At 40.8% G+C, this 71478-nt stretch overlaps 4 protein-coding genes and 1 long non-coding RNA gene across 7 annotated transcripts in view; all 5 read right to left on the minus strand.

The window, feature by feature from the left end:
• Positions 1-494, minus strand: part of itga5 (integrin, alpha 5 (fibronectin receptor, alpha polypeptide)) — a 40040-nt gene extending 39546 nt beyond the window's left edge. Inside the window, exon 1 of the mRNA XM_017419188.3 lies at positions 55-494. Coding sequence (XP_017274677.1) covers positions 55-263 — 209 coding nt within the window. The 5' untranslated portion in view covers positions 264-494. The remainder of the gene's footprint in view (positions 1-54) is intronic.
• Positions 495-31118: 30624 nt separating this feature from the next.
• On the minus strand, positions 31119-40972 carry LOC119617289. The gene is made up of 3 exons (XR_005233518.1): positions 40269-40972; positions 31505-31629; positions 31119-31422 (listed from the first exon to the last, which is right to left on the minus strand). It is a non-coding gene; the product is annotated as an uncharacterized LOC119617289 (long non-coding RNA).
• A 1345-nt stretch (positions 40973-42317) lies between these two features.
• On the minus strand, positions 42318-51731 carry csrnp2 (cysteine-serine-rich nuclear protein 2). 2 transcript variants are annotated; one of them, XM_017419270.2, is made up of 5 exons: positions 50950-51731; positions 49659-49831; positions 49266-49528; positions 46461-46757; positions 42318-45300 (listed from the first exon to the last, which is right to left on the minus strand). In XM_017419270.2, the coding sequence occupies exons 2-5, from the start codon at positions 49816-49818 to the stop codon at positions 44347-44349; spliced, it is 1674 nt and encodes a 557-aa protein (XP_017274759.1). In that variant the 5' UTR covers positions 49819-49831; positions 50950-51731; the 3' UTR covers positions 42318-44346. The 2 variants fall into 2 exon arrangements, with proteins under 2 accessions (XP_017274759.1, XP_037833019.1); XM_037977091.1 differs by having other exon boundaries at positions 46461-46808.
• A 2317-nt stretch (positions 51732-54048) lies between these two features.
• On the minus strand, positions 54049-63018 carry tfcp2 (transcription factor CP2). The gene is made up of 16 exons (XM_017419109.3): positions 62707-63018; positions 62284-62484; positions 61065-61216; positions 60711-60787; positions 60517-60622; positions 60176-60282; positions 59393-59545; positions 59163-59273; positions 57797-57885; positions 57609-57657; positions 57029-57122; positions 56778-56868; positions 56553-56659; positions 55065-55207; positions 54896-54947; positions 54049-54775 (listed from the first exon to the last, which is right to left on the minus strand). Exons 2-16 carry the CDS (start codon positions 62403-62405, stop codon positions 54738-54740), a joined length of 1491 nt encoding a protein of 496 aa, XP_017274598.1. The 5' UTR covers positions 62406-62484; positions 62707-63018; the 3' UTR covers positions 54049-54737.
• A 1138-nt stretch (positions 63019-64156) lies between these two features.
• Positions 64157-71478, minus strand: part of pou6f1 (POU class 6 homeobox 1) — a 15614-nt gene continuing 8292 nt past the window's right edge. Inside the window, exons 8-11 of one of the 2 annotated variants that reach the window (XM_017419254.3) lie at positions 70343-70576; positions 70108-70243; positions 69837-70005; positions 64157-66278 (exon numbers count right to left, since the gene is read on the minus strand). In XM_017419254.3, coding sequence (XP_017274743.1) covers positions 65936-66278; positions 69837-70005; positions 70108-70243; positions 70343-70576 — 882 coding nt within the window. In that variant the 3' untranslated portion in view covers positions 64157-65935. The remainder of the gene's footprint in view (positions 66279-69836; positions 70006-70107; positions 70244-70342; positions 70577-71478) is intronic. The other variant, XM_037977165.1, reaches the window with a different exon arrangement.

Genomic DNA, 71478 nt, shown 5'->3' on the forward strand with positions numbered 1-71478 from the left:
TAAATAACTGTTGGAGAAACTTCTGTCTTTTTTATATTATTGTGAGAGACTCACCTGGCAGATTCAGACAAATAAAAGTCAACAGCATATCCGAAGTAGCTCCCCTCGGGTCCGTTGTAAATTGCGGGGCTCTCCGCGTCCAGGTTGAACGCGTCGCAGGACGGATGCGAGAAAGTGACCAAGAGGCCGAAGAGACAGAGGGACGAGCGGGCGAGACAGGCGCCCGTCCCCGGAGTCTTTGTGCGTAATCGTCCTAAAGCCATTCTTTTTTTTTTCTTTTTGTTTTAAATAAAAGAGAGCAATAATCCACTGAAGTTTGGTTTGTGGCACCAACAAGTCCGAGTCCTTTCAGTCCGCAGATCGATCCGAAACAAACAGATAAAGACCTAACTAAAACTGCATCTCTGTAACTCTAATCATTAGTGCTCCGTCAGCTCCTCCACAGCGTCCTCTCTCTGCTGCTGCTGCGCTCCACGCCTCCTCTGATCAACCTAATGGGGGATACATAACGCAGGGAGTTCCCAGAGCCGCAGCAAAGTTCGGAGGAGGAGTTTGTGATTCCCTAGAAAGAAAAAATAAAATAGGAGGGATCTTCTCATCCACTAACCCACCTACTTTGGAAAAAAAAAAAACAAAAAAAACAATCACTCTTCTTGGCTCTAACAGAGGGGTCTGCAACCTTTACAATCAGAAGAGTCATTTTTTCCATCTTTTCTACTAAATTCAATTTATAAGGATAGATTTGACCCTTAAAATGAAGCTAAAACAATTTATAAAGTTTCATTATTTCACATGTATAAAAGAAAATTTCTAGTTTGTAATGTTGCATTAAGGCATTTAGAGTTTCATATTTATGGTGTTTGGCAAAAAGAAAAGAACAAACTATTTTGTTTGGTACAGAACTACCTGTTTCATTATTTACCCATTTTATTCTTTTAATCTGCATAGAATTACTTATTCAACTCATTTGTGGAAAATGAATGAAATAGGTAACATGCTGGTGTAGATTCTTAGTCATCCAGGACTTGGCAGATCCTCAAAGTTTAAAAACAGGGCAAAACAAAGACCCTCAGGAGGAAGGGGAGGGAGATTAATCTGCATATAAATTCAGCTTCATGAACAGAGCAGCTCATGCAGTTTAAAGCTTGGAACTCCACACTCTCTAGTTTTGAATTGAAAACTCTCCCTGGATGGAAAGTATAATACCTTTAACTCAAAGAAAGTCCGTTTTTTTTTTTTTTTTTTTTTTTTTTGGGGGGGGGGGGGGTTATTTAGGATTTAGAACAACTAGCCCACTTAAAAAATAAAATATTAAGTTGCATCCTAATGTTGCAGAAATCGTTACCATAAAACTGAACTGTTTCAGCTTTTATTAGAGAAAGGCCTTTATTCTTCTTTCTATATATAAGAATAACTCTGTTTTTTTTTATTAATGCATCTTTTTTAATTTTGCAGTTTTTAACTGATGTACAAAACTACTTCCACTGTTATTTTTGTATTAGGTGGACTAATTTCTGTTAAACAAATAAATAAATAAAACTTGGTTCACCTGAATCACCTCCTGTCGTTGTGCTGCAAAAATTCCACTCAGAAATTGCAAAAATCTAAGAAAAATGCTAAGAGTACTCAATCTTGTTATCAGTTTAAATTCCAACATGACTCAGGTTGATGTCCTTTTTGGTCAAAGTTACAAGGAGCCACACGTGGCTCCAGAACAGGGGTGTCCAACCCTGGTCCTCGAGTGCCACTATCCTGCATGGTTTACTTGTTTCCCTGCTCCAACACACTTGATTCAATGGTTATGTTACCTCTTCATGTTCTGTAGAAGGCTAGTAATCACCCACTGATTCAAATCAGGTGTGCTGGAGAAAAACATGCAGGATAGTGGCCTTTGAGGACCAGGGTTGGCCACCCTTGTTCCAGAGCCACCAGTTGCAGACCCCTCTGACAGATTAAACAATGGTTTCGCAATCTTCGTTTTGTTTTTTTATCTTATTCCGACCTCTTGGTGTTACCAGAGAGGGCAGCCTGATAAAGTGATGGAAAGGTCAATCAAATTGCACATCACCCTTTTCATTACAGCTTATTTTAACCAAAACCAAAAGCTGCTGCTTCATGTTGCAAATTAAAACCTAAACTTCTGTCCATAACAGTGTACTAATTAGACTTTTATCAGCCACTTTGTGTGTAAGCCATGTGTATTTCTGTCTAATTACAGTGTTGATGGGGTGTATATGATGTGCACTAGTTGTCATAGGAGAGTGTGGGAACTTGCTTCTGAGTCACACGAGACTGAGAAAAAGTGGTCAGGCTGCAGAAAGCAGAAGCTCTCTCCAACGAGACCTTTAATAAACCGACCCAGGCCTGCTGGAATTAGTGCCTGTTGGTTTAACTTCAAGCCCGGAGAGACTGAACACAGGGGCCAAATTTGGCTGTTTGGCAGTAGCAACATGAACTCCCCCGTCAGGGTCCAGCTCATATTTATAACTAAACCGTGAGCCGAAAGAGTAAATCTGTGAGGGTAAGGCTGATGGGAGAAATCCCGAGTGTCTGGAGGGGCCGGTCCACAGCTGTCAGGGGGCACTCGTTGGTTCAAAGACCTAATCTGAGAAGGGTTCTCGTTTAATCATTCTGTTTTTACAGACTTAAGATGAGAGCTCAAGTTGTGGCTTACAGAAGGATTAATCATAAATAGCCATCAAAATGATTTGTAGAAACTTTCCAGCTAATGTCATGACTTGTTTTCGTACATTGAGACAAATCATGACAACCAAAGCCTGAAACAAAAAGTTGATTTTACACACTGATAAACCAAAGTAATCCACGTTTGCTGCATGTTTTTAGACATTTTAAAGTGTGAAATCATTGCAGATCATTTAACCTACACAGTTTCATGACCTTAAGCATGCAAGGGCAACTAAATATTTTGAAAACAGCCAGAATGGTATCAGCTTTCAGTCATTGTCTCCTTTACTTTCTTGCCAGATTGAACTGCTCTCATCTTATCTGTCAGCCCGCAAGAAGCTGTTTGAACTGTTAAAGGATCAGAATTCAAGATAAAAGAATTAAAAGCCTTGCATTTCTGGAAGAAAGGCATATTGTCTGCCACATTTCATGCCAGAGTTTTTAAATTAAAACCATCATGTGTTGAGAAATGACAGAGCTGTTTGGGTCAAATGACTCTCGGCGAAGTTTTAGCTCAATATCTGAAAAACGGACTGAGTTACAGCCATTTTTTGTGTTTGATCATTGTGATTAGCGGTGCCAGCCATCTTAAAAAAGGTTGATTCCAAAAATTCATCAGTTGTAGACATGCATCCAGTGAATGAGTTTCATTAAAATCCATCTCGTAGTTCATGAGATATTCTGCAAACAGACAGAGAACTAAAGATACACGCGCACACAGGAATAAAACAAGGAGGAAAAATAGTAGGAGAAATATTTATTGCCAGCCAACAAAAGACAAAAGGCTGGTGATTGTTTTTGCCTGTGTGTGTGTGTGTGTTATTCAGTAGCTACTTCCCCCCGCAGGCCCGAGAACACCAGTGAGTTCATTTATTAGACATATTTTCTACCCGAGGCCAGAGCCTGTTCTGCTTTTGGTGAACTGCTCTGGCTAACTGAACAGTATTTTCCATCCTGTCTTTTCCGTTAAAAAAAAAGAAGGGGGTTGGAGTGTGATTTTATTTCAGTGGCTCGGCTTTGACATCATCACCCAGACGCTATGGCAACAGATCTGAAGTGCAACAAAACACTTGTAGAACATTTAGCAGGGCCCTGCACAGCTGGCTAACTATTTCAGATAGAAACCTGACACAGTCACTTGTGCAGCCTTGGCACATAGATAAAAACACATGTACAGTATTTACACACACACACACACAGAGAAAGGATTCCCATTGACTGGGTTATTGCCACTTTTGCTCCGGTATCCTTTTTGAATTTAGTTAACTCTGAAAGGTAATTGTAGATGTCAACCCAATGATTACTGTATGAAAGTTTCATTAAAATCTGTTCAGCAATTAATGAGATATTTTGCTAATGGTTCAAGTAAATAAACACACACATACGAGCAAAAACATTTTTGCTTGGTCTTCACCTTTGTCAGCCTTTGATAATCAGTCAATATATGGGACCCATTACCAACACTCTGTCTTCCGATCCTACCAAGATTTAAGGCAACATCAATAATATTCACTGAAATTATTTAAATTTACTTTAATTTACTTATATACAAAGAGAGACAAAAGGATTTAACTCGTCCTAGACTGCAGGCCTGACATACCAATACACTTAAACAACCACCTACTCACCTAATGCAAAGAGAAAAATAATGTAATCACACCATGTCATCTGTTTGTTTATAGATTAGGATTTTCTGCTGGAATTTGTCCTTAGGCACCAAAATCCTGGCTTTTCAAAGACAGAGGGAGTACACAGGGGATTGAATGGGTAACTTTTAGGTCATCATGTATGTTTTCTTGCTGTAAAAGTTTCATAACGGAGTTATTTCTCTTAACATCAAGCTGGCACTGATGGGCTCTATTGGGTTGAGACAACTTGATAGTTACCATTAAAAGGTGATTTGTCTGTGTACAGACAAATCATATTTCACAACAATCAGAAAGTCTGAGTTCCTGGGGAATTTTCCTGGGCTGGATTGATGATTCATTCAGGCAGAAGACAAGGAGCCAGGAGCAGAGACAGTTCAGGTGGGCGGCCCGGGGCCTGCCCCAACAGGCGAGGTAGTTCAGGTAGGCAGCTCGGGGGCTATCCAGGTAGACAAGTCAATTCCTACTGTAATAAAAGTGGTTGTTGGTTGAGGACCTAAAGAATCAAGCAGTGGACGACAATCAGGCAGACAGGTAGAATCCAAAATATGTATTTATCAAATGAAAGTAAGACCATGAACTACAGCTGACAAAAACCAGGACTGACTAGGGGTGTTACATAAGAGGATCTGACAGAGAATAAAAGAAAACTAGGAGCTTTAATCTGCTGGGAAGGGTTATTTAGTGAGTGCTTGCAGCTGTGATGATTACAAATGAGAAGCAGGTGTGTGACAGGCAAGACAGAGTAACTGAGGTAAACTATGACCAGGAAAACAGAAACCTAAAACTGTCTAATCACTTTCTTTATCGACTATTTTCCTTTTCTGGTCACACGGCAGCTGGTGCCTGTCTCCAGCTGTCACTGGTGTGAGAGGCACGGTACATCCTATACAGGTCCATCACAGGGACACCTATAGACAAACAAGACAAACATAGACTCACCCTCTCACCCTCTCACTCACAACTAGGGACAATTTAGAGTTTTTTGATTGTGATCAGTGGGAGAAAACCCATGCGTACACAGGGAGAACATGCAGACTAGAAACACCAAAGACAGGAGGCAAACTGGAGACCTTTTTGCTGTGAGTTGACAGCTCTAACCACTCCTCCACCGTGCCACCTCAGCCTTAACAGGTATTAGAAATACAGAATGACTAAAAAACAAAAACACTGCCAGAAAAACAGACTCACTGAAAACATGAATACAAAAAAATAAAGAAAAGAAAAAGCAACCAAAAACAGCAATAAATTTGTGACAGAGATAGATGGTCGGACTGATGAGCTACCTGTTAGTCAGAGCAGATCCAAGACGAAAGTCTGCGATGTAAAACAGCTCAATCTCGAAAGTTTCATAGGTGTTTATGAAATCTTTCTTTTTAATAACCTTTACATTATTGGTAATTTCAAATTACATGGTTTTCCACAGACCAAAAAAATGTGCATGATATGTTAATTGGTAAGTCTAAACGGTCCCTAGGTGTGAGTGTGTGTGTGTGCATGAATGTTTGTTTGTCTCGTTTGTCTCTATGTGTCCCTGTGATGGACTTGCGACCTGTCCATGGTGTCCCCCGCCTCTCGCACAATGACTGCTGGAGTTAGGCACAAGCTCCCTGCGACCTGGAAAGAAGAAATGGCTAAAGAGAATGGATCGATGGTTATTTATTTTGATTTCTGTGGTTATTTTTAAGTACAAATATTGAAGCAGTAGTTTGCTGCATTTCTTGTAGAAATATCATATTATTTCTATCTAAAATAATCATGAAATGCTAATGTGACAATGGTGTAAGGGTTTAAATAATAGTGTTTGCATGAAGCATAATGAAATTTTGAAAACCGGAGGTGTCTTAAGAACGTAACTATCACTTTAGTCTTGATTTCGTTCAGATTAACCATTATCTTGTCTGTTCGGTCAGACATAAACTCTGTTTTCGAAGATGTGTCTACAGCAGGTAAGATTTTAAATGTTCATAACATTTCTACAGAACCAAAATATCCTTTTTATGATTCTTTTCAAACACAAGAAAAAAGCCCTCCTTTCTCCTCCTTCCTCTCCTTTAACAGCAGAAACACAGTGATACACATCTTACTGGCAGGAAATTCTTTTCAATGTAAAAGTCAGCCTGGGCTTCCTGTTTCACTACCATGTTCCATTGACACACATGCATACACACACACACCTTATACACACATGTTCAGCTCTTCTAACCAGTTTGCTTTCCCCCTCTGCGCTCTGAAACGCTCTCTGTCTACAAGGAGGAAGTGAGGTGCTGCTGAGTCTTCCAGCCAGACTGAGACATTTCATACTGGAGGATGGATTCGTCATGAAAGGGTAGAAGTCCTGAGCTGGCCAGTGTTGCTGAGTGGACTGTCTATTGTTTCCAACACAAGCTCTTAGCAACCCAAGTGATTCATTTGATTGTTTTAGAGGAAGAAATCATTGCACATGCTCCTTACAAGGCAAAGATCACCCGCTCTTGCGCATTATGGCTTCCTCCTGCGAGCTTTTACTGTCAATCCAAATATGTGCGAGTAAACGGTCCAAACAGTGTCCATTGTTAACTTGTTAAAACAGCCACAAATGAGCAGTTGTGTTTTTATGTACATCTGCTCATCAGTCTGTAGCAGCAGTAAACTATGCAAACTGTTGGGGGGAACGACCTCTCTGCTACAACTACACACACACACAGAAGTATCTCAAACTGCATCTCCCACCTGCCTGCATTTACAGCAAACACCGCCCTTCATCTGGTGTCCTGTCTCGGCTCTGCCTCTGTCAACTTGTTTGAATAAAGCTTTTTCGGACCTAGCTTTTTAAGAGGTGATGTAAAATTCTCGGTTTTCTTTAATAAGAGGTGACAGAGGCCGGGAGTCCACAATCATGAACCAAGACAGAATGAGAGAACAAGGTGGGTTTTTTTAGACTATTTCTCAAACTGGTAGGGAAAATAATGAGCTATAAAACCAATAACCCTCTGAGCTGGATCCAAACAATAAATACTTGTACTATAATGAAAGCACAAAACATTAACTGCGATGATATCCGGTGACTACCTTGAATTAGTTTGACTTAAAATGTTTATCACCTGTAGACATACATCTAATGGTTATCTTTGGCAAGTTTCATAAAAATCTGTCCAGTAGTTCATGAGATGTAAAAACACACACACACAAACACATGGGCAAAAACATAATTGTCAGCAGTGGGTAATAATTAGAGTCAGAAGATCAACGCAATGTATGCACAGACGGTCCCTCAGTTCTGCATTCAGGTCCCATGTTCAGGATGTCATGTTTTATTTGGACGGTCTATTTGTCTCCCAGAGTAATTGTGCGACCCCTGACCCCTTGCAGTGTTTTCCTATTGGGGCAGGCATGCTACAGGGCCGCCGCCGGGCCTTGAAGCGAAGGAATGCAGCTGTTAAGACGTGCGTATCTGGGGGTATACAGCTGGAGAGGGCAGTGAATCAGTGTGATCACCGCAGTGCCTCTGGGTATTATTTCACACACACACAAACACTACCATTCACACATTCCCTCCAGTTTGCTGCTGATGCATTCCCACACCCACTATCTAAACCAAACAATGTTTGACACAATAGAAATAGTGGCAGCTGACTTCTCAGGACAAAAACAACTTGTGCTAAAGATAAAATGGCTATACATAGACACTATTTTTTCTTTTACTTGCAGACAAAATATAAACATGCTCTCTTTTCATAGCAGCTTCTTATTACAGTTGCAAAAATAGAGAGACACTAAATCAACCAGCGCTGCTTTATGTATATTTATATTACAGTGATTGAAGAGGACACGCTGCTCTTAGAAAGGCCTTCTGATATATAATGTAGTAATTTGGGTAATCCCAGGGCGATAAGTAACTGATGGCACCAGCAGTCACAGCTCTGACTTTCAGCACTTCATTAGATGAATGGAGACATTTATTTAACATCACTGATGGGAACCTACTTATACATAGACTAATAAAGGTTTTCGGGGGGGCTTTACTCAGTGTTTGCAATAAGACAGGTGTACAATAAAGCATTTATCTTTTTGCGGGGGTGTGGGTGACAACATTATAGGTTTAAAGCATTACCACTGTTTCCTGAATCCTTCCTGTTAGTTTAAGTTTTTGCTTCCTTCCTGCAGTAGTGCTACACATTTATCACTCTTTCTACTCATTCTGCAGTGAAGAATTGTTAAATGTACATTGTTTAATGCTGACACATTTGTTTTATTTGATTTATATAATGTCTATTCTGCAGCGTTACACCAGCTATGTGAGGCTGCACAAAACCATGACAGTGCTTACTGAGTCTCCTTTCCCGCTAAATGACAACCTCACTGCAATGTAAAAACTCAGGTTTTGCATATGAGGTCTTCAGGTACTTAATAGGAATGGAGTGGGCTCCCCATTACATGTGATAAAGCAGGAAATGGCTCATGATGATTTTGAGCATGCACAAAACTTCCATAGTGAGGTCATAATGGTTTTTCATTGTGATGACAGCATATCAGGGTTGTCGGTGGAGCTTGGGGGATCGTGGGGATAGTGTATCCATGATGTGGGACTGTATCGGCTCAGCTTGGTCATCGGAAATTTGAAGCAAGACTAGCCACACTGACTTCATGCCTAGGCTTCAACCGTGACTATGACAAGGTCATATAAACGACCTAGTCCAGACATGATACAGATGGCATCTTGCTAGTATAGTGTGATCTTCTAGCACTTAGCTACATCCTGAAGCAGCCCAAGAAAGTCATGCCAAAAGTTGGCATATAGAGTGTGGTGAGGGTGCAGGAGAGCATCTCAGAGATGCAGAAAATAGCAGGAAAAACCTAAGAGTATAGCAGCACCATAGTTCCCTTCACTTTGAAGGTGGTTTTCTATGTTTGCTGTTTTTCAGCCATGTTCTGATAGGTTACGGAGAGGCTACTGTAGTAGTAGTTGTAGGGTCTTTCACTCCACAACTACCTCCCTGTCACAGTGTACCTTGTTGAAATCATTAGGTGCTTTCATATTGCAAGACCTTTTAATAGTTTTTGTAATGTCTGGAGGACGTAATTCACGTTTTGAGCCTGCAAATGATGCTGGTTCACACACTACCATTTCTTCAAGCTTTTTTAGTTGCTGAAAGTACCGTCTTAGGATGAGGAAACCCTTCAATGTTTTCATAGATGGAATCTTTTCCTAACTGTTTGAACACATGAACACAGACCCAGCACCTAAAATCACCCAATTAATCAACGTAACTTTATCTCAGTCTTCTTACAAAACCTGACACATCAAATATGACAAAGGAAAAAGCATTTTTCCAGTGAGTTTATGGCCTCAGTGGCTCGGTTCACATCAACTTCAATTGTGGTAAGATGTAAAAAGAAATCTTTAAAGAAAATATGTCAAAAGTATGGTGCTTTAAGTCAAGCTATATTGTAATTGACAAGAATGATGTAGATGGTAATAGATGAAGAGTAAAAAGCCAAGGCTTCACCCAGAATCTAATTGGTGACTAAATCCATTTGTAGTTGGGTTTGCCTCTGAAAATCTTCCTCAACAAAAGGAGCTAAATCACTTGTTGATCAATAACTTATAGTAAGAATACTGTGGGGCTGAGTAGAGTAAAGAAATGACAAAAAATTAAGATTTCATAAGACACTAAGGACACCATTTGATATGTCGGATTGGACCAAAGTAGGACTCTAAAAGTCAAATGAGTCACTAGAATGGTGAAGAACATTCCTGTGTTATCTCTCACTTCTGTCAGCTTCCTGGTGTATTGTGTGTTATTTCCTGCCCAGTCTAAGCTAGCTGCTGCTGAACAACATGGTGGATTGTAAATGATCCTGGGGTCTCCAAAGAATGTCCCATTCTTCAGAAGTCACCTTCTGTAAACTTAACAAAACAATATTTTAAGCAGAGAGTCACATTATGTCTATTGAAATGCTACACCTACCCCCCTTGACACCCTTTAATCTGCCCGGTTCCTCCTTATAAGTCCATGTTGATGTTAATGCTGTCCAGACCACCGAGGTGTCATGTATGCTCCCAGCCTTATATAGAAGCCCTCACAGGTTCATGATCAGCGCATCAGGAGTGTCAGCTGGTGTGAACCATTGTGCACAGGGTCCTCTGTCATCTAGCTAATGTTTGAGTTTCAGCAAGGTCACATCCCACACTGGTGGTCTGCTTGGTAAACGCTCATAGTTGATAAGCTCTAAATGAGTGAGGGTCTGTCTCAGTGTGGGCACAGGATGGTGGGTCCGGGGACAGGACTCCATGGTAACATTTTTTCATTGTGAGTCCAGGTTTATAAGGGATTGTGCACATGGCTAACAAACCATGAGCAGAGCAGCATAGTGGGGAAGTGAAGTAACACTACATAAGCCCTGCTATGATTCAGTTACAGATTCTTTCATTCACTTGAAACTTGATTTGTTACAGATTGCAACAGAAAAAGTGTGCCATATTGGAGATAAAGAGACACAAATAAATATTACTTTTTCTCATCCTTAAAGCATCAGTTTGTGTAGGTAAGATGGGAAACTACTGCTGAGTTGTCAGCTGCTCATATCGATTCCACCAAAAGCAATATTTGCATGTGTTCATGTTGTCCCACACAGTTGAACATTTAGTCCCAAAATATGTTGGTTGAGATCCAGTCAGCCTGAATCGTGAAGTTACCACTCACTCTGCTGCTGTCATATAATGAACAGACACCAGCAAGGAATCAAAAAGATCTTATTAAATTATTAGCAGCTCTGTCAAAAATTTCCTTCTCCATGGTTTTACCTGTGATAATCAGCTGCTGCACAAAGTTGCTCCCATTAACAAAAGCAGTAATAGAAAATGTAGAATGGTTATTAGCCTGAAATGAAATTTTATAGTAAAATGATTTGTTGTTGAGAGAAAACTGTAACTGGAGGCGGACTCACAGAGATTAAGTGGTATAAGTGTCAGTGTACTGGAGTTAATGTCTGGTTACTGTCGTGTAATTAAACCCTCATGAGTGGGACCCTGACTGATCGACATGCAGAAAAATGAGATGTTCAGCTGCTTCAGTACTTTACTGGTATGATTTTCACAACCATTGTGCACATGGCTCACTGATATGATGTGTGCAGATCTTTCAAAGCCATTTATGTTATCTTTATTTCAGAATAAATACACTTTTTGTGTGTGATATTACTCGTTCTGTTGTCTTTTTCTCTTTTCTTCACTGGCATTGTAACAATATTCATAGTTTGAAAAAAAAAAAAGCTGAACACTTCTTTGATTATCTTACCTTCAAAATGGTGGCACATCTGGGTCTTTGTAAATTTGAGAAACTCATTACAAACACTCTATAGAGGATCCATAATTTAACCAGCAATGTTCTGTGCAAACAAATAAATTCTTCATCTCATATCTTGCTTTGTTGTGGTAAAATTTATCCATACCTACATCTAAAGCACAAAGACAAGTTGTATTTAGGTCTACATCATCCCAACATATGGAAACTACATTAATTAGGAATGCTTGCAACATCTCCATGTCCTTATAATCCAGTGTTATGGTAAAACCATGCAACACTTCCTTCATCTGCATTGAGGAACATTGTGTTTTTTTGTGTCTGATGAATTTCCTGCTCTTCAGAGAAAAATAGTTTCATTTCCTAGCCTGTTTACTGTACCATCCCAACTTGGCAAAGCAACATGTTCATGTTAGTGTGTGCAACATTCATTATAATCTTAGATGCTGAGATTCTGCACCTAAGACTAATAAATGTTGCAGTCTTTATGTATCAAAAAATATAATAATGACTGTCTCTAATTTGGCTTAATATGGCTTTTCTGTAATCCTGTGTTAATCATAGTTACTAATCATTGTTACTTTAAAAGGTATAGCACTGATAACTTCATTTTCCAAGCCACACATAGAAGATATAAATGGTAATGTAATACGGCACAGCTTAGTAATAGACCACCTACACAGCAGCAGCAGTGTCTTCCCTTTAGGGAAAATGATAAAATATACATTTTTAACTGCAGAGTTTCTTGTTTCACTCACAACAAATTTTCTTTAATGGAACACCCAGAGAGAAACCAGGAGTTAAAACTAGCTTTCCTTGAAGGTATGCATATTGTCCACCGCCTTGCATGTCAAAGTTTTAAAACAAGATTTTGTGTGATCTGTTAGTGCCCAGAGTAAGTAATGGGGATGACTCTCAGCTACAAACACAGGAAATTTTAGCTCATTATTTGTAAAATAGACTGCACTATAGCCATTTTTGTGCTTGAGAAGATATCTTTGCTGTGGTGGCCATCTTGAATCAGGTTAACTTCAAAAGTGAATCAGTTGTAAATGTCAATCCGGTTATTACATTCTGAATATTTTATTAAAATTCATCCAGCGTGTTATCAGATTTTTCACTACCAGTACAAACAAATGAACACACACACGGAGATACACACAAAGAGGCAAAAACATCCTTGCTCTGCCTTTGCCTTTGCCAGCCTGCAGTAAATAGACCTTGAACAGAAAGCTAATGTGATGCTCTTGTTCCAAGCTTTAAATCTCAGTGTCAGTAAATTTATAACGTTGCAGGTCGGTCAAAATGAAAACCAACAAAAGAGTCCAACATTTCCAGAATCTTTCAGAAAGTGTCAGCCCAGTTCTAAGTGCTGATTCACGTCCACCAAGTCAGGGAATAAAAATCTCACAGGAAAGCAAAGTTGACCATTCATGGAAATATGTGTCTCGTACAAAACCCACTAAACATAAACACCAACACTTAACATCAGTCCTAAATGTCTGATTCATTGTTCCTAACGACTTCCCATGTAGGAGATTGAGCTGCTGGTGTCCTGTGACTCAATCCTTTTTCTAATTCTAAATAAGGTACTGCGCTCCTCTGCACTATTTATCATTGTGTTCAGCACTTACTGGTACACATTCTCTGCTTATGACCTGACACAGAGTGGAAGCAAGTCACACAGGACTAAAATGGAGCCTCTGTTTTTAGATGCTGAAGAGGAGAGGAGAGAAGCAGCTATAGAGGAGGGTGAACGGTTTAGTGGTTGTGAGAAAACACAAGATTCACAAAATAACAATGATGAATCATGTGATTTGATGTCCCAATGTCCCAAATTACACAAGTGTTCAAGTTTCCATTCTCTTTACTCCCATTTGAGAAAAAAAAAATCTAACTTTTCGCAATTCTTTTAGCCCACTTCAGTCTCACTGCTGTTTGTATTGAGTTCAAAGTTGAAGCAGGGTGGTTATCTGCATATGGTTGCACTTAGGAGCTTTAAGCCAAATCAATAGGGTGGTAGGTGGTAGAGAATTTTCTGAAATGTGGAAAATGCTCTGTTTTTCTCAGTTAAGTGTCACACTGACTTTCTTCTTATCTGTCAGCAGTTCTAAACTTGTGACTGGATGGTGAAATCTCAGACACGAACTGGGATTTAGTGCTCCTCCTATCACAGCATGCCTTTGAGGGCAAATGATGGTTAAAAGTTTGTTATCTTGCCAGTTCTTTATGTCTTTCTTTTTCTGCCAACTTCCCACCTCATCCACTCCCTCATCACTCCTCCAAAGGCTCCCTCTGGAGTGATGCAGTGAAAACCTCCCTGTTCTTGTGAAACGCGTCTGGTTTCTATTAGTGATTTGGCACAGGCATCAGTGCACATTCTGTCTAGGTACAGGAGCTCTTAATGCAGAAATTTCCCTTTTTACAAGAGAGCCCCCATCCCTCAGTCTGTCTATCTCATTTTGGCTCACGCACATATATAGTTACCCCCCACTGGCCCGCCCCTGCCGCCACCGGGGGACATGGACAACCCGGAACATTTGAGCACACCCGTGTGTGCGTTAACACGTATGTTTCCATGAGTAACAGGGAGGGTTAGACTCCCAGAGGAGCTGCCGTCATGGGCGCGACCAGCTCTTTGAGACAGATCCACCTCAGCTCATCAGGATCTGGCTCGACCACATCCACCGAGGACTTAGATTACCCCTGGAAGAAATACTTTGTGCTCTTCTAAACACCCCACGTGAACATTAATGACGTCTCCTTGCAAGAACAAGCAGAGAGCAAAAAAAAGAACTGGTACTATTGGGAGATTTGAAAAAAATATATTGGATGAGGACATTAAATAAAACTCATCTGGATTTGGAAATACCTACATTGACATTGGGAGGATAAAGCAGCAGGAGTGGACATAGAAGTAAATCATTTTAACAAGAATGAGTCGCCTTTAAAATAAAAAGACCCCAAACTGCAAATAATCCACAAAACTATAAATTCTTTTTAAAGCAGTCAAAATATTCCTTTTGAACGAGACTTGCATGTTTTGGCCAAGACCAACTAGGACCACCTGTTTGTGGAAACATTAAAAAGGGTCATGCCTACTGGTTAAAACTAAACTATCAATCATGATAACTAGGAAAGCCAAGCCTGAGTAACAGAACTAAATGTGAATTACGTGGCTGTGAAAATATGGCGTACGGAGCCAACCTAGTGCCAGATGCTGAAAAAAGGAGCTCCCTGGGGGTGTCCTTCCATTACCTGAACCCTGAGTTTTGACGTTTGTGTGTTTTTATAATCCGGTGTCTTTAGGTCTTTAGGTTTGTAAACTGTGCACATGGATCTGCAATCTATGCTCACAAACAAAAAAAGTGTCTTAATAAATCTGTATATGCAATTTACAAACCAATTTGCATAATCCTAAATTATATGAGTTTACAATTTTGTAGAAAAATGATACAAATCTGACAGTGTGAATTATCAAGCCTTTAAACAAAGAAAATTGATTATTACAAGTTTGCTTCATCCTATTTGGCATTAGATGGGCTCTGTAATCTTGCAGACCTTTTTTGAACAATTTTGCCAGATCTTTTCAAATTGGGTTCTGTGGAGAGGCTATGAACAATTAATATCCTACCTGGTGTAGATAGCTCTTTGAACGACCTCAGTCTGGAGAAACAGAGTTAATCTCAGATTGGCTTGACAAGCTAGTCCAAACAGGCAAAAATAAAGTAGATTGCTACCATCCTAAAACAAACTCAGTCTCAGAAATGTCATTTTACTTTAGCCAAAAGCAATTTGATAAACTCTTACACCACAGCCAGTATCACATTCCATGGTTATTCTGGCACAGATTTTATGATAACTTACTTGGAAGATCTTCAGGCTGCACTGGAAGTTCTACAGCACATGTGTCAAACTCAAGGCCCGCGGGCCAGATCCGGCCCTTTGTAACATTTCATCCGGCCCTCTAGTCTGGGACAGATCGAGTCTCTGATTCTTATTTTGCTTAAAAAAACTGAAGTTTTCCCTGACAGGGACTTAGAAGCCAACAATATATAGTTTTAATTTCTGTATGATCAGGTTTTTGTCTGTTTTAATGTTAAAAACTTAATTTAAAAGCTGAGTGAGGCATAAGAAATGACTGCTAATGATGAGCTTTTTGAAGTTTGATCTATTTCTCTGTGTTCATTAAAGTCTGTTTGCTCTAAATTCTGTATAATCTGTAACTGGGAAAAGGTCATTGATATTTCTATATGAATGATTTGACATAATACATCTAAAACCAATTAATTTATGTAATTTTTAATAAATATTGATCGTGATTGGCCCTTGGCTAAGACCAAATTTTTAGTTTTGGCCCCCTTGCGTCACTGGGTTTGACACCCCTGTTCTACAGCTAGCTGCTTCTGCCGCTATTTATGTTTGCAAAATAATCAAAGAATGCTACAAAAATTATGTGTCATTCAAAATTGATTGCTATGTCAATGCTTAAAACATAAACTGCATTTTTTAGGCGGAGAAAAGAGTTGATTTAAGACAGAAGAAATTCACTTCGGTCCTAGCTGTGTTTGTGTCTACAACAGGTGAGGCACTAAGTGTTCATGATCACAAAACAATAGTTCAAAAGATCTGAACTATGCCTTTAATTTAACAACTCTATTTCCAACTTTAAAGGAAGAGCTGACAATGAAGTTAATAAACGCTTCTGACAGTTTTTAATCTTGAAACTATGCTCATGTGGCAAAAGTGTTGTTACTACACACCCCATAATCCTTCTTTAGACTTCCATAACTCATAAATGCCTAATTCTTAAACTTTGTTTTCCAGTTCTTTAGCTGGCACGTCCCAGTGAAATCGTTGAGCTCTTACAGCCTCCTGAGTCAGAGCAGGTTAAAATAGACATGACTTCATCATGCCTACACTGTGTTCTCCCCTGCCGGCAGATATAATTGCTTCCATATCGCTCAGCTGGGGCACAGGCCATGATGATGTTAGCGTGAGATGGAGAGGGGAGGTTTGGGATGAGGACAGCGGAGAACAGCTGGGTGGGGTCATTTACTGACTCGTTCTCTCTCAGCTGACAGTCCCTCGGTTCCGATGTGGAGACCTCTCAGTGTGCACTGTATGAGTAAGGCTTTCCCTTACTCATAATTTGTTATTTCCACATTACTGCTGTCAGACACTGTTTCTTGTTGGAACCATAGCCTCGTACAGACAAGTAAAATCAAAACATGTTTAGTAAAACTAGAATAAAGAACATTCTGTGAAGGCAAGTTAGTATCAGTAGCTTCCTTCACTCTGAAAAGCCCAGAGGAGCTGAGCCTTAATGCTTCTGCCTAAAGTTAAAGAAATTTCTTTGCTCTGAGGCTCTGCTGAGAATCTGCAGAATTCATTGAAGGTGGGATTGTCTTTTCATTTATCAACATATGACAGTCAGATAAACCTTTAGACATACAGTCAAACCAAATGAACTCAGAGTCCAGACTGTATCCAGGTGTGTGGATTGATCTACAGCCTGACAGGCAGGTGGAGAGCTCAGTGTGTATAGCACAGGTGTATTCTGGTTCCTCAGACCTCAGAGTAGTGAGAGTTCAAGTCTCTCTGAAGATTCTTCAAGGCAGGACAATATATGATGTGATATCAAGTCAAATATGACATTTATGTACTGTAAGAGTGAAAGGAAAATGCATAGACATCTGGGATGATTATGCAGATAGTCTGACTATTTTTAAAGTGATGTTCTCTGTAATAGTTATTAATAGTTAGTACAGCCTTGAAATCAGTCATAGGGCACAATCTACAGAGAAAGAGACAAAAGTCTTTGTCCAAACTGGGCTAATGCCTGTAGTAGTACGATTGTTACATGGCTGCTGTTCTGTTAAGAAAGCAGCAACAAATGAAACAAATAATGTCATACATGAGGTTTAATATTAGCTAATGTAGTGTTCTTTCACACCTGGATGATGTTTTTGAAAAAGAGCTGTTTTATAAACCTGAAAAACAGTAAATAAAGGGCCTTTGTTTGGGTATCCATTAGCCTGTCCTGGATGAAGACTTTTTTCTCTTTTTCTGTACTTCATGTTCTTTGACTGATGTCAAAAATGATTAAACTGTCTCTTTAAGGCCTCATCTACACTACTTCAGATATTTCCGTTCTCCCTTTATACATATACAGTATCTCGGACTATGTTTCTAACAAAATAGAGGAAATACCCGTGCTCATCACTAGGTGGCGAGAAAGTAAAAATTGACAACAAATCAAAATACGAAAAAAGAGAAACACTCTTACCTAATTTAAGATTCTCCCAAAACTTGATATTTTTTTTCTGTTAGCATGTACAATCATATGCACACCTTGTTAATCTTTGCAGCACATGATCAAAGTTTGTGGAGAGAATAAAAACCTCTAAAAATAGCTTTTTTGTTATTGGGGTTTCTGGAGCACAAATAGGCTGCTTGGTCATAATTTTTAAAAAGATTCGTATTTCAAGTCCACACGGATACACCAAAAACTCTCACCTTTGAAAAGTGTTTTTTTTTTTGTTTTTGTTTTTTTCACATTTAACTTTTTATTAGGAGGAGTGAAATTAACAACACAACAAGGCATTTATACATATATGTTAACATTCTTCCTGTTAAACATTTTAATATTCCTTCCCACCCTTTTCCCCTTCCCCAGTCTCCATCGCCCCGCCGATCCAAGGAGTCTGATGCAGTGCCTGTTTTGTGTCTAATAATTGGTGTCAAGTATGTGACAAACTTTCATATGTACATAGCGTGATTAGGATTTTTAGAAGCCCTCTCAACATTACACCAAATTTTTCCACAATCCAGTTTAAAGCCCTGAATGGATAAATCCTACCCCTAAGCTTTCATTGCCATAGAGGGCATATTATTTTGGGCTGTCAATTTGTTATAAACATATGAAATAATCTTTCTGGACGCATTTTGTAACTGGGTGCTCATTCAGCTCTGATCTCCAGGGCAGTCCACCTGCCCTACAAGCAGATCTTATCCTGAAATAGAAAAGCAAAGAATGCTTATCAATATTATATTCTGACACCAATTCCTGGAAGCTAAGAATAGAGGTTTCCCCCTTTGTGTCTCGTAGAGTTTTAATACCTTTATTATCCCAGTTCCTGCTATAGGATCCGTCCGATAAAAGAAGTTTAATATTTCATAAGGGTGTGGATGTGTACCACTTGCACTTTATTTTTAGATACCTTTCTATTGCCCTAAATGTTACTAATATGTATGTCAATATTCTCGGCTGGCCTGAGAACGCCTTGGGATTCCCCCGGAGGAGCTGGCCCAAGTGGCTGGGGAGAGGGAAGTCTGGGTCTCTAGGCTGCTGCCCCCACAACCTGACCCCAGATAAGCGGAAGAAAATGGATGGATAGATGGATGGATGGATGTCAAAATTGGGCAGTAAAGTAAGTTACTTTTTTTTTTTTTGACATTCCTATAAAAAGAAAATCCTTTAACCTCAGTGGTAGGACAAGGTCTTGCTTCGTATCTTTCCACACAGAGCTCTTATTTATCATTTAACCAGTAAGGTCAACTCTTTAGCACATAGGCACAATAGTAGAGCTTAAAGTTAGGATATGCACAACCTCTATTAGCCCCTTATACTGACTACTGAATACCAAAGTGCTTGCTGTTCTAGACATGGTTTCATAATATTGAGTCAAGTCTATACCAGGTCCTACCAGATGAGGAAGTAGGACCATGGAACTCAAAAAGTTTAAGCTGGGTAATATGTTTATTTTGATGACTGACATTCTGTCTGGAACTGAAGCCAGCAGGTGTTTCCATCTATAATATCCTCTTCAATCTTTTTCAATACTAAAAGATAATTAAGTTTTGCAGCCACTGTAACATTAAGTCCAATTTTAAAACCTAGGTAGGTAGTTTCTTCCACAGTAACTATTTGAGGGGGTTAAGATACTCTGTGATTATCAATGTTAACGAACATCAGCGCAGACTTAGAATAATTAACCTTGTATCCCGAAAGAAGACTAAACCATTCAAGTTTATCTAACAAGTGTGAGAGAGAGTTTTGAATATCCGCCATATAAATTAACGTGTCATCTGCATAGAGTGAGATAGAGTGTGATGATGATTCTACTGTAATTGAAGCTATTTGTGGGCAATTCCTAATAAGCTGAGCCAGCAGTTCAATAGAAGGGGTCACCTTGTCTAGTACCTCTTCTAATCTTGACTAGGTCAAAAAAGCCCCCTCCCACACACACCCATGCGGTTGGATTTAAACATAAGGTCGGTATCATATTAACAAACCTATTTCCAAATTTGAATTCTTTCAATATTCTCTACAGATAAGGAAATTCTATGCGATACACTAAGAATGTGTAGGAGGCAGCAAATGTTATCAGAAGGGATTCAGCCTTTAAGGAAGCCCATTTGATCAGGATGTATTAACTTTCCCTCCACCGATTCTAGTCTATTGGACAGAACTTTAGAGTATATCTTCAGATCGGCATTAATCAAGGAGGTTGATTTATAGTTTGCACAATCATACGGATCTTTCTCCGGTTTTAGGGATGACCGTATTCAGGGCTGTGCTAAGGTTCCGATGGAACGAAAGCGCCTTAATGGCATAATTTATCTTTTCAAGCCAAACTGGTACATAAATATTCCAAAGCTTTAAGTATAACAGGTATACCATCTATACCCGGCATGCAACCCTTACATGTGGCCTTCGCTGCTTTTAGGAGTTCTTCCAGTGTAAAAGGTAAATCTAGAGATTGAGTTTCATCCATAGTTTGAGTTGGCAGGTTTAATCCTGCAAAGAGTTGCTTAAAATCATCTTCTGAAGAAATACTGTTGGAATACAAGCTCTGCAACTTAAAAAGCCTTATTTATGATTTTAGTCAAAGATGCTAGTGGGGCATCTAATAGATGAGACATCTCTCCTAATTATTTTTCTTTAACCTCATCACCTTCCAGCAAGTTGCAACAATCTTCTAATTCTGAAATCTTTTGCAGTCTACTTCTACGCAAGTGACAGCTAAACTGCATTGAGATATTGTGAATACAGCCCTTAATTGATGGCCCCTTTGAAAAGCATTTGTGAAAAATGTTTGTTTTTTTTCACCAAAAATTCAGTTTATGTGTGAGCTGAAGGTGCAAATGCAGCAGAAAAGCTTTGGTTTTAAAAATATCAGGAGTGCAGACACACCCTGATTAATAATAATGTCTTTCTCGGCTCACATCACAAATATGCTGTACCAGTAACTTCATGAGAACAACCACCATTTGTTCCTAAATCCCTGGGATCTGGAAGGTCTTTATTCAACACTTTATCTCTGACGTGAGGTTGAGCTGTGGAGATTTTTTAAGACTGCTGAGCTGCTCAGTTCAGTGACACAGATACTTCCTGCCTCTGTGATTTCCTGTTCATTTCACCCACAGCTGTCAGGTTGATGAGCTGATGGACAGATATGACAAAGTGAATCACAAAATGAAACTTTCTCATGCTTACAAAATATTTGCTGAAATAATACATTAGAAAGCCACAGAGGAAAAAATAGAGCATCTTATCTCTAAATGTCCACAGTAGTTAAAGGAACAGTTTGACTTTTCGAAAACTACTTGAATTTGCTTTTATTCCACTGTAAGTAATGAAGACACTGACGTTTAGTGTTTTGTGTAAAACCCTAAATACGTTTTACGGTTTCACAGTTTATGTTTTATGATATTTTTGGAGATTTTATTTCATGTTACGTCTAACTTAGTGTGATGACGTCTCACACTTTTAGTTTAAGAGCTGTATAAACTTTTAAAAAGGTTTTGAAGACTCCCATAAATTTACACATTTTAGAGATCAAAACTTAGATGTTCTTGTCTTCTTTCACCCAGTGAGTCTCTCCGTGCTAAAGGACTTGCAGTTTTCTCTTAAATCACCTCAGAGCACACAGGGATCGTTTGAAGTTCAAATGTTAGTTTGCAGTTCTGTCTGCCTGTTTGATTAAGAGTCATCCATATATTTACTCTGGTATCCTTCCACAGTCCAAAAACTATACAATATAACATGTTAGGTAAGCTGGTGATGATAAAATAACCTTGGATGTGTGTGTGTAAATTATTGTCTGTCTGGCACAGGAAGTGAGTAAGAGTAAAGTTATAAAACTTACAAATTTGAAAATTGCTGTTTTTGTACAAGCTGGTGTTGCACAAAACAAACATGGGGTAAAAAGCAAATGTGTTATTTTTGCAAATATAGCCAAATTAACAGTGGCAGCGTTTTAGAGAAGTTTAAAATGGAGAAGCTTTTTGGTGTTATATTGTGGTCATTGTTAAAGGAAGATGTCAGAGCCACCCAAACCTTGTGTTGTCAATAAGTATGTTCCTGAAAGTCTGACTGAGGCTCTTTTTACTGATGGACTGTTGAAATGGACATCACTCTTGACTGGGAAGAAACGTGTTGGAAACAATGGAAACAGCTGCCTGAAACTAAGAGTGATGCACTTCTTTAAAGAGCAGGGACTCATGCTGTGTTTGCACAGTGGGGTTGAGTGAGCCATGCTGCTGTAAGTTAACGGTCAGCATTCACAGCCTCTGATCAGATGAAACTGACATCACTTTGGCGTTTTAATCGGTCTTGCATCGCTCAATTTTCTAACCTGGTGTAGCGCGTCCAAGAGCTGTGAGAATGTGACAGTGTGTGTCAGGTTCTTGTTATCAAGCATTTGTTGGACTGATGAAAAACCCAAGACAAAATTTTTGCATACATCACAAAAACACAAACAGAAAAATTAAAACTACTGACTTCCTGCAAATTATCAGTGACATCAGTTTGCTAATGTTTAAACAATGTTTTGCAGTGATCTTTAACATTTCCTAATCGGACCTCAGCTTTAAAGCTCATGAAAACTGAAAAAAAAAAAATCTAGTTTACGTTGACTTTTTTTTTTCTTTTCAAAAAGTGAACTGGAAGAATGACCTGGTTCTGTTTCATTTATGCAAACTGAACTTAGAACTATGAACATGCCTAACATTCCCTCGATCTATTAGGACTTACAATTATGTTTTCTGAAACAACTTCTCTTAAAACCAGCCATTTGTTTTTGTTCCCACACTAATTTAGAACACTTGTCATTAGGATAAATGGTCAAACTGAGAATCCAACTTTTATTTCCCTTTGGAAAGAATAAAAACAGTAATTTGCCATATTAAAGACTATGGGAATCCAGAGGAAAAAAAATAACACAATGATGTTCATCTGTTGTGAATTTCCAAACTAAAACACTATTCCACTTTCAAAGATGTCTCATACAAATTATTATGTCCAAAGGAGATTAGTACATTCAGCAATTCAAAAACTGCTTTTCCTGTGTTGTGAAAACTAAGATGGTGGGAAACAACCTCTGCAAGAAACAAAATGTTTCTACCAGCAGGTCACACTCTTTGTTTCTTTGTACAGATTAACCAACAAGATAACTTGTGTTAATTATTTAGCTGGAGAAGTGCAGATTAGTTTTCAGTACCTGCTGATCCTGTTGTTATCTACATTCCAGCTAACAGACAGCTGACAGGATTTAGTTTTAAAAAGCTCTGAAAGTGTTTAATTACTCTGATACTGGATGTGACTTGTTGTTTTGAGCACAAAGTTGGGTAAATGTGAAGGATTTTTGTTTGTTCAGAGCTAACCCTTTTTCACTCTGTACCTTAATTTTCTTCTCCGCATGATGAAACTGGCATGCTGAGCTAAGGCCATCATGAGCACAGCGTGGGCTCGTGCACTTTCTTCCTACCCCAGTATGGCCACACCCTGCTTTACAAGTCAGTAAAGCCAAGTGTTAATCGTGAGGCTGCCCAAACTTTCAGCGTTAATTGCTACGATTAGGTTTTTTTATCCATTTTCTGTGTTCAGTCCTGTTCAGTTTCTCAACCAGCATCAGTCAGCAGGTAAAAGGTAGGGTAGACCGCTCCATCACAGAGAAACACAAACTGAACAAATATGCAAATGTGAAAAATCTCCAAATGAATCAAAACTTAACTCAACACAGAATGGTTCTGTTGAAGAGCTGAACCTGGCTATGAGGATTCAGCTCAGATGAAGTTTTTCCCTTTCTGTTTTTTTATTGTAAAAAGAAAAAAAAAAAAAAGAAGGAAAGAAGTTTTTCAAGCCCAACAAAGGTCCATCTGACTCTGACTCATTGGCTTTTACTCTGTAATTAGCTTTAACAAAAAAAAAGCGGGTATAAGACAGACTTCCAGGTGATTCTACAAAGAGTGCGTTGATCCACCTGTCAGCTGCTGATGAAACGGGGGTCTGGCTGCCCAGGGGGAAAAGTCGTGATTAGTAAAAGGCTGGGAGATGACCTCCCCTCCCTGGGTGAGTGGTCTCACTCTGCAGGAGTCTAATGAAGGGGCCTGAAAGCACAGAAAGCCCTGCAGGGTCAAAGGCTGATGTCAGAGAGAAAATACAGAAGCCTCTAATCTGCTGAGACCCAACACATAGAGGGCAGAGGCCCAGACACGTGTGTGTGTGTGTGTGTGTGTGTGTGTGTGTGTGTGTGAGTGAGTGTATGTGGATACTGTATGGTTTAGCAGAAGGAGCTTTTAAAATCCTTTTTCAATTTAAAGCAAAACCTAATTACTATTAGTCTTAAAATTGTAATCTATTAGTTTAGTCTGTCAGCTTTTATTATTTACTCTCCCCAGCAATATGATAATTTTGTGTGAGATTCTGAGTCTATTACGATGATAACAGACTGACTTTGTTTGCTGGCAGGATTACAGAAAGAAACCCTGAGTTTGTACCTGTTCCCCTCCACCTAATGCAGCTGTCTGACATGAGGGATTGAATCAGTTCGACTAATAAAGTAAAGTTACTTCGTAATGGCAAACATCAGGAGAGGATTCTTCAACATGTACTGGATTTGCTCTGATTCCCAGATCACGTTTTGCTGGAACAATATCATTTTTCCACCAGATTTACTTATTTGTCAGTAACATTCTCCACCACACATATTCAATATACCACACTGCAGACATGAACTCACATCAGAGCAAATTTTGAGCATATTTTACATTTTTCTTTCCCCTTTTTTAATTTCTGTCATTTTTTTTGACTCTTCATAAAAATGTGGAAAAGTCAAATTATTGGTAAAAACAGTTCACATGAATTAAATCTGTGTTTAGAGCTGATCGGTGTCCTTGCGTACGTATTTGACATTGAGAAACCTTTTCATCCTGCCATTGCCATGGTGACACGAGGTATCAGGGCTCTATTGATGATGGCTTTTTATTGAGCTTGTGCACGCTCTTAACTCAAGGTTACCATAGTCTGAATTAACTGAACTCATTGTAATCAATCATTAGAAACCAAAAACTCAGAGACCGGTAACCTTTTTTGACAAAGCCCATTTTCTTTTTAAGTGTTTTTGTTGTTTTTATTTGAACCAATGTAGTTTTATTTTATTATAACTTTAGGTAGTTTTTGCTATTATATGAAGGAGTGACTTGCTGGACACAATGGACATATCTATATTCACTATTATAGCTACAGTAGTCAAGCAGATAAAATTTACATGTTCATAAGATAAATATGAAAATACAGTCAGCTTAATGGAAAGCGTTAAGCTGACTGCTTTGCTGACTGAAGTACTGGAAGGTTATAAGTCAAGCTCCTTTTACCAGCCGTATATCTCCTGAACTGTAAGAGGGTAAAACATGTGCACAAAGCATTAAAACAGTCAAAACACATAACTTAATCCTCTTCAGGATTTTTTAACAGTAGAGCCGAATCAGAAAATATATTTTAACCTAATAAGGGTGGACTAATCCTTTAAAGGGCATCAAGACTAAACCCATCTATTAAAGTTAGAGGGCAGTTCGGTGGTGAAACAGTGGAAAAAACTGTTTTGGTCAAGGATATGAAACAGTGGATTAATCCGTCACTCAATGGGATGTAAGCCGTGGCGCCTGCTTTGAAAAGTGGATCCGCTCACATTCACAAAACCCAAACATCTGCCAGAAGTCCGTGCCCTCCCCACAGATTTTACGTCGTTGTTTCTTCAGCTCAGGAAGCAGTTTACTAATTGCATCTATTTTATGCCTTTCAGCTCACAACAATTGCTTTCAGGGCTCAAGCTCTAAGCTGGGTGAAAGAAGGGTAAAAGAAGCATGTAGGCCTGTGGGAAACGGCACCAGAGGGTGAAGCGAGGCGGATCAGGACGTATTCATTAACCGCCTTCCTGGACTCCAGTTCACATTACTACACCGAGAATTTATGGCAGTTTGAACTCTTCATCTCTCTTCAGAGGTCTCACTCTCGCTTCCCAGAAGTTTGAATCTCAGAGAAGGGCGTTTTAGGTTTCTACTCAAATATGTTATCATCTCCCAGGATGCTGTGTGACATGGGAGTGAGTAAATCCTTACTGAGATCAGAGCCGCGGGCTCCGACGGTCCTCAGAAACGCCTCATCAGTCTAAGTTAACCCAGACAGACACAGATCCCGGGTAATCAGATTTCTTTCCGATTCTCTCCGGGGGCCACAGTGAGAAAGCTGTGTTCATCTTAGCAAAGTGCTGAACCCAAACACTTTCTGCAGGAGCAGCTGGGAGCCTGTGGTCATTAAGGCAAGAAGGAGGAGATCCAATTAGCTTCTAAATCTGCCCTCTTGGTGCTGCCGAATCGTCTCTGTTTACCAGTTTTCGCAGCACAGGTGACTCTGCATGCCAACTCTAATGTCCTACTTAATCCAGGTAAAATGTATTAACTGAGAAATATTTGTTTATTCCTTTGTCTATATCCACACCTGGCTTTAAGTGATCTGTTTTAAACTAAAGAAATGACATTTGAGTGCTGAGTGCTGAATAACTTTGATGAAATTTGTTAAAGAACGAACTAACTGAATTGTAAAATAAAGAACAAGCAGAACAAAAGCTAGATTTAATTAATCAATAGGTTAAAGCTAAATGGTGCAAAGCTGTAGCTAAAAGCTAAATTAGCCAAATCATAGATAAAAGCTAAAATGTAGCAAAATTGCAGCTAAAAGCTATAAATAGCAAAACATAGCTAAAAAGTAAAAGGAGCAAATCAGTGGCAACTAAAAACTGATTGTAGTAAAACTGTATCTAAAGGCTAAAATGTATAAAACTGTAGCTAAAAACAAATAGGTAAAACAGTAAGTAAAAGCAAAACCTAGCAAAATTGTAACTATTCTATGGAAAACCTTTCGTAAACAAAGTTAATTGATTCAAAAAGTGTAAAAGTTACAAGTCACTTAAAGTCTATTTCTGATTGAGCTGAACATTTTGATGTATGAATGGTTAAAAAAAAGCAACAACTATGCAGATGTAGTTTGACTGCAGAAAATGTAGAAAAGAAACTTTAAACAGGAAACAATGGTGTGAGTGCTGACTGAGCGTTGACACGTGATTTAAGGAAGGACAGAAACCAGCTACAGCTTAACTCTGTGTTTATTCAGTTGAACTGATTCGTTATCTGTTTCTGTGAATGTGTAAATGTTGACATCAGCTCAGAGATGCAAAACAGGACCAAACTCTGAGTGACCTCACTTTACTCTGTTTAGTCGACACATCAAAGTTCTACCGCTCAGTGCTCCCTGTTACTTTTTATTCTCTCTGAGGGGAATCCCGTTTCCACTATAGAACCTGGGAGTTATGCTATAAATAAGCATTTGAAGTCATCCCTCACGTGTAATTAATTTACAGGAGTAAGTCCACCAGCGATGAGCCGTTTCTGTTATGACAAGCTTCTTGCATTAACCCCTCACCTGCTGGACCCCCACTGTGCTTGTTGTCCCAGCAGTAACTCGAGAACAAAGCCCACCTCCCAGCACGCATGGGTACAAATGAGACAGCATGTAGGAAACAGCTCATGGGCCAGAAAAACTATATATATAACCTACACTTCAGACGAAAAGAATAGGTTTTCTGTGTATGATTTACAACCAACGTATTTCAAGCATTTTAGAAAGAAAACCCCTTTGTGTCACATCAACATGACTTCCGTCTATATTCTCATCCAAATCCAAAATTGACAATGTATATATTTAGAAACATAATTTAAAAAAAATAAACATTGTAACACAAGGGGGATAGGGTCTAATTTGTTTTTCATAATGGCAATACTGGTAATCAGTGGATTCCCAAACTTTTTTTGCTTTAGACCCACCAAATGACAGTCACATATTTTTTACCTCAATTAATGGTTGGTAGTTTGCATGTTACATCGTCCCTGCTGTTCCCCACAACTGAGTTGTTTGCCACTCCATTTTGGGTACTAATAATGATGGCAAAACTAGACACACTTGTCAGGTTAGTAGAGGTTGGTTTGGACCCAAGATACAGACACACAAGGAGCTCTAAAAACAAAACTAATTTAAATTACAATAACTAAAAAGCAAAACTCACATAAAACAAACTTGCAGGGACCACGAGGAAAACCGGACAGCACATGAACAAGGAGCTAGTGGGGAAGTAAAGAAGATGAGCTGGTTTTAAAGGCTGAGGGTGATTTGTAAGTGGACACAGGTGACTGATTAGAAACGAGGAACAGGTGTGGGTGGTTGAGGCAGACTGACAGGTACTGAACTGAGGACAGGTGAATAATGACAGGAACATAAAGGGCACAGGGAGTCAAAACTATACAAGGACTTCCAACATAAAACTAAACATGGGGAAAACAAGGAATTAAACAGAACTATAGAGACACGAAACAATAAACCCAATACAAAACCCCAAAAATAAATAAATAACATCAAATCCTCACAACACCACATTACCCAAAGAGCATTTCTATGAGTAACGCAATAAATGAAATTCTCTTAAAGCACTAGACCTTGAAGCCAGGAGTGATTAAAATCCTGGTTGTAGGACCCATATTTAGTTTTCACTGCCTGAGCAGAGAGCTGCAAAACAACTGCAGCATCACAGAGCTGCTATGCTCTTACTTCATGAACATTAAGACCATAACCCTAAAACTATTTCAGAGAAAATGAATACAAGTAAGGACAGGAGATATTATAAACACACTGACACAGATATTATCACATTGTGCTCTTAGCATACATTACCTCCACTATAACAATGTATGTCCCAGTTTTACCAGTAATCTCTCTGTTAGTGTGAGTCTAAAGTACATTTATAGGATATATGCTGGGACTTATATTTATATGATATAAAATGTTAACTACATGTTCTGTTGTAATCAATGGGACTTCAGTTTTTTTTCTATGCAGCTGCAGTCCACTTATTTCTTTGATCTGGGACCTTTAGAAAAGAGTAAAAAGTCAAACCTTATCTGTCTGAATGTTTAGAACGTCATCCAGCAGCACAACAAACCACTGTGTAATCGTTAACTTTGTAGTTTATTTCAGAAGAGGTTATCTCACAAACATGATAAGGTCAGGTTGAGATGGTGGCATCAGTTACATTTTATCACTAATCTTGTACAAGTGTCGCTGCTGAAAAAACCTCGACTCAAATATCGATGGATAAATGAAACGAAGTCGACAAAATAAGAAAATATATTTGTAATGAGGAAGTCTGCAAGCTGCCTAAAATTAAAGGCCAAGCATTCCTCTGCCTTTCATGTCAAAGTTTTGTCATGTCTTCTTATGTTGAGAAAGGACAGAGTTAGGGACATTTTGGTCAGATTTTTAAAAATAATAATAAAAGATCTCACCTGATCTTTTGGTGCTCGGAGAACAACAGTCACGCCAAATTTCAGCTCACTATCTGTAAAACTGACTGAGTTAGAGCTGATTTTGTGTTTGCTAAGGTTGAATAATTGTGGCAGCCATCTTGAATCGGACTGACTCTAAAGGTTAATCAGTTGTACATGTACTGCCATCTACATTACATTACATCCTGCAAGTTTTATTCCAATCTGTTCAATGGTTTATGAGATATTTTGCTAACAGACAGACAAACAAACACACAGACACAGGCAAAAATATTTTTGTCTGCCTTTTGCCTTTTCTAAAAGTCAAAGTCAACCTTTTCCCCACTCTGTCCTAACTGATGCTGCATAAAAATAAGCCATTATACTAAGCTGCACCTGTAACCTTAAATGTAGCTTGTTTCCTGAGTAAACGCCACCTTTTCAAATTGTTCCACAAATAGAAAGCACTCCCCCTCCCTCTGACATTATTTCACTAAACACACACATTCACACAGAAACACACACTCCAACCTGCCTGTGTCAGCATTCCACCCAGCACACACACTGTGTGGAAAGTCTTATCCACAGAGGCAGGAGGGCACAGCGTTGTTTCTACAGGTAGATCAGAGAATCCCTTCTTTACAGGAAATGAGGTCATTTGATTAAAACATCAGCACGCACGCCTGCTGCTGAAAACCGAGCTTCTAAAGTTGTCAGCGCAGGCCGTCCCCTGCTGGGAGGGACCCACACTGCTAGTTTTATACAAGAGGAGAACTAGAAATATGGCTTCAATTACAGATAAGTGACTTGATTACCATGGCCGGGGCTAGACGTTTGCCACAAACGGGGACTTTTACATGATTCACCTAATTGTTCAGAAGGGAATAGGGCACACAGACAGGAAGCGGCTCTGTATCCTTTCCCAGATTTTCGACAGCTCGTATCGCTCTTATTCCCACCACCTCTGCAACACAGAGCGGCAAACATGCTGCAGATTGGGAACATGAGCAACAAGAGGAACAAGAGCTGAATCAAGCCACAAAAACATACCTCTCGAAACATTTTTCATGTATTTACATTAATTTAAATTTTAACCATCTGTTGCAACCTTAGGGAAAGTAAAGGAGTGTCATGATGCCGTCACACAGGACAAGGGTCGGCAACATTTACAGTCATTTTTTGCCCATGTCCCACTTGATGAAATTAGTGCAGAGTCACAAAATCTACTTGAAGCTTTAAATAAAAACACAACTCATTAAAGCTTCGCATTACAAACTATAAAATCAAACATAAAGAAGATTATCTTGAAATAGCTAAATCTGCTGAAAACCACATAGAAGCTTGAATCATGAGACAGACCCACATTAGTTGGGCTGTAGTCTGTGGGAAACAAATATGGTGGACTCAGATAAACATAGAGTCAAGGAGAAGATGCTTAGGTGGGAATCTAAGAGTGAGTCTGGTAATAAACCAAAACTTCTTCTAAATCAGTAACTTTATCATCTTCTTATCTGCATACTTTACTCAACAAATCAGCATAAATACATTAAAATTGTTTGACTTCTTATTCCCGAACAGCTCTTACATCACTGATAAATTTTCAGTCACTTTGGCTGTTTCTGTAAGTAAACAAAGGCAGCCAGTCACAAATTTTCCTTACATGTTTTTAACATGAGAAAAAAAAAGTGCAGATTTTGTTTCTTGCTTTATGACTTTTTATTTTTATTACTGGTCTTCTTGACATTGCAGAGAGCACCTTTAAGAGGTATATACATATTACACAGAAAAAAACTTGTTGCATTATAACATTAAAAAACTTATTGGATTTTTACATGTTAGAACAAAGGGAAAAAACAAACTAATAAACAGGATTTATTTTTCTTGTGATAAGGCTCTTTGCAATCTAATAAATTATTAGAATTTTGCCATTTTTGACTATTTTATTGTCACATAGTAAATTTCTTCCAAGAATGGTAGAAAACTTTATTTATTGAAGCTTTTTTTAAAGAAAAGGTAAGTTCTTGTCAGGTTTCTCTGACGTCGAAGAGAAAACAACAGCTTGGTGGTAGACAGACTACAGGACTCAGATATCAGGTAAGTGTGTTTATTTACAGTAAGGAGTGGGATGACCGGAACGGAAGTGGAATCTGAAAAGCGGAGGAGAAACGGTAAGTGATCAAACGAGGATCTTAAGCGAGCGATAAACGAAACAACTGATTGGAGGCTTACTAAAGAGTCAGGTGAGGTTCTGCATCGGTTGTTGAGGAAAACAAAAGACATCAACGAGGAATCAAGGCTGGGTCGTTGCAGATGGAACCGGAACCAGACTGGAACGTCAGGCAGACAGGAACTCACTAAGAGGACGAATACAAAAACACAGGTAAGTAAATCTGTAACTTTACAGGCAGGTTACTGAGCTGGCTCGAAGACTTTACCACGGGGTAAGCAATGCTCCAGCACTGATCTGGTTCCCACCACAGCCTTAAATACAGCAACTCATCTGATGCCTCATCTCCTTCAGGTGTGCAAAGGACCTGCCTGATTCCACCAGTAGGAGGAGCCAAGCATGTCCACCAGGACGTGTCAACAAAATCACCGATTACAACAGTTCTTACTTCTAGTTCTCATAGTTCATAGAATGATTTGCCTTATTTTTGTGTAACGTCTTTTTCTGCTGACTCAAAATAAAGTAATCTGTTATATGAGTGCAAAACTGCAGTTTTGTTTTTCCTCTTGACATCTTGCCGGAAATGTTCAAATGTTTCATTTTTCAATGGGTTTTAGAGAGAGACCACTGGAAGTAGAGTGTGGCAGTAAGTGTGACTGGAAGAATTAATGACTAAAATAACAACAAACTGCTAGCACTGACTCATCAGTCTGGTTTGCACCTCGTATTATAAGTTTATCTTTCTCATGGACATTTCCTTCACATATTTTCATAAAGATTAGAAAGAAAAACTGCAAAAATTACCCCCTTTTATCATGTTTATGAACATCAATATTAATTTCCTTTTTAGTTTTGGTCAAAGCCGCTGCAGAGGAACCAAAGAGCCACATGTGGCCCCGAAGCCTCAGCTTGCAGACCCCTGACATAGGATGAGGTTTACGCTGCGCTCAGGGGGAGGCAGCAGAGAGGGGGAAGGAGACACATTGGAGCAAATAATGTCCAAGTTTGACACCGCTTGTTGAGTGGTGAAAACGGCATTCGGGAAGCAGCTGTTTTTTTCCAGCTGCTGACTTAGATGCAGGATGTGTCACGCTGTCAGAGGAAAGCCCTGATATTTTACTTTAACAGATGACGAGGAGCAGAAAACAGGCAGCAGCTAAGAGAGCGCAGGGGTTCATAACATCCTGAGTCCAGTTTTGGGAGTTTATCATTGTGCAGGATCTGCACCTGTGTACATTAACTGCTTCATGGTCTACTTCCCACTGAGCTGGGAGCAGTCTGACAGCCTGCTGGGGAAAGTCCCCAAAGGAGGAACCACACAGCTGATCAGTCCAACAGAAGCTTGAAGAGATCCTCTCGCAGTGAATGGTTTATAAACACATCAACTCTGACCTGTTTTTATGCATTAAAGTTATTTTAACTGGACACACTGAGGGATTGTTACATAATTTGAACTTGTTTGACTTCATTGCATGTCATGAGATGTGTGGTGGAACTGGGCCCAAATGCAGGAGGGCAGGAAGCAGCTTTAACTTTAAATCACTTTAAGTGTGTGACTCCATACAGGACATACATTTGGATAAATCAGAACAGGAGTGACAAGACTGACTGGAATGATGATCGCTGTTGGTCAGGCAGGTATGATTCCAAAATGTTTAAATAAGAAAAAGGCAGATAACAAAAATCCAGGACTAAACTAAAGAAACGGGACACTAACATACATGCAAGGGTCTGATAAAATTAGTAAAACCAGGAAGATTACGTCTGAAGGGAGGGATGATCGGCAAGTGTCAGCAGGTGAGTTGATTACAAATAGCTGCCAGGTGTGTGAGACAAAGCACGGAAACTATGTGCAGGATAATAAAACCCCTAAAACTGCCAAGCTGAACAGGTAACAAAAACACTGATAGCTAAGAACTGAAAACACCAGATATATAATAAGATGATCATAAAATAAACACCAAGGACCCTGAAATCATGACAGGTACCAACAGGATGAAATGACGAAGTTAAACCAAGGGGCTTACTGTGTACACAGGTGATTAGTGAGTGAGAACAGGTGTATGATAACTGATGGCAAGCAGGGGTCTGGAGCTGCAAGCAAAGACAGCTGAGGAGAAGAATAAGCAAGGAAACAAAAACTATTCTGTCATAAAACCCGAAAACAAGAACAGACTCAAAATCCAAAACGAAACCCAAAAAGCCACACATGCAACCCTCTGCTGCGTTTAGCTTGGATGGCAAAGCACAGATACAATTTTTCTGTTGCACAAAAGACACCGAAAAGATAGCTCAGATCTTATGAAGCAGAGTTCTGTGAAAAGCTATGACGAAATAATACCTTACCTGTGGCAGGTAGCCCTATCAACAACTTCAGTTTGGAGAAATCCAGTTTAATTCTGACAAATCGACGAGCTAACGGGTATGAGCGGAAACAAGAGCAGAATGGGTTGCTGCTGTCTTACAATAACTCTAGTCATAATAATTTCACAGCAGTTCATGCAAATGCTATTTTATAAACCTTTACATTGAGGTCAGTTTTGAGTTACATTGTTATTTTAGCAGAATATTGTAATATTCCTGCTGGAGGACTCCAGGCTGCACCAAAAGGGCCACAGCTAGCTAGCTGCTGGCGCTACTAACACTTGTAAAGAACCCTAAAAATCAGTGTAAATAACAATGTAATGTGAAATTATTGGCAACGTACAGGTTTATAAAATACTGTTTGCATGAACCGCTATGGAACTTTTCAGATTGGAGTTGCAGCTTTGTACTTCGGTCTTGAAGTACTAGTTGTTAGCTCATCAGTCCAATCAAAGTTGAACTCCTATTTCTCCAAACTGAGGCAGTTCAAAGAGCTGTCTACAGCAGGTAAGATATTAATTCTTCACTTTTCCACAAGAACCCCACCTCGAAAGATCTAAACTTCAGTGTGTTTGTAAGCGGAGGTCAGCGCTCGCCACATCCTCTGTGAGATCATCGTCGTGACGATGTGTCATTTGGGGGAAGAAGAATGTCAGTATTTGTTGTATTTTCACACAATTCCTTAAACAACTGAGGAGATGTTTTCATCTCGAAGGAATTTATGTTCCAGTTGACATTTGTAGCTAAAATGTGCTTCAAACGTTAACGTGACCAACTTTTTATTTTCATGTGATTTTGCAACAGCGTTGATTTACTGGCAACGTCAGACGCCACTGTTGGTCTCACTGAGGATCTTTTTATGTTCACTGTTTTAGATGTTAAACAGCTGAACAGTAACAATGGATCACAATGAGTACAGACATCTGACAACAGCTGCAAGTGAAATTAAACTGACTTCATTTGTAAAAATGTATTTTTTTTGTTTGTTTGTTTGAATAAATTAAAAGCAGGCTTACAGCAGAGACATCAACAGAAAATGCAGACTTTTTTATTTTCACGAACTATTATTATTTCCCATATTTTAAAAGATGACTTATTCGGCCTATATTAAAATAATCCAGATCATACTATCTAGCGTTGTTGCTAAGAGACTAAGATTATAAATGTTTTAGCTTCTACCATGAGGAAAGCTGGGCATGCTGCCAGTTGCTCAGATAATGATTTTTATTATAGGAACTAAACAACATAAAAAACATGAAAAAAAAAGTAAAACAGCATGCTTCTCTCTTTTTTTTTAAGTTGTTGTTTCTGTTGTTAGGAAACTTGGACACAGTTACGAAGGCGGAGATGTCCTTGGGGACCGACAACAGGATGCAGCTGTGTGTCTGCAGTGTGTTTTGGATCTGGTCGGTGTCATTCGGCTGGCCTGTCGTCCTTTTGCTTTGTTTTCTTTCTGCTTGCTCTGTTTGCGGCGTTTTAACACATAGAAGTAGATTACATAACAGAAATCATCTGTTTGTGGCTTCGGTGTGCTCCTGCGTGTTTTAGTTTACTTTAAAACGGAGATGAGGCCGTAAAGTCAAATGGCAAAGAAATCAAATAAAACATTTTCAAATTAAAGGACTTTTAGCACTCCTCCTTTCATGCCAGAGGTGTAAACTAAATATGTGCAATATGTGTTGTGAATGACTCTCAGCTACTGCCACTTCAAACTTTTGTCCAATGTGTGGAAATTTGAGAAATTTGAGAAATTTAGAGCCGTTTTAGCGTTGGCTCGGGTATGATAGCTATGATAGCCATCCTGAATCAAGCTGACTTCAAAAGTTAATCAGCTGTAGATGTACACCCGGCAGTGCTTTAAGTGGGCCGGTACACAGAACCGGCACTTCCAAATTTTACCCCTCAGCGTATCGCCGCTTATTTTCAAGTGTACGAAGCGTACCGGCACTTCTCCAGGTGCACTTCTGTACTGCAGCCAGTGATGCGAGCAGGAATTCAACAGAGAGAGAGAGAGCAAAATACAAGGGACTCCATGTTGTCATCATGGACCAACTCCTTTGTTTTCAATCTTGGAGTCATGTATGATGCCCTCACAGGGCTCAGCGATCTGTCAAGGATGCTCCAAAAAAGAGACATGACACTGCCTGAGGCAGAGAAGCTGCTGGTCAGAGAGATTTGAGTGTTTGAATCCATGGTATCATCACCAGGACCATACATGGAGGCTGTTCTTCAAGCTCAGAAAGAAAAGTCATTCAAGAATGTAGCTCTTCGTGAAAATGAGAGAATTGTGAAGATCAATGCAGGGCAGTTCTTTCGCAGCTTGGCAGAAAATATAAAATCTAGGATGACTCCATCAACCTCCTCACATGTCAGCACACAAAGCTCCTTGCATGGAGGCGAAAGTCAGCTGATGAATGATTTGATGGTTCTTCAGCCAAAGAAATGGCCTGAGGGAAAGCTGGACATGCAGCATGGTGATGCAGAGGTGCTCCACCTGTGTGACAGGCTGAACGCAGAGAGAAGAGGAAGTATCCAAGCATTTTGGGAATACAAAGAGCAAAGGGGATTAAGGACACCATCAGACCTGAAGCCCCTTCTTCAAGCTGTCAGCACCATTGCTGTGTCTACCAGTGAATGTGAGCGAGCCTTCAGCTGCATGAACAACGTTCTTTCTGCTGAAAGGAACTCCCTTACCATAAGAAGGTTTTCAAACCTGATTTTTCTGAAATGCAATGGGCCACCATTAGAGCAGTTCAATCCACACTCGTATGTAAGGTCATGGCTGGCAAAGGGAAGAAGATCTGCTGATGAGAGGGCTTGTGAAGCACCAAACCAATCAAGCAAAGATGAACCCAAGACCTGCTGGAGCCCTTTTCAAGTAAGCTGATACCTTAATGCTAATGTACTTTTAAAAGTAATGATTAATATTTAACTTTTTTAACATTATAATCTATGGGTAAAACCTGCTGTTGTGTTTCAGTTCAATTATTCAAACAACTAAAAGTGCCTCTTATAAATTCCTAATGGAATGAAATTTCCTCACATTCATGGCTAATGTTTTTGTTTTTTTGCTTTCTCTTTCAGCCCCTGTTATCTCCTATTTATATATATATTCCAGATGTGTGATGAATTGGTGGAGACAGTTTGATTTTGTTGCCCTCCAATAGACTCCACAAGTTCAGGTTAATAAACGTCCCATTCTGAGACCTTGAACCTGGCTTATGTGGATTTCTATTACGCAAGTTTCGCTCCCACATTTATATTACATTAAGGAGAGTTTTGAGGACCGCTAACCCCAACCCCCTTCATAAAAGAGGATCAGACAGTGTTTGTGTTTCTTTATGATGTGTATCCAAAACTTATATCACAATTGACTATATTTAAGGGGGGAGGGGGGTTATTAGAATGCCATGGCCTCTTTATGACACAAGGAGCTTAAGTGAATTCAGAACCGATGCATGGTTCAAGTCATTTTTATTTCTATTTACCTATTAGTGCCTGAGGTGCTGTAACAATAGTTCTATATTTTAGGAAATAAGCTGTTTGTAATGGTAACACTGTGTCTGCTCATAAACACAGAAATCAGTTCTCTATATGTACAATGTCATTAAGTTATCTGTGCTGTGGGAAACTTTGTTGCAGAACCAACTGAGGCAAATGCTTTGGAACAGATTTGGAGAATGTGTTTCTTTCAGGAGGGGCTTTGGCCCTGTGGCTAATAAACACATGCACATGCTGAAAAAGAAAAAGTTAAGCACCCAGACGGAAGGGTGGAAACTAAATGAAAGTGCACATGTTGGAAGGTCATGTGACTGCACTGCAGTGATTACAAAATCAGATCAAATGGATAACACAGCTGGCAGTGCAGGTACAGGGATGGCCCTGGATGCAAGCAGTGATTTGGTGCAGAATGGCTCTCAAGATCTGGCAGATCGGTACTGGATTGGAGTTCGAGGGGTTCGAGCTGATCCCAAACGTGCTTGATCGGGGAAAGATCATGCCTGACCACAGGAGGACCTCGACGTGACAAATCAGCTCAAAAACACAGATTCCATGTGTGGACTGGTGTTGTCTGTTGAAACACTGTATCAGGGTGCTGTCTCAGGAGGAGGAGGACATGTGGACGCAGGTCGTTGACATGTGCTGCCAGGGTCCCATGTTTCTCTACCAGAGGTGACCTGAAGTCAGACCCTATGGCTCTCCACACCATGACACTAGGAGACAGGATTGGTCCTCCCCCCTTGGCGCTGCCCTAAGTGCACACAGTGGTCATCAGTGGTAATGTAGAACCAAGATTTGTTGCTGAGTACTATGCCACTCGTCATCAGTTCATGTCTTTCCGTTACGGTGCCCCCCCAAACACTGCTACTGTGTTAATGAGATGGATGTAACGGTAAAGCATAGGACAATGAACCCATAGTCTGACTGATACTAATTGTTGAGACGCAGTACAGGAAGACAGGGTGTTGTAAAGAGTATAATACCTGTATACGGATGGCAGGTGCAGAGGTAATGGAGTTCTGTAATACTGGAGCAAAGCGCAATGATCCTCTCTTGGCGTGCTCTGTCTTTGGTGACTGAAACCCATCAGTTCCAACATCTGGACACTATGCCAGACAACTGCACAGTACGACCACCTGGTCTCATGCAAACCCACAAAGCAGCACCAATCTGGTGGTAATGTTGGCTAATGTATCGACAAAGCATCCTCTGTGTCCGCTGACCTCAATCGCTGTTTTGACTGAGTGTTTGAAGCTCTGGTGACTGCTTAATAACACTGTCACTCCACTTGATATACCCCCCACTGAGCCTTTTGGTGCTTGTTTAGGACATACCATTATTGTGCAAATCATCGGTCTACACGTAGACTAAATTACCTTCAAATCATACCATTCCTCCTGGGTGCTTAACTTTGTTTGCCAGTGTAGGTACTTATTTTGGCTTCTGAAAGCAGACAAAGTGTAAAAATGTTTTTTAAAAAATAGCATTTTATAGCATGCTAACTGTTTGCCTAACACAATATGCAATGGCCAAACTGCCACAGAGACTTAACAGCGGTGTGTGCCATGCTTGTGAATGTCTGATGAAAAGAAAATGTTTTAGCAACTACAGTTTTGCGTATACCTTCACTGCCTCCTTTTTTCCAACTTTCACGAGGTTTTTCCTCTGGACCCTCCTACAAAGTGCACTTTGAGGCCTGGATTTTCCTCCCGGGTTCAGCCAGGATGTGAATGGCAGTGCAGACTAGTGAAACTACCACGAGCCAGTTTTATGAATAGTGCTATTCAAAAAGGACCGGTTTTGGTGAAGGTCTAATGATGCCATCACGCTGCCATCACAAAGGGAGGAAAAAAAAGGAGGAGGGGGGGGGCAGAAAGCTTTATATTTCCTGGCGCTGGAGCAGCCCCTTCAGACTGGGACCGTGCAGCGAGGTGGTGAGGCAACTTTCCATTTCACATACGTCACTCCGAGCGCCCAACTACTTTTAATAGCTCCGTCCAGTCACAACAGCAAAGTCAAAGCCCAGATTCAACTGGTTGTTTCTGCACGACTGTCAGCACTCTTCCAGAAGACAGATGATGTTTTTTATTCTTTTTTTTTTTTTTTCTAAACGTCATCACAAAGTCTTCCTACAGGCTTCTGATTCACTCCGTCCCCAGCCCCGGAGCTGCCAGAGTGAGCTGACCTCATCTGGCCGTTGGACAGGGAGAACAATAGAAAGCCGAAGGCCGAGAAGGTGATACACATTAGTTCTCAGAGCTGTGGCGCCCTGCCACAATTGTTCCAGAGCTCATTTGTTTCAGGGTGTTTGCATTTGGCCTGTTTTCAGTCCCAAACATGGCACAAATACAAACATAAACAGAAGCGGGGGGGGGGGATGCTTTAAACTCTGGTGATGTTGATTGCAGAGGCATTCTTAAAGGAATGCCACCATGATACAACTAACAGAAGAAACAACTGCAGAGCATTTTATGAAGGACTGCATGTTGCCCACTACCTTTGAAAATAATGTTAAGATCAGTCTCATACAATATCCCAAAATGTCAGACTCAAAACACGTGTTGTGATCGATGCTCAGCTACTACCGAGTCTATTTTAGCTCAATATCTGTGAAACTGACTGAGGTGCAGTCACTTTTGTGTTTTTAAGTTCAGCTGGATGTAGCAGCCATCTTGAATCAAGCTGAGTCCAAAAGTTGATCAGTCGTAGATGTACATACAATTACTTTCTGTGAGTTTTCCCTCAAGAGATATTTTGCTAACACTCAGCCACACACAAAGACATCTGCAAAAACATTATTGCCCATCTTTTACCCTTTAGTGGTTAGGGTTATAACCTGAGCAAAAGGTGAAATTACACAGTAGAAGCTTTATTTCTGTACATTTCATCCTATTTATTATCTAAGTCTAAAAAAAGGAAGAATTCATGTAAAATACACAAAGGAGGAATATCGGCCCTTACCACTACTTTTATGTCCAACTATTCCTGCCTGAGTCCAGGACTGACCCCAGACCTGGTGCTGAGGTTGTTTGTTTGCTGGTCACTGAGTGGGATGGGCAACATGCAGAGTCTCACGTGTCCTCAGAGCGGCAGAGAAAGGACACGCTGATTTCATGCTGCCCTCTAGTGGTCAGAGATTCTGCTGCAGCACAAACAATCAGCTATTCACCCCAAGATTCAAGACAGGCTGCGTTAGGGAGGGCAAATCAAAACAAAGAATTTCTTTGTAAAAGTATGACTGAATCCACTTGCATAATCTAGCACTGAAAATAGACAAATAAGAGATTCAAGCCCTAATAACTGATACTGGATGCTCCAGTTGAAATAAAGGTGTGCGATACATGTTACAAGGCTGCGCAGGTGTATGCGTGCTGGTGATGACATTTAGTACCTCCGCTAAGGAGGTTATTTTCAGTAACATCGTCTGTTTGTCTGTGTACAAGATTACTCAAAAGTTAGGAGGAGATTTTCAAGAAATCTTCAGGAAATATCAAACGTGTGATGGTAATTCAGTCAAATGTCAACAACAGATGACCTGGTGCTCTAACTCTGCATCTGTATAACAGGAACTCCACAGCCGGACGCCTCACGGGTCAAGGGTGATCACTGTTGATTTTAAGGTTCATGGGGTCAAAGGTCCAGGTCACAGTTAACCCTTTGTTAAAACCTTCTCTCTGCTCCTACATGTGAGCCCTTTGTTTCCTCCACCAAGGAGGTTCTGTTTCCGGTTGTTTGTCTGTCTGTTAGCAAACATCAGGTAAAAACTAACAAACAGATTTGAATCAAGTGTTGGGGTTGTCACAAAAAAATAATGAATCAAATTTTTTTTTTTTTCATGGAAATTGTTCCCATTTCTCTAAAACCTTCCTTTTCAAATACTTTCCATCTGCTTCTATTATTTGTATTTATTTATTTTAATCATATGCTGGATATTATGATGAAATGTAAATGTTTTCAGCTGATAGCCCTTTGGGAATCCCCTTTTAGGTGTACAGTTAATTTTTTTCACCGGTCATAATGTATCCCTAGAATTTTCCTTCTACTCACAAAGACTTGTGGCCTAACAAACAAAAGTAACCTTTTGGTCCGGACTGAAAACAAGTGAAGGAGCAACCAATGTCTGAAAATAACTAAATAAATGATTAAAGGCCTAGGCATATCGCTCAACACATTTCCTGTCAGATCATCTTGTAGCTTTTTGATCTAAACTTGTAAATGACAATATCTGTAAAACTGACTGGGTTACGTTTGTTTTCTAAGGTCGATTAGCTGCGGTGGCCATCTTGAACTGGGCTGACTCTAAAAAATAACCAGTTTCAGATATGCAAACAATAATGCTTTCAGAGAGTTCAGTGGTTTATGAGTTGTTTTTTCCCCCTAATGCTACAGACAAATGAAAACACACAAACACACACAGACAAAGGCAAAGTCCTCATCACCCTTTCACCTTTGTTAGCAGGTGATCAAAAATAAACTCCAGAAAGCACTGAAGGCTTTTGTTTCAAGCCATTTTGGAAGTTTACAATTATATCTGACTCCTTTGAGGTCAAATAAACCAAATTAAAGGGCTGCTCAGGTCATCTTATAGGTATCAGTTCCTGGACGTTTGACCACGACAGCATGACAGCACCGGTGATCTAACTCAGTGACTCCCAGCCCTGGTGCTCGAGGAACCTCAACCTGCAGGTTTTAGGCGTTTCTCTGCTTTGACACACCTGATTTGAATGAATGAATGATTAACAGGCTTCTGGAGAAGAGAAGAGCAGGGAAACCTCTAAAACCTGCAGGAAAGTGGCCCTCCAGGACCAGGATTAGGAATCCCTGATCTAACTAACAGAGGTGAACCACAGGCTCAACTTGTAACCCTTAAATAAATCATTATAGTTAAAAACAATCACATAAAACAAACAGTTGCTTTTTCTTTTTTTTTGCAATGGATATTTTATTGTTTTTATTTTTGTATAAAACCCTTTTTTTGTCCATTTTAGGCAACAGTTAGCATGAGAGCAGTTCTCACAGCTTATTTCATTTTTTTATTTTTTTTTTTTAAGATGAAACTTATCAGTCTTCTCGACGATCACACGCCCCTTTCACACGGAGAAAACGCACAATCACAAAAGAGTACTAGAGTTCGTTTCGGAGCAGTGGTCCCAGACCTAAAATCTACTAGTAGAAAAAGCCGAGGACAAAAAGCTCAACGACACGCAGCTTGTAATTACCGTCACTTCAGAGGTGGTGTCATATCACAAGGCAAGTCACGCAAACACAAAAGAGCCACAATAAATCTGCAGCCTCACAATAACTACAGGAGGCCGCTTTGTTACAGCCTGATGGATGACAGCATCGTTTAATTAGGTCTGAAACCACTGCTTTGTTGTAGCTCTCCAACTGGATTATATTCAGACGATTTAAAACGGAAGGGGGAGGGGGGCGAAACAAATACGTCTGACAACTTATACACAGCAGCACATCCCGTGTTAGGCGAGCCGTTACTAAAAGCAACGGCGGGAATTCGAGGCAACAAAACAAAGGACTGATTTTGTGTAAGAAGTGTCGGCTCACTTACGCAGATCAGTATTCGTCAGACACAGCTTAGGAAAACACACATTTAAAGACCAGAAAATGTTCTATGACTGCATTTACAGACTTGACCACAAACCAGCTGGTTCTATCGGCGCGTGTAGAATCCCGACAAAGAGGCTCCGCAGGATTGTTTCTTTTAAAAATGTCTGTTCAGGAAATTATTCCTCCTGATTTCTTGTAAATAAACGTTTTAACTGTAACATTTGTAACATGAGCACCTTTCAGGTGTAAAGTGTGTGTCTTTGCTAATACAACCTAATAAAGCACACACACACACACACACACACACACACATGCATGGTCACAGACTCAAACACACCTTTCTCTCGGACATAGACACAAGTGTATACACAGATACCCAAAATCAGGTTGGTAAAAATCCGATTCATTATTAGTGAACATCACATGGTGTAGTAAGTACGTCTTTTTGATCCGTTTAATGTTTTTTCGTTTTTTTCCTCGTATGTAATTCGGCTCGATTCTGAATCGGCTCTTCTTTACACGACGATTCGGTTTTCTTAAAACAAAAAAAAAAAGACGAGGAAGCTCTATTCTGGCAGCTCATCCCGACGTGACTGACTACTTTCTAGTGTAGCAGGATGAAAGAAGTAGTATTTCTTTTCAATAAAAAAAAACAGACTGCAAGTGTTCTAGCTTTAAAACCAACAACATCTAACCCACAAAGGACGCACTGATAAAAGAAAGAACGTCATCGGCACTGGGAGCCTTTTTGTGTTTTTTGGATAAACTGTTCGTGGTGACTTGGAGCAACAGCTAAGGCTACGTGCTGACCCGCCGCTGTGTGGGTCTTCCTTGCCACAACGCTCGCGGCCTTCACCTCACGATGTGCGGCACGGGGGTTTCGAAAAACAAAGTAAAACGAAACAAGCAGCTCTCTTGCACGTTGCGAATGCATATACAGTACATTAAAAACAAGTATTTCCAGGATTATTCAGTCTGTGTTTAGCAGAGGATGCTATCAGAGGCCTTCGTTTGGTGTGGCGGCAGCGCGGCTTGTTTAAGCAGTTCGTGCTCGGAGCTGATAGCCTCATACATCAATGAAACAAAAGGCTTAGGTCAGCGTTCGCACACTGTGTTTGTGTTTGCTGTGGTGGAAATAAAACCAAGCTAATCCTAATCGACTCCTACAAACAAGTGTTATTATGTTTTCTCCATTAACGCCGCATTCATCACCCCCCGACTAAATTACCCACCGTGTTGCCTTTTAATAACACCATTCATATTACTTTCTGCGGAGGGATCTGTAGGAGCTTTTAGCATCCCTCCTCTCTCTCTCTGTGTATTGTAACGCGAGCTCGTTCTGCACACAGTGAGAGTCACTATAGGAGATTACAGCCTGCAGTCATTCTTGATGATAGCAGTAATAAACATGGAATATGACATTTATTCATCTTAGATGAAGCTATTGTGCAAAACATCTGCAGAGAATCTAACGCTAAGCTTCAGGAGGCAGTGGATCTACTTGTTTCTCTGAGCAGGACGTCTCTTGGCTCTGCTCTGTGGGGACGTTTTGCTGAGGGGTGGGGGGTCTCTCCTCCTCCACAGCGACACACTTCTCTGAGTGGACAATCGTGCTGGTCAGACGTTCGCCCACGCTCTGTCTGCCGGCGCTGTTTTCGTGCCCATCATCCTTCAGATGCTCCTCGGCTTCTTGTTTCTTCTCCCCAAACTCAGTTCCTCCTGCGACCTGCGAGTGCTCGTCCTGTTCGCGTCCCTCTGCCCCCGGCAGCGTGTCGAAGGCTCCGGGCTCTATAGGGCTGAGCTGATAGTAGAGCAGAGAGGTGGAGTCTTTGAGGAGCTCAGAGGGGCTCTCCTCCTGGTTGTCGGAGATGCACAGTACTGTGGCCCCTGTAGGGAAAGGCCCCTGCAGGAGGATCTGATCCACGCCCGGGACCTCTTCCTGCTCGGGCAGCATCCCTCCCAAAGCACTGGGCAGGAGGCAGAGAGGCTGCTCTGTGATCCCGCCGGCGCTCAGCTCCCGCTGCACCGCCTCCCCCTCTGCCTCCTCCCTTTCCCGCCTCTCCTGCTCCTCTGCGCTCTGCAGGTGCAGCACGGCCACCTCGTTCTCTCGCTCCAGAATGTCCTGCTCTGCCATGAGGTCCTGAACCTCCTCGACCGACTGCAGCTCGCTCTCCTCCAGCTCGGAGTCCAGGCCGATGCCCGAGGAGAGGGTGGGGGAAGTGGGGCAGGTGGAGGAGGGGGAAGAGAGGTCAGACTCGGCAAAGTGCTCGCCGGGTCCCTGGATCTGCAGCCTCCTTTTCTCCACGTCCAGCTTCATTATGGTGTGCAGGTAGTGAGTTCTGACACGCAGGGGGTTGAACTCGATGCGGCCTGCGACGTTGCCGCAGCCGTCCCTCGAGCAGCCACACGGGAAGGACATCCGGTCCACCTGGAGAGCAAAGCAGGGGGAAGCAGAGCTGACTTTCATGTGTTTCTCCAATATTAAAGAAAAGATGGCATGACACATACAACACATGAGGAGATTAAGCAAAAAGGTACAAGCATGAGATTTGGTTACTGTGCAAAAAGTCAAGCTTCTAATATTAAAAAAAAACAAATGATTAGGTCCAGTTTTTATAAAAAATACTAACTTCATCAGGTGGCGAAGCCGCTCAGGCAGAGTACATGTCAGCAAGCCTTAAAACAATGACTGTTATTAACACGTTACTGTTATAATTACATGTACTTGCACTGACAGAAAAGCTGTGCCCCCTCTTTGGGTGCACTCACACACATACAGCCTTATGTGAACCAACGAAAGAATCATTTGCTCAATATTCATTTATTTATTGCTAATTTATTTCAAACATTTGTTTCTTTCCATCGCAGGTTACTGAATTTTACTTTGTTCTCATATGTGAAACATTAGAATAAAAGAAATCAATGATACAGATTGTTTTTCTTTATATTTATATTAAAAAAGTACTTCTTAGAAAAATGGCTTCATTCACTGGGGCACAGCTATGTTGGGCTAAAAAATATTCTTTCCCAGAGCTAAAGATACATATACCTAATTTCATATAATATAATTTATAATAATTTACCTAATCATATAATTTCACATATATCTAATGTCATTACCAAAATTTGACACAACAGCTTTGCACATGTACAAAATGTCCAATAGAGACAGATTTCAGCGCAGTCGAAGTTCACTACACGGATAAGTGGTCAGATTCAAACAGCAGCAGGAAGAATCGGGCTTTCAGGCAGGCTGAGTGCTATCACGGTAAAATTCAAGTGCCGCAGAAATGTAATTGTGCTGACTAATACAGATCACCATCTATTCTCTTCTTCTCACCGTGCTCTCACATTTAATTTTATTAGTATATGTCTTACTTTCAAACCTGAGCTGTTGTTTGGGATGTTTTTAAAATAATACTCAAATCAGACATGTCTTTTGAGCTGTAACAGCAGGAATGTGTGTGTTAGAGACATGAAAGCAGACCAATGAAGCTGAGCGATATCTGCTCCACTCCAGTCTCTAAAAAACTGTCTTCAATAAGACTAGTGTGCGTGCAGCTCCTGCGCCCAGTGGACAAGTCTCACCTGGCACTTGATTCCAGCCTGGCTGCAGCCACAGTGGCGGGGGTCACAGTACAGACGACAGTCGCAGCCGCACTCCTCCCGGGAGAGGCGGATGGCTCGGAGCTCAGCCTTCTCGCGCGCGTCGATGCGGGCAATGCCGGAGGCCCGCAGCAGGGCCCGGCGGCGCTTCGTGGGCAGCGGCTGGAGGAAGAAGCAGTCGTCCACCTCCACAGCGTCCACGTCCAGGTCCTCGTCCGACACGTCGTCCAGAGTGAGGAGGTCTGCCTGGGCGCAGTCCACCGTGCCGTTCCTCGTCAGCTGAGGATGAGAATACGGGAACTGTGAGCCGAGCTGGTTGAACGCCGAGACCTGAAGGATGGCAGGGTGAGCGGGGAGGTCATCTGAGCCCACAAACAGCTTCATTTTGCATTTGGCTCTCAATTTATTTAGATAAGAAATTGTTCTTGTTAGCTATACAAAAAAAATTACTTTGATACACGTAAAAACCCACTTTACTTAATAAAAAATGACAACAACAGAATACAAGTTGCTATCAAACTAAAAGCTGTTAGTTTAGGAAGCAAAACTGACCAATTAGGGAAAAAATGGGATTGCAAGAAAAATGCAAACTACAAAACACACAAAGGTTTTTCTATATACCTGAACGCTGAAGGTATTGTAGACACAATGAACCCAAACTACTTGTTTTTCTAACGTTTGCACTCGCAACAGATTCTAAAGAAAATGTTGTCAACGCTGATGTGTTAAAACAATAAAAAGAGAAGAGAAGTTATCTCCAACCTCTAAATGAGCTGAATAATTCCCTACTACTCTCCAAACTGAAATTAAACGTGTCAGTTTTAGATACGAGTGAATTAAAGTTGGAGGCACGACGGGGGAGCGGCGTGACGGAGGTCTGCAGAGATTACCGCGAGCACACTGGGGTGTCGCGTCTGTAGCCTGGCAACAACGGAGCTGATGACGTCACACGCAGCATCAGCAGGTAACACAGGTGAGCTCCTGTTTACTCACCGTAACAAAAGGTAAAAAACGGAGCAGAGGTACAGCTCGACAGAGAATCTCAAGGAGATACACAACATTAAAAAAAAAGATGCAGTGTGATTGATACTACAGAGTTTTTCGGCAGGAAAAAAAAAAACTATAACAAAAGAGACAGACTGGACATATTTGACACATTTCTTGTTCGACTGTGCATAATGTCATCAAATCATTTAGAGAATCTGGAGAAGCTTGAGTGAATGAGAGAGCAGGGGATGCAAGTATAAAATGGGGCAGCAGTGGCGGCGGTGGCTCAGGAGGTAGGGGTTTGTCCTGTTGCCGGTTAGAGCCCCCGCTCTGTGAGTCTCAGCCGTTGTGTACCTGGGCGAGACACTTCACCCGCCCTGCCTACTGGTGGTGGTCAGAGGGCTCGGTGGTGTCGATGTGATGGCAGCCTCACTTCTGTCAGCCCGCCCCAGGCCAGCTGTGGCTACAATGTAGCTCACCGCCATCAGTGTGTGGATGGGTGAATGATTGTAGTGTGAAGCGCTTTGGGGTCCTTGGACTAGATAAAGCGCTATACAAGTGCAGGCCATTTACCATAAAATGGACACCTCTGACTGCTAAGATAGCAAGAGATGTATTGTGATCAGATAAATTATTATCCCATAAGAAAAAGAAAACCACGAGCCTGCATCATTCAGACAGAAAGCCAGGCTCTGAGATGGTGTGGAGTTGGATTAAGCTCATTTGCACCTCTTTGATGGCAGCATTATTACAGAAAGGTACCAAGATTTTAGAGCTACATACATGAAGATGCATGTAGATGGTTCAGAGTCATAGCTGAGGAAGAAGAGGACACACGTCCAGCCTACACTACCGATCTGTCCTCACTGTAGAAGATGTGGAGAATTTGGAAACTGAAAAATGTGACAACAAGAACCTAGTGCTCTTCCAAACCTTAACGTGTGTTTGGGGAAAGACAACATCGTTTCTAAAATACGTTCATTATTTTGTATTCCTAAAGGCAAAGCGTTGTGAGCAGGAATGGCAACAACAAAAGAAAGGAAAAGCTGTACTCGCTCAATCGTTTTTGACACGAAATGCAAGCAGAAATATGTAAAACTCACAGATGAAGGGCAGGGCAAAACGACACACTGCGAGTGATTCAAGTGGTGCAAAAACAGGTGCACCAGTTTTCAAATGAAGAACAAAAAACCAAACTCTTTAAAACACAGATGTTGGCTTCCTGCTGGAATACATCGGAATATTTTTGATGCGAATCAAGCGAAACGTGAGATCTGCGGTCCTCCTAAACCTTCCTGAAGCCCTCAAAAGAGAGAGAGAGAAAGAGAGAGGTAGAGAAACCCTTGAAACTTCAGGTCAGGGGTAAGTGGAAACGTGTCATGTGTCCGCTTCTTTGTAACTTACAGAGCTTATGATGAACTTCAAGATTTCATCCTTACAGTCCAACCTTTTCTTTTTCCAACTCACTGTACATTTAAATCAGAATAAACCTTATTACATTGTGTTTAATAAGAGTAGCATACTTGTTAGATTGTAACATGAAGCATCAATTGTTAACCTGACGCAGACATAGCTTCTTATATTTTAGGTGAGGTAATCCAGTTGTGTGTTTGTTGGGCCTCTATGGGGGCTCCCAAACACATCAGACTGGCAGTTCTTAATTAGTAAGAACAAAAACAATGAAGCACTAATCTTATGGATTTACTCTATTCTTGATATGTTATTTGAAATACTAAAATGTTCATTCTCGGCCAGCGGCGAGGATGATCTAACCGTGTGACCCCCTCGGACCAGACTGACCTTCATCCTGCGGGCGTTGAGCTTCTCCTGGCGCAGGTGCTGGTGTAGCGTGTGCCGGTGGCTGCTCTCCTGCTCGCGCGCGAACTCGCCCAGCGTGTAGTGCCTGATGGAGGAGTGGTGGCGGGCCATGCCCAGGGAGCTGCCCCCCTGACTGGGCACGCTGGTGAAGCCCTGCCTCCGGGGGAAGTAATACACCGTCACCACGTCGAAACGCACCCGCTTCCCCCCCAGCGCCGGCTTGTGCTGCCTGAGGATGGAGGTGGCTGATGGGGGTGGGGGGGTGGATCCGGGGACGCGGAGGTTACACAAGTGTAATTAGATAATGTGATGCTTATCTGCTCGGCTCTGATTCGGCGTGCCGCGTTCAGTCAGCCCTCCTCTGCTCGTACTTACGCGTAAATGCGGTGCTGGACGGAGGGTTGAGGCTGTCGCAGCTGTCAGCGCTGTCGCTGCTGGAGATGTCATCGTCGGAGTCCTTAGGCGTGGAGAACAGAGAGCCGCTGTCCACCTCTTCATATCTTCGTTTGAGGCTTAGGGACGAACCTGCCTCCATGGAAACCTGAAGCCTGAGGACACACAGCGGCACAGGTCGGCCACAAAAAAACTACACGCTCTCTGCTTCAATGAGAGAAAAACAACAACAAAAAACAAAAAGAACAAACAAGTCGTGTGTGCCATTTCTTCACCACTTTTGAGACGAAATGTTCTTGTTATTTTTGTGACAGCCAGGTCATTCGTATCAAAGCGTTACGCGTTGAGGTCGGTCCCCCACACATCACCATAGAAACAAAAAAGGTGACATCTGTGCAGTCCTGCCTCCTTTCATCTGTATTCCACCTCCATCATTTTCTCTGTCTGCCCCCCCCCCCCTCCCTCCATCCAGCCTGAACATCTCACATGAGATGCAATTTTGAAATGATGAAGTCTAAAAGTGTAACCATGGCAACTGAGCAAGCATGGTTTATGCAAACAGCCTTGAAGTAAGTGATCTCTGTGGCATTAACTCACCTGATTCTGGTTAGATCACACAGACACATCACTCATATATATAAAAAATAAAACATCCATTTATGTACAAATAACCATATAAGGTATGAGGTCAGTTTAACTGTCCTACAGGAAGCACAGCTGCATGAGCATTTATTCATGAGGCTCATAGGAAATATCAAATAAGAGCAACATGAAATAGGTTTTAAATAGGCTCGTCCTTAAAATCTAATAATAAAAATAAAAAAAGAGATGACTGAGTGAAGCTGCTCTGCAGGCTGCGAACAATGAAAGAGCAGCAGTCACAAGAGAATACTGAGAATATTGATGTGTCATTTTATTCCTGGTTAAAGCTGATGATGCAGTGCAGTTATTTTTTTAAAGGCTTTAAAATGGAGGGTCTCACCTCTTCGGTGCACCTGGTCCTAAAGCTTTCTGTGCAGATGTTAACGAGGAACCGGATATAACTCCATTATGAAAGGAACAGCCCCAGCAGAGGTGGATTAAATGACTTTTCTCGACAGGCCTACAGCACGTCTGCAGCTATCGGGGAGTTATTTAGGAGCTGCGGCTCTGATGGGGATAGTTTAAGTGAACACATGATGATCAGACTTGTGTGTTATCACCCTGTCTCCATTCAGCCTGCCCTCCTCAGACACACAAAGGCAAAGCTCCCGGTGAAAGACGCGCTCCTTACCTGGGGCAGAGACGGAGACCCTTTAATCCAGCCGGCTCGGAGGTCGTTTCTCCTTCTGACACGAGCACCAGCACATTAATCTTTCCGCGCACACCTCGTTGAGACGCGTTTTATTCTATGGTGTGTGTGTGTGTGTGGATCAGAACCGACGTAACCCTGAGCCGAGTGGTGTTCGGGCTGCAGCCGCGGAGCAAACCGTGACCCAGGCTGGATCCTCTATGATTGTCTTGTTTCTGTCTGTGCTTTATGAGGCTACTTTAGGTCTCATTGTTCTGCACGGCGGAGACACTCAGAGCTGCCTGACAGAGCGGCGGCTTTCATTTAAACGGCGCATACCTCTCTATTTAAAGGGCAGACGGCAGAAAGAAAGAAGAGGGGCGTCATATGGCTGCCTGAGGTGTATTTCCCGACATGTTTCGGAGCAGCGGGACTAAATGTGCACAGCCGAATGCGTTATCTGTCTAAAATGTAAGGCTAGAGAGGATTGTAATGGAGGAATCCGCTGACATTTGTTCGTTTGTCCTGTTTTTTTTTTCCTCTCTCTCTCGCTCTTTCTCTCACCGGGGCGGGTTCGGTCGGCTGGGCTCGCTTCGCGTTCTTCTCGCTTTTTTAAAGAAAAACAAAAAAAGAAAAGAAAACAAAGAAAAAAAAACCGCGGGCTGGTTGGCTTGTGTCGTTTGGTGTAAATTTGTAGCCGGATTTCTAACGAGAAGACGCTTTTTTTTTCTCCGCGGTGCGCCCCGGCCCCGGCCCCGTTTGTTACAGTGTAACAATGGAGGAAGAAATCCTTCCCCGCAGTCGTTTATATACTTGTGGTGACGTCACACGCACGCGCGACGGACAGGCATGCTGGGAAATGAAGTGTTTTGGGGGTTTATTTGTGGTTTGAATTATATGTCTTTGTTTGTTTAGTTCGTGTAAAAGACAGATAAGAAAACGATAACACGGGTAGCTCTCAGCGTGAGCCTTCAGCTGATTGACATTACCACCGAGCTGTCAGTTTCCATGGCAACGAAATGACAGCTCATTAACAACAAAGGGGCAGACGTGAAGGCCTCTAAATGACACCAATAAAATCCCCCTTTTCTGTAAAGCATGAAATGCAATTTCCAGTTTGAAATTCCATACTTTTCCAGACTTTGCAGTGAACGGTTACACAATGGTGGTTTTAGTGTCTGCATGCTTTAAACACTGTGAAAAACCACGAATTGTGCACAAAAGGTTGACAGCAGGAGGGGAAAAAATCTGTTTTGTTTTATTAGTTTATGGTCCTAATGCCAGTGTTAGTGTCCTTTTCCATTACATAATATGTTAATATGGTGAAACTGAGCTCCCATTTATAGTAAAAAAAACTTCATAGCTTTAGGATTGAGAAGTCGCACATTAAATATTTTTATATGATTAATAATCTGCAGTAATACAGATATATATTATTTAAGGTGCTCTTACTGGAAGTACCTTGGATTTAGCAGTCTCGCCTAAAGAAATATCAACATAAAGAATTGCTCTGGACAGTAACGTATGTCATTTTATCTCCTGAAGCAGAGCTATATAAAAAACCTGTAAAGCTCTAAGTCTTTAATCAGAAACTCATAGCTTAGACGTAGATGGATAAAAGGCTTGATGAGGTTCAGTAGATGAACCAGAAGTGGACACCATGATAACTGTGACCATCTTTTCTGTACAATTAATGCCTAAAAATACTGTGCTCCTTTCAACATTTTTTTATTTAAAATTCAATTTATTTTATTTAGAAAAAAAAAGTAAACACAGTTTGGAAACAAATATTTTGTGTCATTTTCTCTTTCCCATACTTATCCAGATCTGGAAAAAAAACTAAAACAAAATGTTTACATCCACAGAGGAGGTTATGTTCTCAGACCATCTCTGTCTGTGACTCAAAATGTTACAAATGGATTTTCATGACATTTTCAAGAAAAGTCAAACATGGTACAAGGAAGAAGGGATTAGATTTTGGTGGTGATCCACTCAAATGTCAAGGTCACAGATCAGCCCTTGCTCTACCTCTGCAGCTGTATAACAGGAAAGTTAAACTCCCCAGCTGGACACCTCGTCGGTCAAGAGTGATCACTGTTGATTTCAAGGTGACGGAGTCATAGGTTAAGGTCACAACTGACCTTGTTCTTGAACTATGCAACCATGTTACGGAGAAAAAATAAACTCCACTGATGGACACCTCTTAGGTCAAGGGTGATCACCATTGATCTCAAGGTCACAGAGTCAAAGGTCAACATCAGAGTAGATCTAGTGCTCTAACTCTAAAACAGTGTAATATAGGAATGTCAAACTGCACACCTCAGGGGTCAAAAATGATGCCTGTTGACTTCAAGGTTCATAGGGTCAAAGGTCACACATATCCCCTCTGTTTAAAACTTCTCTCTGCTCCTACATGTGACCCTTTTGTTTCCTCCAACAAGGAGGTTCTGTTTCCAGTTGTTTGTCTGTCTGTTAGCAAAGATCAGGTAAAAACTAAAGATCAGATTTGGATGAAATCTTCAGGAAAAGTTGGGGTTGTGACAAAAAACAATGAACCAGAATATGATCCTGATCGCACTATTTTTTAATTACCCTGTGACCTCGGTGGAGGTTTGCGCTCTCTGAGTGCTTCTAGTTCACGTTTGTAATAAGACTGTAAGAAACCAAACAAGCAGCTGTGAGTACACTGATAGGTCTTTTAATAATGCTGATGAGATTGAGCAAAAACTGATATCAGAAAAATCCAACATTTTCGTGGACAAAGGGCTGAAGTTTAACTACTTTTCACACAGATGTAAGGTACAATGACAGGTATTAGTATTTGGAAGCATTAACGACCAAAAACAACCATGAAGATATGCGAGTACATAAAAAGAGATTATTTTTTTAAAAAATACTGGCAAACATGATTATGAAAACACCTTAAAAACAACTAATTACTTAAAAATGAGGGGGAGAAAATGGCAAACAAACATAATGAAATGCTGACGTGCTAATCAAGCTGACGGGTGTGGGAAGCACATTGATCAATCACTAATAACACAAACATTATTTGTCATCTTTCAAGACGCTCAGGGAACAATCACATGTGCCAGGCTCTCCTTTATACAAAATGTAGTATTTGTGGATTTCCTTTTTTTTTTTTTTTTTTCAAAAAAAGTAACAGTTTCAAAGGAAACCCAAGTGATTTGAAGGACAGCTAGTGTCCAGCAAATCCCCTCAATGTCCCAGCGGTGCCTTTAGAGGCTTATTGTGTTTTGTTTTGGGATTTTTTTTTTTGTGCGGACTGGCTCTAATTGTGTAAGGCAACCTGACAGAAGCACAAGAAAACATGCTGGATTGCAAACCAGGAGTTTAAGTGCCGTCAATAAAATCGTTTCACCCTTTCGATTTTATCTTGTTTGTTTCACGTGACAACAAGAAGCCAGCTGAAAAGCACAAAGACGCCAAACTAACAACGGCAGCGCCCGTTGTGCCATTGCCTTATCTTTGAGACACAAGCGACAAGAGAAAAAAATGCAAAAGCTAATGGGAGACAACGGCAGGACAAAAAAAAGGAGACTAACTTTACTATGGTAGCACGGTCACTTCCTTTAAAGTAAGACAATGGGGTACAGTGGGGAGAGGGGCCAAGGTGCGTTAGTCCCATGTTCCTCCTAGCTGCCACGTGGGGAGGTTGGTTTTTCAAAGTGTCTCCACATATTCCTAACAGTGAGGAGTATGAAGCTGTGGAAGGGCAGACTGCAGGTCTAAATAAGAAAACAAGGCCTGGATGGTCATCGGCCGGGTTTTCACTTTAAGATGATATGGTACCCATCACTTGTGTCATCTGAAGAGAAACAAAATAACATAAACAAGCAAGTGTTGATGTTAAAAAATAAGGTAGCAATCATGAATCATAAATATAGAAACAGACAAATCATGCTTTAAATCTGCCACGTCTCAATACCTTTCATCGTGTCCAAAACAAAACATACTTCATCTTGGAAGTTCTGGATCATCTGTCAGGACAAACGTAAAAAAAAGTTATAACAAGACTAAACCACAGCAGTAATGCATTACAGATAAAAACTTTCTGTAACCCTTTTGTTAACTCACAACAACGGGGCTTTTCTTACCTCGTCGCTAACCAGCACGTGGATGCCAGTGGGACCCTGCTTAAAAATCTGATGTATCTGCCTGGGAGAGATGTTGAAGAGCTGAGCGAGTTTCTCCGTGAGCTCCACAGCCGTGAGCTCCTCCAGGTAAATGGCGTGATACACTGCAAGGAAATAAACAACAACAACAACAACAAATCAAAACAGGTGGAATGATGACTTTCTCACCAAGAGTAAACTTCTCATGTCTGCAGCCGTGTTGCCTTAAAATGAGGAATAACAAAGAAAAAAAAAAAGACTAACTATGGTTCAAGCAAAAAAAAAAAAAGCTTTGGTGTAAAAACCTGACCTGATTTATTTGCTACCAAATACTGTACCGTATTTTCTGGACTATGAGGCGCACTTAAACGCCTTCGGTTCTCTCAAAAAGCGACAGTGCGCCTCATAATCCTTATATATGTAAGAAGTTGTGATGTTTTAGTACGACTTAGGTGAACTACAAAGCTGCACTGCTTGCAGCGTTAGGCCCCCACATACTCAGGCGTACTGTGCGTACTCCGTGAGCCGTGCGGACTGTCCACGGATGGCTGAGACTTCATACTCGAGCGTACAGATTGCCTAAAACTCTCCCGTGACAAATTTCAGCCATGGCGTCACCGGACGAGGAGGAGGAGATTGCCTGCCTCTTAGCTTTAAAGAAACAAAAGAAAAGAAGGTGCCTTTAGTCCTGTTTCTTCACCCCCGGGGCAGCCACCACACACCTGTCAGTGCAGATGTTTGAACGAAGCCGTTCGGCTCGGAGTCATTCAGAAGGTAGCAAAAGGGCCGGTTTCACTGGAATTCTGCGTTTTTAGTAGACTGAAGCAGCTCACATGTATGTCTCACGCACACGTTTGCTTTTCTATCCTTATGAGGACCGTGCATTGACTTCCACTCTTTTCCATAGCCTAACCCCTAAACTCTATTCAAACCTTAGCCCTAAATCTTACCACTAACCCAAAAATTAGACACTAAACGTGTGAGGACTGGGCTTTGGTCCCTAAAAGTAACAGCTGGTCCTGACAAGTTGGTGCGTAGAAGAAACGGTCCAAAAAAAGGTAACATAAACAGATACACATTCACCACCAACAACAAAACAACCTTAGCATAGTTTTAGACAAAAACGACCAGGGATATTGCCTTTCAAGACTTTCTCAATCAGATTACATACTATTTTGCTTGTATTATTATTGAAATAGTTTTGAGAAATCCTCTTTGTTTTAGAGCTAACAGCACTTTTCTCCCAACTCTCATAATTAAACTGAAATATTTTTGGTTTCCCTTCAATTTTAGACAAATACAGAAATGACTGCATACAAGTGAAGTTGCTAAAACCTGAAAACACATAAACAGAAACTATCGTTTTTTGTTTTTATTACAAATTGCTACTACAATGTAAGGATGCTGTGACAATCTGATACTCCTAAAGCTACCCCCGGACCCATTAACGTTTAGTTGTGTGTTACTGACCAAAGAAAGTATTGGCAGCAGCGTCTCCATTCTCGTGTTTCGGTTGGTGCTCCCGAACCGGCTGAGACTCCTGGCAAACATAGATGGTCAGCCTCGGCCGGACCACCCTGCATCGACACGCAACAACAAAAAGAGACGAGAGTTCCTTAAAATTCATTCATTCTTGTTGGATTCTGTAAGGTGATTATAACGGTTTAAGAAGTGACTGAATTTGACGTGACCCACCGTCCTTTTAGTGCATTGAAGAGCCTTATACCATCTGCTGGACCACAGATCTGAATAACATCCTCCCTGGTCAGCTTCAACAGGTCTGCCCCTGGTGAGAGAGAAAAAAACAACAAAAAAAAACAGGTTCATGTTTTGAAAATAGACTAAATGGATTCATGCAAAAAGTTTAAATATTCTCTCTTTCCCCTGGGAGGTGACTAAATCTCCTCTTCCCCTTTTTTTCATTATATTAAACTTGAACCTTTTACCCGAGAAGTTGGTGAAGAGTCGACTGAATGGTGAGAAGCGATTTCTGTGAAGCCACTGCTGAGCGTCCTGCGGCGTCGTCGTGGGCAACAAGTTCTAAAGGGGAAAAATAAAGAGATTTTTTTTTTTAATGATGCGATGCGGGCCAGCTCAGACGGTCGGTGTTAGCTCCTAATACGTTTTACGCTACACTACGATCAAATCTAGCAAACCTGCCCAAAGTTTAATAAAAAAAAAGACACTTAAAACTGAAAAGTGGATTTATGAAAATAACTTGCTTTAATGTGTAGCATGTGCCTTCCTTTGCTCTGCTCTTTTAAGTTGATGGGGAAAAGAAAAAAGCACAAACACTGAAGTATTTGATGTTAAGCAGATGGTTTATTGTGAGGTTACCTAATTTAACCTGGTCTTTTATCACCAACTCCCAATTTATTATTCACTAAATCAATTATTTTAGACTTTCAGGTAGAATATGATTATTCCTGTTTATTGAAAAATGTCACAACATGCTAGTTAATTACCTGACAGCACGGGCTTTATGTTTGTGTAAAAATATAAAACACAAAAAGGACACAAACTTACATCTGCTACCTGAACAACGGGCTCAGGCTGGTGGTTCGGTGATCCGTTTCTAGAAAGGATGGGGGAAAAAAAGGCACATTAGATAAGAACAGAATAATGGAATCTAAACTGGGAATAAACCGTGTGTTTTGCTCATATTTCGGCAGTGTTATTTATAGAAACGGACAGGAACTGTGAAACACTCGTACCCTTCGGCGACTGGGAAGCTGTTGTGTGTGCTGTTGAAGCCAGGAGACGGAGAGTTGTTGACATATGTGACCTCGGGCCACGGAGAGCACTGAAACAGACCCAACACTTCTGTTAATGTGGCATCTGAAGAAAATCAGATACGTTTACAAGACGTCAATTGCCTTTAAATTGAATTTGTTCACAATTCAATTTGTCTATGGGTCATTCAGTACTCAACGACAGAACAAACCCACAGCTACCATCAAAACGGCTGCTTTACAAAATGCCTCTAATAATCCTCCTAATTTTGAAAACAGGATTAAAGTTTTAGTTGTGCACAATAAATACAATAGCCTTTGATTAAACTAAGATGCTTTGTCTTTTCAATGACCATTTTATTCCATCTAACGTATTCTTTTAAATCTCTGAATATTGCTGGTAAGGACTGGTAGTCAGGTTTGAAAAATAAAAGCGTGGTAACATTAAAGGTCCCCTCAAATGGAACTTATTCAGTATTAAGGTGACGAGCAGCACTGTGCAGGTCTTTTTAATGATGTTTCTAAGGCTTCTGGCTCAGTGGATCATACAGGAGTAAAACAAAGACTGTGTGAACATGCTTTAAATTGGTTTGGAGACTAGCTGTTCAGCATTTCTCAGGATTAATTTCAGATACCTCAGTGTAACTAAGGGGGTTCCTCAGGGATGAGTCTCAGGACTCATCCTTTTTATTATAAACTATGATTACAATGTATCAAATGTTCTTTTTTAAAAGTAATGATATCGTGATGTACATCTCTGTATCTACGTCTAATCAGGTATCCTGTCATTTATGAGATTTTAATACTGTCCAGCATACATTGTGTGATTTATAACCAGCTCTAAATGCTAACAAAGCAATTCTTCCACTGATGGGTCTTATTATACATGCAGAGGGACAATTCCTAAATCTTCTGACCAGAACATTTACTGGAAACTCTTGGAAAAAGAAATGTTAAATCTTAATTTTTGTTGTTTTGTTTCCTTGTTTAATAAAAGGTTACTTTTCTTTAAAGACCAAGAAAATTTTGACAAATTATTTGGGTGTTTCCTTGTTTTGAAACATTAGAGTAAAACTAAATGCAGGCTAAAGGCTTTTGATGTAGTTTCACACTATCAGAAGTTGTGTTTTTTATTATTATTATGGTGCTGACAACTTGACCTCGTTTTGGATTTTAGCCATTTGGTTTTCCAAAACCCATACAGCTGAAGGGCATTAACGACAGCTGTGAGACACTGTCCTGGTAACCATATTCTACAATTCATAGACATTTTACAAAATGATTAGAGTCAACACTGAAAAGAATCATTAGTGGAAGTTTAAAGATGATCAGATTAGAATATGCTTACCTCCGTCAGGATCGTAGTTTCATAAGAGGGCTGGTACTTTTCCTTTTCCTGCGGTGCCCTCTTCTCCATCTTCTCCCGGTCCGTCTTCTGCTTCCTGTCGGCACCTTTGGGCTGAAACAGACCACACGGAGGAAATGGAGACGTCATCCAGGAACATTTTGAACACAACAGCCTAACAAAAACACACATTTGCAGACAAGTGTTGGTTTTATTTTTTCACCCCCTCTAACCTTGAAGACTTTGACCTGGCAGGAGGCCGAGTGGAGATGTTCTGTGTACTCCTCGTTTTCGTTTTCTTTGAACGTGTCGATCTGGATGCGGAACGGGACGCCCTTCTCTCCGCCGTGCTTGCGCATGGTGAACTCTGTGCTGATGCAGTGAACCTTAAAAGGAAAACAACAACAAGAGCTTAAAACCTTCATAACAATCAATATGTAATTTAACAGCGTGAAACCAAATATTTAATAGATCTTTGCGAAACTACTGGACTGGAAACGCACTCTGACACTGTACTGTTGATAATATAGGCATGCAGAAACATTGGAGGGTTGGGAGAATCCAATAATCGAAATGAGAGAGGGTTAATTTAGCTGTTTAGCTGTCTGACTACACACCATCATTGCATGTCTTTAAAACGCCAATCTGAGGAGCCTGTTTCCAGTTTTAAAGGGGGGCCAGCTGCACAAAACACCTGAAGTTTATTTCTCAAGTCCAACAGATTAAGTATATTTTTTCCACCACAGTCTGAGTCATATGTATGTTCCAGTATTTATAGTGATAGCAGTCAATCGTTTTGTGTAGCCCTGATATTGGGGGCATCTTTAAATCTTAATTTTTCTTACAGTCTAAGGTGCTTCTTGCAACTGGCCCCAGAGTTTGTGTTACCTTTTTCTGCTAACAGACAAAACATGGAAAGTGTTGCATTTATTTTTATTTCACAAATTAATAACACAAAGAAGGATAAATGAACAAAACATGTGGTTGAAAAACAGAAGAGTTAACTTTGATGCTACCTGGATAAAAACAGAGGTTCTCTTTGAGGGGTCCCAAAGGAACTCCACAGTGTTAAGCTGAGTGGGGTTAGCCCTGGGGTCGATTATGCCCACTGACATGGGGATATCTGCAATGGTGCAATGCATAAAAACTGTTATCAAACCACTTGTCAACATACACCACCTTCTCCCAGCTGTCACCACTGTTATCAGTTTAGTTTTCACAGGAAATAAATTGGTTTGAACCTAAAACTACTTGATGGTTACATGATGGGGCACTCGGCAACAACTGTTTGCAAACATGAGTTCTGTCTAATATTTACGAATCCAAAGGACAAGCTGCTCTTTCCTGTAGCGCTCACCCAAGTCGAGGATTCGATCCCCGGGTCGGTTCCATCGCCAGCCTTCCAGCTGCTGGTGCTCCGTGTACTGAAGCCGCCGGTCGTGAAACACCACTCGGATGATACTCTGAAAGCGAAAGGAACTCGTTTTCGCACTGATTTAGTCCAACAGACATGCCGTAGGCCTGTTTGAACGCGCCGAAATGAACTCCTACCTTGACCATTTTACCAGTGATTTCAGGAAGTTCCCCGATCTTCCGATTGTCAAGCATTCTAATTTCATATGACTGCCCTGAAAGAACAATGAGCAGAAATTACATAAATAAAACTGATTTTAACACCAAGGAGGTTATGAAAAACATTTACTGCTTATATTTACTTATCATTCATACTGGTCATGTACGCATACTTGTTTGTTGAGTTCATTATGTGAATAATACATCCCAATCGGCCATGAAAACATCCCGACAGTAACATCTGTCTAATCAAACTTTGCACAGATTGGAAGGAATGGATGGAACAGATTTCATGAGGTCCTGGTACGACGCGGCTGGGATTTTCATACTGACCTTGGTTGAGGTAGGTGAGTGTTTCGTCATGCAGTTTAATGGCTGGCGAGGTAGGTGCACACAGAACATACTGAAAGGGAAGGATCTTGTTTTCGCTTTCTGGAGGCAAGTTGGACTCCTCCTGTTTGAAGATGGGCAGGGCGAGCACATCGCTGGAGAGCAGAGCCATGAGAAAAGCGCCGTCAGTAAGCTGCCAAAAACCTTTCACCTTGCTTTGAAAAACATTCATGGTTACAAACAACAAGATTTAATGTTGTTTACCTAACAGGCTGAGATAAAAATCAAAGAGTGACAGAGCCAACCATCACCAAACAGAAACGGGATGTTCTCCTGCTGCGTAGCTCATTGAGGACGACTGGGAGGACTCTACTAAATGCCAAGGTTTCTAGTCCGTGTGTCACAGCTCCCCTCAACACAGGAATCTCTTCAACAACCAGGTTACTTTTCAGGTTTTTAATGAGCTCTAACGCAGAACGACCTGTCTCATATGATTCTCAGCCATCCAGGACATGGCGATCCTGGGAGTTTCTTTTAAAGGCAATTAAATCTTCAAAAATACAGGAAAAGAAATCTTAAAAATAACTCTTAGTCCTAGGACTCCAATTTAACTTGAGTTTAATGCATTTCTACAACACGCAAGGGCAAGCTCAAATACACCACACAAAATGTTTAACTCTGTTGCTGTTTGGGAGATGCAACAAAATCCTAAAATAAATCAAATGTCTATTCAGCTTTAAGGCTGATCTCCACTGAGCTTCACTAAATATGACTTTCTGGTGTGTGCGAAATATGCGCTCTTTGCTATGACACAGTTCACGCATGATGCGCCAAATACAAAGAGGATTTTGCAACTGCGGATCAACTTTTCCTGTTGGAAAATGCGCAGCAGTGAGAAAGAAAATGACCCCTGAACTCCAACTAAACTCCCAACCTTGCTTAAAATAAAGAAGTGAGTTCTTTGGATGAATCTGAGCCGAGGTTTTGAGAGAAAAGTGTCTGAAAGTGTCAGAGAACAAGTAACAAACTACCAGGTACCAAAATCTGTAGGTGTTGTGAGAAAAACATCATCCCAGTTAAGCAGGTAGGAAACAACTTAAATGTCATTGGTTCCGAGGTTTCTAAGCACAATTCAATCTCTGGAATAATGAGAGTAAATTCTGTTTGAGGTGCTGCAGAGAAGGGTTACAGATCTAGGATTTGCCAAGTGTCTTTTCCATACCTCATGCTGTAGGCTCCAGCTCCAAGCTCCTGTCCGATGCCGGACAGGCTGGCATCGAAGTCCTGGGCCAGGCCGGACTCGATCACCTCGTCCGTGAGGGGCAGCTTCAGGGCCCACGCCATGGCGGTGGAGGTCGGTGACGACGCGCCGAGTTCGACCCCCCACCCGGCAAGAAGTGCGCCTCACCTGCTTCTCACAACCCTGAGGACATTTACAGAGCGGCGTTGTTTGACGTGTGGTTACTGTGAGATGACATTACTCTGCTCAGCGGGAAGCCAGTGTGTCAGAGAGGTCTCTGCTCCCGGCTCAGTGCAGCAGGATGGAACTGCAACACCTCCGAGACACGAAGCATTCATTTTTAAAACTCGTGCCTTTTTCCTGTGTGAGTGGACAATGGCCTCTAAGTAAACACGCGGGGCTTACCTTTAGATGAAAAAAGAAAAGCCCTTTCCTAACACCGAGCCACTCTCATGCCATGATGATCACGCCGAGCTTATTTGGCCAAGCTGGGAAACAAACATTTCGAGCTGACCCCGCTGGTTTGTCCTCCTTTAGCTCCGCTCCCGGAGATTCAGCCGACCCCTTTAGTTGCTGCTCAACGCGTTCACACGTCAAAACCCGTGGAAACAACTCAAGCACTTTATTATTCGTAATATAATGTCTTTGTTTGTTTATCTAGTTTCGTCGGAAAAGGAGCCCCCGTCATTTCCGGTTTGCGCTCTTCTTCTGCGGCTCTAATATTGTTGAAAGTCAAAGCTGGAAAGGCTCATTACTGCCACCTATTGATAGGGACTAAATACTACAAGATATTAATAATACTTTTAAATCTGTAAGTTCTTTAGAAACTTACACAATAAAAGTAGAAATACTACTTTTTTTAGAAATTTAATCTCTACTTTTCATACATTTCAATATTTATGTCATTAAGTGTAGGATAAAATATCATTGTTATGCAGATGATACTCAGTTATATTTATCTATGAAACACAATGAATTTGGTTAGTTACTTAAATTACAAGCATGTCTTAGAGACATAAAAACCTGGCTGACTCTTAATTTCCTGCAGGCTGACATCCTGTCTACTTTTAAGACCAGACTTAAGACTTTCCTTTTTGATCAATCCTATAGTTAGGGTTGACTTGGGTTTCCTGAGCTCTCCCTTAGCTCTGCTGCTATAGGCTCAGACTGCTGGAGGATAAACATCACATTTTCTAACTCTGCTGCTGTCTTTACTCGCTCTACTGTAATTATTTCTATCACTAACATGTGTTTTTGTTCGTCTTTCTACCTGGACCAGTCATTCTGTGTTTGTCCGTGTCTCTTTCCTGTCCTCTCTAACCCCAGCCAGTCAAGGCAGATGGACGCCCATCCTGGTCCTGGTTCTGGTTCTGATGGAGGTTTCTTCCTGTTAAAAGGGAGTTTTTCCTTTCCACTGTTACCAATGTGCAGCTCAGGATGTGAGACTGTAACGAAGTGAGGATTCGACACAATCTGCTGGTTTCCTTAGATAAATAACTTTTAGTAATTGGCCCTTTATCAAGTATGTGAATGTTTTTGTACAGTGACCTGAGAAGACTTTTGTTGTGTATAAATAAAATGAATTAAACTGAATTAGGTATGCAATAACAGGGCTATTTTTTAAATGTGTAGTAAACATGTAATCTGTATTTACAGCATTGCAGTATAAAAGAAATGGACTATAGAAGCTAAATTCCTCGAGGTTTCATCAGAAAAGGATGCCTTGGCTGTAACCACCTCAACAAAAACCATAAATCGTTGAGAAAAATACTATTTTTATTCTTCTTTTATGCTGGTTACCCTAACTATAACCATTACACAGTTTTAAAATACATAAATACACAAAGATAAGGAGTGATAATAAAATGGTTTATTTTTTTGACAGAAAAAAAATGACAAAAAGCATTCATTTGTTTTTTTTATTTGTTTCACAAAAACCTGACATTTGTCTGCTTTGCAGACTGAAATGAATAGTGGCTGTATTTTCTTTTTTTTTATAATTTAGTTACTCTTTTTCTCTACTGGATAACTTAGTAAATTAAACAATATTATATATTGTCTTCAGTTGTTAAAGGATAAAGTTGTTATAGCAAGAACTGTAATCTTCTTATGGTTAGCTATTCTTTAACATTGGCCCGATGTTTTTCTAAACGCAAATATAAGGCGGAGCATTAAAAGCATCTTTTTACCGCATTTTTACAAACCAAAGATGTTCTTTTTAGAAATTAATGCATATCAATTTTTCATATTCTGTACTCATTTACATTCAGTCTGCATAAAAAGACAATAATAAACCTGCAGATTCTGCCAGTACTGCTACATTTTACAAAGCTTCTTACTGATCGAGAACAATAAATGAAAACCTTTGATTTTCCTTTTATACAACAAACACAACTGAAACCTCGACTGGATGTAAACCGTCTCGACCCTTTCGCTTTCCCTGCTTTCACTAAAGTGCAAACGGATCTTTAGAAAGTTGAGAAAATAAAAGCAATTGCCAAAGTTCGCCTCCAGTTGACAACGACTTCATATTGCATCCGCAAAGCGTCCGACTCATCCAAACAGAAAACCATACTTTCTCCAGTTAATTACATCTGTTAACTCCTACAAGCAGTTTGATTGATTTGAAGCTTCATAAAAAAAAAAAAAAACAACTAATGGTCAGGAGACTATATGAGGCCTGCTTTACATGAAGTTCCTATTTGAAAATATCCTTTATGTGACCCGAGAAGTAGAAAGCGTCAGAAACGTTGTCGGGGCATGAAGGGAAGAGTCCAAAACACTTTTATAAAAAAGAGAAACAAAAATACTCTGAGCATAAAAAGCACATAAAAGAAAGTGTAAAAACAAGACAAACTGGAGTATTCACACATTATGTGGCACCCACACCGAGATTATGAATAATAATTAGTAATAAAAAAGGACATGTCTCACACGGTTAAGTCAAGATTACTCAGAATTTAAATTCAGTTTACACTTTTGTCACCACAGACAAAAGCTACCGCGTTAATTGGACGGGAACTTGTCTCGTGCGGAGCGTCACATTTGACTCCCTCCCTCTCTCTCTATCTCGCTTCAAAATAACGGTGAATAATTGCAGCGTTTCAGCTCATCTTCATGATTATCCACTGAGAAATATCTAAGTGATGATTGTCCCTCAGCGCTGGGGCGGAGTTAGGAAAAGGAACCGTTTTCCGAGCAAATCCGATGGAAATAAAGCTTCTGCTTCACAAGCGTCCACGAAGCCTTGTGTCTGTTTGCAGAGCTGCACGTCCTATAAAAGTACCACTTAGTTATGGAATAAATTAGCATCTTGAACATTTACATTACCCAAAGACAGTTTGAAATCAACGTGACCAAGTACCCTACCGTTTCAAATTAGGGGGTTAGCTTATAAAACCAAAAACAAGAACAAAAAAAGTCTTAAACACGTGATCGTATGAGGAAAAAAGAACCATGCAGTAAAACCGAGTAAGCACCACGCAGAAGTGGTGTTCACATTTACAACCTGTCTCCTACAACGAGTGTCATTTCCTCCATCAGTTGGTTTCTCTCGACCTCAATGGGATGAATTCAAAACTCAATCTGCATCTGTGCCGCTGCCTTCCACGTTCCGCTTCCCAACGGGCCGCTGCTACACCTGGAAGACATTGATCTTGCTCGTGTTTTTCAGCGTCTGCCGCCGGTTGCAGAACCACACGCGCACGACCTCGCGGTCGTAGTTCAGTTCTCGGGCGATCTCCGTGATCTCCTGGCCCGTGGGCAAAGTGTTCTTCTCGAAGTAGGAGTTCAGCACTTCGATGGCCTGCGGCGTGAAGCTCGTGCGCCGCTTGCGCTTCTTGGACGGCTCGCCGCCGACGAACTCCATCAGGTTCTGCTGGCCCTTCTGGTTCCAGTGCTCGGCCTCGGCCAGCCACTTCTCCAGCACGGGCTTCAGCTTCTGAGCGCTCTTGGGGGTGATGTCCAGCTTTTCGAACCTGGTTGGCAGAGAGAAGGTTGTCTTTATCCACACTGTGTGGCTCCGTCTAACGGCGAGAGGAGCGGGGACATTTCTGAAGAAACGGGACTTCCTGTTGACGTTTTAATGTCTAAGACGGGCAAAGACAAAAATCTGCTGAAAGCGGATCATTATAGACACCAGGGTAACCCCACACCTGTGTCTCTCAGTCCCTTACAGCACTCCTATTAAGACAGGCAGACTGGTAGTAGACAAGCCGTCATTACGTGAAAACTAAAAGTGCAACGACAGCACGCTCTGCATCCTGGGAGGATTTAAGAGAAGTCTTACAGCAGCCACAGACATACTGGAAGTTTGGATGTATAACCTGTATAAACGGCGTAAAAACTGTTAAAATATGAAAAGTTATTAAGCAATTTGGAAAGTTTAGACAGCTCAAAGGTTAGCGTCTGACATCGTGGCGCTACGTTAAACATTCTGTGCTAAAAAAGTTATAAAACTGCAGTCGCATAAAAACCATTAAAACGATCAAAATGTCTGTTCTGTGTAAAGTCCGACGTTTTGTGATCAGTTTAAACTCTGAATGATGTGACGTAGAGCTCCAAAAACAACTGGGTTGTTGTCAAAAATCCCATTCATGGTTTTATTTTATTTTATTTTATTTTTTTGCTGTTGGTTCTTTTTTGTTTGGTTATTTTTGAGGGGTTTTTTGCAAATCCTATTAACACCAAACAATGAACTGATACCAAAAGTCACAGCATACTATTCTCAATCGGGATGCAGGTTTTAATGTACTTCTTTTATGTTTTTTTTTTCTTTTTCAAAGCTGCAGGAGATAAGGCTAATAAAAAATCATGACAGCAACAGAAGGGTGACGAGCGAGTGGTATTAAAGACGATTCAGTTGAATCCCCCTAAAAATATTAGTGTAATTCAAATAATTCATGTCAACTTATTCTCATAAGTTTTCTTTTTTTTCTTTTTTATGACTATTGTGAGGTTGATTCATAATGTGCTTTTTATGACTTATCTTAATAAGAGGAAAGTTTTCTTCCTGTTTTGACCTGTAGTTTTAATCATTTTTTTATTCTTTGTAATATTAAAAGGTCATCTTGGGATGTGCAGTGCAAATTAGTCTGGACTATAAAAACTATGGTGTATGGTATTTGGTAATACTAAACACTTCTTAAACAAATAAGCATTAAATGAAAAGAAACAACTTGTTCTATTTTAACCAACAAATTTTACCCATAGGTAGTAAAAAGTTGACTGATTTTAATTTTTTAAACTTTGGTTTCTCTTAAACACTGACTGTAGACTTTAACTACAAACCCAAAGGCTCCATTTACACACATCCGTTTGAAATCATTATGATTATTTGCAATAAAAGGAACAGTTTAGAACCACATCATGTCTACAAAGATAACACTGAGCAAAAGTTCACTTCTGTCTCATTTCTGATCGTTTCCCAGTTCTCAAAGTTTTGCTTTTGTGGTTTGACAATTTGCCTTTTTTTTTCCAATTTAATACCGGTTATTGTTGATTTTCAAGTAAATTAAGGAACTTTGCCAAAGTTGTAATCATAAAAATTTAATTTTGAAAACATGGCAAATAAGTTTAAACAATACAAAAAGATAATAAAACGATAAAAACTAAATGTATCCTGTAAGCCATTGGTCCCCAACCTTTGTAGCTCCACGGACCGGTTCATTATCGGACCAGTCTTTAAAGGTGTGGCGGATAAATACAACAAAATAAAATGATACGACCAGCATGAAAACGACAGGGGTATTTTTAAAAACACAATAAACATAAATCCATCGTGTTCTCGCAGTTTTGTTAGCTGGTTAGCTGCGTTTGTTAGCTGGTATTGTGTTATCAACATGAATAACAGCCTCTCCTCCTCCTGATGTTCTCTGGTCAATAAGGTGATGTTTAAACTTTAAAATAAGATACACCACAAATATAAAGTGCACAAAGAATACAACTCACCATAACGCTGAATCAGTGGGAGCCCCGAGCCTGTTTCTCAGTAACGAGACGGTCCCATCTAGGGCTTCCAAAGACGTTTGTTTTTTACTCATTTTGCTGCTTGTGGGTTTGTTTTTAGCGGTAATGTATCATGTGACCAAGATAAGCGTTCTGACACGCATCAAGAGAGTCATAGACGGATGTAGTGGAGAGAATCCTGTCAGTTTTCAAAACTAAATGTCCTTCAGACTCCGAAAAAACAAAACAAAAACGGAAATACTGTAAGTTAATTATTCTTTCTCTGCAGCCCGGTACCAAATGACCCACGGACCGGTACCGGTCCGCGGCCCGGGGTTTGGAGACCTCTGCTGTAAGCCACAAAAGCGAAGCAACACTTACTCACCAGGAACAAAGATCGTGTTAAACGGTGTAATTTCTTTTCAAAAGAAAAGCTCACAATCGTGTTTTACCTGTGTTTTTATGTGTTCGAAGCAGAGCTGCAAAGGGGTGGAAAACGTCCGGTAAATTTTCGGACACTTTCTTTGGGAAGTTAAGCTGGGGAAATTTAGAAATACCCAAAATTGGACGCCGTCTATGGGAATTATAGAAATTCATGAGAATTAACTGGAAATTTGGGGGCAATTTAAACAAACTGCATCATATCCAAACAATAATACTAACTTTTTGTGTTGTCATCTGCATATAATAAAACCGACCGAAGGTTTACAAAGGAAACAAAGTTAATGACCTGATCTGGATGGATGTCAACATTTCTTTCTCTTTTTTTCTTGCTGTAATCCTTTTCTTAATTAATCAACACGACTCTGCACAAAAATATTCACACACCACATGATGTGTGTCAGTAAATTGCATAACACAAAACACACTGAAATGTCCAAATCTGTGTACAGAAAGAGTCAAGTTTCATATCTATAACTCTGAACAAACACATTTACATGCTATTTGATCATCACTTTGGCTTTTTTTTGTTATTTTATCTACATTAAAACAAAACAAATTTCAGTAAACTGCATTTCACAACAAAACTATTTCCAACTCCGAAGAAAAGTCTTTACAAGTTACTACTTCCACCTGTCCCTACATGTTCAGGTGACAGTTTATCATGTTGTGCACGGGTTGTACATCTGGTTGTTTGAGTCAAGATGATGCTAAAATATATTTTCCCCAATTATATTTAAAATCCCCGTTAAGGACCAACCTTCGTTATTTTTAACTTCCTGGTTTATTTGCGTTTATTCTCATACATTCCTGTTAATTCCCGGAAAGTTTCCAACTTTTAGGATTCTTAGAGTTTTGCAAACCTTAGTTAGGACAGGACTTTGTGTCTAGTTACTAAATAATATAAATCTAAGCATAAATAGGCCGTTCTTGTGTTTAGATCGAGTAGATTTAGTTTGAAACGTGAAAATGGGAACATGATATCTTCCTGTAGGAGCTTGTTTTACAGCTACAGAGCCGGATCGGCTGAAACGTGTCTTTTTATGCTGCCGAGTCAAAATATACACTGAGAAAAGGTCTGTCAGACACTCAGTAGAATAAAGGTGTGATGTGGAGGGCTAAAACAACGAGGTGAGGGGGTGATTTACCTGCAGATGGCAGACTGGCTGTAAGCCGGACCCTCTGTGGCGGTGAGAGCCTGCCCTACTTGCGTCTGAGTAAGACCCAAGGACAGCCGCCGGATCTTAAAATTCTTGGCGAACTCCCGGATTTCCTCCAAATTAATGCTGTCCTCACTGCCGACTGTCTGCTGGGGTTCTGCGAACGCGAGGAGCGGAGTTAAAAATATCTACCTACTTCAAACGGATCTCTGATGGGCGCGCGCGGGGGGGGAGCGGACGGAAGGGGAGGGTAACGTACTGCTAACGAGCTGGCCCACTTTCGCTACGTCTCCACAGGTGACGGGAGCTGCGGAGGAGAGCGTGGTCAAGCTCTTCAGCACAGATGGCTGTGGCGCGATGACGACTGGTGACTGAGTTACTGCTGTTCCTGGAGCCTGGGAGGAAAGACAACAAAATAAACGGAGGTTCCGGTTAGTCCAAAAGGAAAAATGAACACCCTCAGAGAGGTCTCGGCTGCCTGAGTCACCTCCTACCTGTGTGCTGGCTTTGTTAAGTGTTGGAGGAGAGCTGGTTTTGGGCAGAACTGCAGCAGAAGTTGCGACAGCGGCGGCGCCGTTCCCGACAGCGGCGATGATTTGACCCTGGGTGTTGAGGAGCAGCTGCGGCGTGACGGTCTGGACCTGGAGACCCTGGAGGGGGAGAGTGGGAGTGGCAGCCCCTCCGGCCAGAGAGGCTGGGTTCACCAACAACGGGAGGGTTCCTATGACCTGACCAAATGTTGAAAGGAAAACAAAAACAATACATGCAGAGAATAAAATATAATCCTCTGAGAAAACAAAAGTAAAAACAGTCAGGTGACTGTGTAGAACTAAGTATTAATAACAAAAATACAATTTGAAATGAAAAGCCCATTACACATGACTCATCTTAGAAAGAATGATTCACTTTCTAAACTGAAGTTACAATACTTTACACTCATAAATCTGTTGGTAATGGACATTTTTTCAATTGACTGGCTTCTTAACTCTCCTGTCCTTGTAGATTTTTGCTTCCCTTACTGCGACCAGTACACACCATTCGTTTGGCATTTGCAAATATGAAGGTGCACAACAACGAGCGAACGAAGGGAACGTGTCCCTACGCTGCCCGGCCGAGGAGAACTTCCTCCCGGCCACCACAGCCACAAAGAGCATCCTGTGTCTCCGCTCGGTCTTTTTAAGTTCAGAGGTTTCTAAGTTTTGCTGGATCAGCTGTAAAGACGGCTGTATTTTCTAACAGCCTCCAGCTGCTTCTCAGCGGAGCAGCAGAAGCAAAATGACTCCATTAAAGCTCACCGGCTTTTCTGCATAAACACATAAACACGCCCACAACAACTTCTGACCAATCACACAACACTTAGGGCAAAGCCCTGTGAGAAACAGTTCAGCCAGGGCCTCGTGTCACGAACGACACAATTTTCGTCACGGAACAACATGAATGAGAGCCGACCTCTCACGGAGTACGACAGCAGATTAAGGAGGTGACTGTTGCCGTGTTTATCAGTAAAAATGGAAGCAGAAGAAAAAGCAGGTTTGGTTAACAAAGCACAGGTCTGAAAATACGTTTTGTTTTGTTTTTGATCTGGACTGATGCTGTCAGGAACTCAGCCCCACATTTCACAAGGGGAACC

The sequence above is a fragment of the Kryptolebias marmoratus genome, linkage group LG8, assembly GCF_001649575.2.
Source record: "Kryptolebias marmoratus isolate JLee-2015 linkage group LG8, ASM164957v2, whole genome shotgun sequence".
NCBI classification, from domain to species: domain Eukaryota; kingdom Metazoa; phylum Chordata; class Actinopteri; order Cyprinodontiformes; family Rivulidae; genus Kryptolebias; species Kryptolebias marmoratus.

Excerpts from the sequence above, each read along its gene's own strand:
- tfcp2 (XM_017419109.3), bottom strand. The coding sequence starts at position 62,405 with ATGGCGTGGGCCCTGAAGCTGCCCCTCACGGACGAGGTGATCGAGTCC. Across the intron at positions 60,623-60,710 it reads TCACTGGTAAAATGGTCAAG|AGTATCATCCGAGTGGTGTT; the intron begins GTAGGAGTTCAT and ends TTTCGCTTTCAG. Across the intron at positions 56,660-56,777 it reads TTCAATGCACTAAAAGGACG|GGTGGTCCGGCCGAGGCTGA; the intron begins GTGGGTCACGTC and ends GTGTCGATGCAG.
- csrnp2 (XM_037977091.1), bottom strand. The coding sequence starts at position 49,818 with ATGGAGGCAGGTTCGTCCCTAAGCCTCAAACGAAGATATGAAGAGGTG. Across the intron at positions 49,529-49,658 it reads GTCCAGCACCGCATTTACGC|CCACCTCCATCCTCAGGCAG; the intron begins GTAAGTACGAGC and ends CACCCCCATCAG. Across the intron at positions 45,301-46,460 it reads AGGCTGGAATCAAGTGCCAG|GTGGACCGGATGTCCTTCCC; the intron begins GTGAGACTTGTC and ends TTTGCTCTCCAG.